This window comes from Syzygium oleosum, unplaced genomic scaffold, assembly GCF_021117445.2.
Source record: "Syzygium oleosum isolate NSW1041296 unplaced genomic scaffold, Sole_v2.1 Sole_v2.05, whole genome shotgun sequence".
Taxonomy (NCBI): Eukaryota; Viridiplantae; Streptophyta; class Magnoliopsida; order Myrtales; family Myrtaceae; genus Syzygium; species Syzygium oleosum.
In genome coordinates, this window is record NW_026607489.1 from 2,252,346 (window position 1) to 2,324,434 (window position 72,089).

The 72,089-nt window shown below is 39.0% G+C and overlaps 2 protein-coding genes and 1 pseudogene across 4 annotated transcripts; 1 reads left to right on the forward strand and 2 right to left on the reverse strand.

Annotated features, from left to right (window-relative positions):
• Window positions 1–11,697: 11,697 nt before the first annotated feature.
• On the forward strand, window positions 11,698–16,076 carry LOC115680894 (uncharacterized). The gene is made up of 7 exons (XM_030604735.2): window positions 11,698–11,957; window positions 13,978–14,047; window positions 14,144–14,203; window positions 14,612–14,726; window positions 14,896–15,011; window positions 15,208–15,332; window positions 15,711–16,076. Exons 1-7 carry the CDS (start codon window positions 11,881–11,883, stop codon window positions 15,832–15,834), a joined length of 687 nt encoding a protein of 228 aa, XP_030460595.1. The 5' UTR covers window positions 11,698–11,880; the 3' UTR covers window positions 15,835–16,076.
• Window positions 16,077–34,113: 18,037 nt separating this feature from the next.
• LOC115680853 (B3 domain-containing protein Os03g0619600-like) lies at window positions 34,114–41,624 on the reverse strand. 3 transcript variants are annotated; one of them, XM_056311700.1, is made up of 8 exons: window positions 41,262–41,623; window positions 40,191–40,704; window positions 39,196–39,365; window positions 38,175–38,667; window positions 37,787–37,956; window positions 36,250–36,622; window positions 34,362–34,539; window positions 34,114–34,225 (listed from the first exon to the last, which is right to left on the reverse strand). In XM_056311700.1, the coding sequence occupies exons 1-6, from the start codon at window positions 41,352–41,354 to the stop codon at window positions 36,305–36,307; spliced, it is 1,758 nt and encodes a 585-aa protein (XP_056167675.1). In that variant the 5' UTR covers window positions 41,355–41,623; the 3' UTR covers window positions 34,114–34,225; window positions 34,362–34,539; window positions 36,250–36,304. The 3 variants fall into 3 exon arrangements, with proteins under 3 accessions (XP_056167675.1, XP_056167674.1, XP_056167673.1); XM_056311699.1 differs by having other exon boundaries at window positions 34,114–34,549; window positions 41,262–41,624; XM_056311698.1 differs by having other exon boundaries at window positions 34,114–34,539.
• A 13,033-nt stretch (window positions 41,625–54,657) lies between these two features.
• Window positions 54,658–56,124, reverse strand: LOC130138292 (L10-interacting MYB domain-containing protein-like; annotated as a pseudogene).
• Between the last annotated feature and the right edge of the window lie 15,965 nt (window positions 56,125–72,089).

The following is a 72,089-nucleotide window of genomic DNA, read 5'->3' on the forward strand; positions in this document are numbered from 1 at the left end:
TGATTCGTGAGCGCAATTAGAATGTCCTTTGATTTTTTTTCTGGGATAAGTGCACTGAAAGTCCTAAAACTTATCAAGAAAGTGCAATTGAATCTTGAAACTTTCAAAAAATGCAATTAAGTTCTAATACTTGTCACGAAAGTGCAATTGAGTCCTAAAATTTTCAAAAAGTGCAAACAAGTCATAAAACTTATCAAATGGTTCAATCAAGTCCTTTCGTTGATTGCACCTTTTGAAATTTTAGGATTCAATTGCACTTTCATTACAAGTTTTAAGACTAGATTTGCACTTTTTGAAAGTTTTAGAACTCCATTTCACCTTTCGTGACATGTTTTAGGACTTCCATTGCACTTATCCCATTTTTTTCAAATTTCAACTGCATGTAAGAAATCTCCAAACAACTGCTTTGAAAATAATAACTTTAATTAGTGATAGACAAAGTCATACAAATCCAAAACAATTTTGTTTCTAGAAAAAGTAGCGAATGCATGAATAGCTGTGTAGTCATAATCCTTTAGCTCTAAGCTTATAAATTTTAATGTTGATTTTGAAAATGTTGCAATATAACATGGAAGTTAACCAGATCTTGCAATTAAATCAATGCGAAATTACTAGAGAAATAAACGAAGAACAATAAAAAACACTAAAAATTTATGTGATTCAATCCGAGTGTCGATATCTACTCCACACAGAGAGTCAGCAACAAATAATTCACTAATAATTGGAAAATCACATAATTACAACCGCTCACATGCTCGAGTGTTTCCCAAACCTAGATTAAGCCCAAAGCAAACCCACAAGTATGATCTCACAATCTCTCACAGAGAACTCATTTAGAAAACTCACAGAGAGAAAATTGAATACTCCTCTTGTTTATCTTGCTATATCTGATATCAGCGTAGGATATCTTATTATTTCTATCCTAAATAGGAAACCCGTTTAAGGAAATCTACTCAAACTAAAAAACTCGATCAAACTAGGGACATATCTCAACAAAAATTACCAAGACATTACCCAGTGCAATGCACAAAACGAAGCACACTTTAAAAAAAAGTCTGATGATCTTGTTGTTCTAAAAAACCAAATAATTTGTTTGAAAAAAACGAATACATTCGATGTCTAAATTTCACTATGTTCAAAAGGAAGTGTGCATAAGTCAATCAACAAAATTTGCAACTGTATTTGATCATTATTGTAAACCAAGTTAATAAAAAAAGGGAAAATGACACAAACAATCCCTGAACTTTGACTCAATGTGTAATTTGATCCCTGAACTTTTAATTTGTTCAATATAGTCCGTGAACTTTAACCCAATGTTCAATATGGTCCCTGAACTTTTAATTTTTTCAATGTGGTCCCTGAACTTTTGGCACATGTTCAATATAGTCCCTAAACTTTATAAAAATATTCAATATAGTCCTTCCATTAATTCAAGTTCAGGGGCTATATTGTACATTTTCATATAGTTCAGGGACTATATTGAACATTTACTAAAAGTTTAGGGACCAAGTTGAACAAATTGAAAGTTCAGGGACCACATTGAACATTAAGTTAAAGTTTAGGGACTATATTGAACAAATTAAAAGTTTAGGGACTAAATTGCATATTGAGCCAAAGTTCAGGGACTGTTTGTGTCATTATCCCCTAAAAAAAATCATACCATCTTTCATTTTTTAAAACGTGCTTAAATTATCGTTTCATAAAACCCCTCATACATATAGTGCTACGGTACAAAAAGACTCGTGATTAATCATATAATTTCATTTTTTTGTTTGCAATATCAAAAAGTAAATTGTAAATGTTAATGGAGTAGTATTTGTCATAAAACACCCTAAATGATCACGAAAATGAATAGTTTTATGATAAAATTCATCATTAAGCATCATAAATGGTCGAACTTAGGTGAGGCAAAAATATAAAAAATATTATAAGATAAAAACATAATGCGACTTTTTCATTGTGCGAAACATAAAGAGAGCAATATGTCAAAGTGCAAAGATGAAAATAGCCTTTTTACTGTTCAAATCCTCTTCAAGATATATATACATTTAATAATTAGCAAAGTAGTGGCATAAGTTTAGGTAAAAAGTAAGAATGAAGTACTAGGTTTAAGAAAAGTCAAAAACTTAGAAAATCACTCCAAGAGGCCGAGTCACCTATATTCATAGTCCATTCATATTAATATATATACAAATTGAATTACTTTACTTTGTCCACCCTTTTAGGGTAAGCTTTTCTCACCTTTACATGGAAAATTGACAATTTCCACGGCTAAAGTTCATGCTGTTTTATAAATTAGAGAATCAAAATGAATGAGGAATTAAGATTATCATTAGATCACCATCAAATGGAGACCGATATCTTCAAAACTACAATGATTGCGAGACGGGTGTCGAATAAGTCAGTGATTGATAATCCAAACTATACAAGTATTATGAACTACCCTTGCTAGAACCGAAACATTTCCGGACCAAAATTAGATTTAAGAAAATTATGATAAATAATTTAATATTGTATTTCACATTGCTCTGCACTAATTGCACGATTTATCAATCGAGAAAATTACCCAATTAGTTCTAAACATATTATATCGATGTCAATTCGGGAAAATTGTCCAAAAAGTCATAAATCTATTGCACTTTTGCCAATTCGATCATAAATATTTCGATTTTGTCAATTGAGTCCTAAACATTTTCTCCTTTTGTCAATTAAGTCTATCCAGCCAATTTTGGCTGGAAATTTCTACCATGGATACTGAACATCCTACGTGACACCGCCGGCGCTATGCCAGCATTGACATGGCTAATTTTTAATGATATTTTTTTGAAATTTTATTTATTTATTTTTTTAAATTTCTTTTCTTTTTCTTCTTTTCTTTTCTTTTACTTTTTACAAACCTTTGGTTGGCAAAGTTGTTGGCCAACCATTGCCAGCCATAGGCAGCTGGGCTTGCTAGCCACGGGCGAGGGCGTCAAGACTTTGCTGGCCATAGCCAAGGGGCTCACAGCCCTCGCCCAGACCAGGCAAGAGCATAGCGGCCCTCGCCGGCCAATAGGCGATCTGTGTGGTAGGACTTCGACTCTCTCTCTCTCTCTCTCTCTTCTTTTCCATTTATGTTAGTATAATCCAAATGCGAGATCAATTGCCTGCTTTTGCCGGCGATCCTTAGTTTTGATATGCTCCTTCCCCTTTTGGCCAACGAGGGCTACGATGCCCTCGCAAGGTCTGGTTGACCTCGCCGGCCATAGGCGAGGGCCGTGAGCCCCACGCCTATGGCCAAAAAGGGCATCGTGGCTCTCGCCTGGATCTGGGTGAGGGCCCGATGCCCTCGCTTGTGGCCGCCGAGGACCGCAACGTCCTTGCCTAGCCACTTATGGTCGACAATGGTCGGCCGGTGACCTCGTTGGCCAAAGGTTTATAAAAAAACAAAGATAAGAAAAGAAAAAGAAAAGAAAAAAATAAAATAAAATATTAGAAAAAATATTAGAATATTATTGAAATTTATCCACGTCGGCACCGACATCCACGTCAGCAATTTCTGGTTAATTTTGGTTGAATGGACTCAATTGGCAAAATTAAAATGTTTATGACTGACTTGGTAAAAGTGCAATAAGTTTAAGACTTTTTGGACAATTTGTCTTTCAATTGAGTCCTAAACTTTTCAATTCTACCAATTTAGTCTTAAATCTTTACGAGAAATTCTAATGTAGTTCTTCCACTCAATTTTCATTAGAAATAGCTGACGTTGCAGTCCTATCATCGCCGACCGCCTTATGTGGCACACTGCGACGTTACCAATTTTTCGACCAAAATTGACCGAAAAAACTACATTAATTTCACACAAAAGTTTAGGACTAAATTAGCAAAACTGAAAGTTTAGAACATAATTGACATCCGTACAATAGATTTAGAATTGATTAGACAATTACCCAATTAGCAATCAGACTTAGGGGATTTACTATTATAATACTTTACTTAAGTGATAACTCTTCTTTTCATCAATAAATACCGCAAAACATTTTGGAAAAAGATTGAGGGAAGTGATGATTATAACAAACTCATAAATATTACTACAAAACCTTGTAAAATGAGCAAATTGACACCCATAGCGAAGCGCGGAGTTTTTAATAGTATTTGTTACCGGGAAAATTACCAAAAAAATAATTCTAAGGAAATGGATCTCGGGTGTCTCTCTAATTTGGATTTGGTCGTTTTTTGTTCCAAGGAGAGATTCTTCGTTGGATTTTGGGGTGAATGTGGGCAGATTGGACTCGTCAACGAGAAGCCTTACACTGAACATTGACTAATTAAAACATGCATGCCTCGAAGAAAAGAACGTGATAGGAAGGATGAATTCAGAGAAGGATCAGAGACAGTAAACCAGACAAAAGTTTATTCTTCATCAGTGTCCTAAACAAAGCTAAGAGTTGGCAAGTAAAGCATCGACATTCCCCTAGGACAGGTCATGCCATGCAGGGAAAACCGAAGAAGACATGCAAAAATCAAACCCTAACCCACTTTAATTTATAAAACCCCTCGTCCTCTGATGGTTCCATCTCTTAAAGTGCATGGGTAAGTGTGCCTGGGTTGGGTCTCAACCACTCTCTGATCACTTGGTTATAAGCACAAACACAAGAACCACGGTACTACTGACTGTTCTTCTGTTGTTCCATCTCTCTGCCATGACATGATCATCACCATCAGGTTCGCTGGAATCTGAGCGACTGTAGGGTCGTACGGTGTTTCATGTCTTTCAAGAAGGCCCTACTTAACTGGCCGTACGTGAAGTGTCATCAAAAGAAGGGCAGAGGAACCAAGGAGAAAAGGCAGAAGACGACCCAATTTCGGGGGAAAATGAAGAGAGTGGAGACATGTTTGCTTTTTCATTGTTTTCAAGGAGATAACACAGAGTAGTAGTGAAATGAAAGCAAATGACTCTGTGAATGTTTATAGTGTGATTTACATTGAAAATTCGAGGACATCGACACATTTTGCGCATCACTTGGGAAAAGAGCACCAAAAGGCCACATTGCATTATTTATCAAAATGATGTTCTTTTGCTCGGTATCAAAATGATATTGACATCGTATATATTTGACAGACGTTGTCTTAGCTGAGAGACATATGAAGATTGCCCTAACTGTGTTTCACAATATAGGAGAAACTCTACAAGGAAAAGAGTAGACCTTTCATGTCAAGGATAATTATAAAGGTTAATATCACGAAAAATTCTAAACTAGTACATGTATGATAAATTTACCAAAAACTAATTTTTTAACCACCGAAAATCCCAAACTGGAATACCTGTGATAAATTTACTCAAAACAAATTTTTTGACTACCAAAAACCCCAAACTGGTATATTTGTAACAAATTTACAATCGGTTGATTTTTGATAAATTGGATTAATACCACGAAATATTACAAATTGGTACACCTGTCACAAACGGGGGTAAAAACTCAAACCGGTACACTTATCAACTGTCACGTGTCATTTAACTCAGCAATTTGATTATAAAATTTATTAGAAACTAATGGAGGGTAAATTTGTCACTGGTGTATTGGTTTAGGATTTTTTATGGTTAAAAAACTAGTTTGGGTAAATTTGTCACATGTGTACGAGTTTAGGGTTTTTTGTAGTATTAACCCTTATTATAAAAAAAAGTTCTAAACCTATTGCACTTTTACTAATTCAGTCTTAAACTTTCAATTTGGCCAAATTTTTGTTGTTGTGAATTTGACCAATTTATTCATAAACCTTTCGACAATTTGCCAAGATAATATATTCACCAATTATGGTTGAAAATCACTGATATGAGCACACGGCTGACTTACGTGGTATGGCCAGCATTGGCATTGACAATTTTAGTAATATTTTAAAATTTTCTTTTCTTTTCTTTCTTTTTATTTTCCTTCTTCCTCTGCCAGTCACCGAGCCTCCGATTGGCCACAAGCGAGGTGGGCGAGGCTCGCCTTCGCAAAGGCAAGGTCACCTCGCCAGGATCTAGCAAGGGTCGGCCTCAAGTGAGGCTCGCCCTTGCCAGATTCGGCGAGGTCAAGCCATGCCAAAGGTTGGCCCTCGCTAGCCTCGAGTGACCTTGCTCCTATAAGGGCAGCGAGGTCAGCCCTCACCAGATCCGACAAGGTTGAGCCTTGCCAAAGGTCGCCCCTCACTATCCTTGGGTGACCTCGCCCCTACAAGGGTGGCGAGGTTAGCCCTCACCGGCCTCACCCATGGCTGGTCACCGACCATCGCGGCAACCCAACGACCGGCAAAAGAAGAAGGGAAAAGAAAGAAAGAAAGAAAAGAGAAGGATAAAAGGAAAACAAAAAATTATAGAAAAATTCAAAAAAACATTAAAATTTGCAAAAATTGTTCACATCAGTGCCGACCGTGTCACATAGAATAGCTAACGTCTACGTCAGCAATTTTTAGCCAAAATTAGCCAGATAGACTATATTGGCCAATTGTTAAAATGTTTAAGACTAAATTGACCAAATTGAAAGGTTTATGACTGAATTGGTACAAGTGCAGTAAGTTTATGACTTTTTTCGGTAATTTTCTTATTCATACCCTAATGAGCTCTTTTTGGTTCAAATACCTAGTGATTTTCACTTCATTCAGAGGCTGAATGATTGAGCTCGATAGTCTTTTGTTCTCATTCATGTAGGACTTCAATTTCTCAAGAATGGATTGCATTTATAATGGAAAGGACCCACACGGGGACCAGTTCATTCGTGGCCGGATTTATTGAATCATCTGTTCAAGTTGGAGAAAGAGACCCTAATGAGCTCTATTTGGGACAAATACCTAGTGACTTTCACTTCACTCATAGGCTGACTGATTGAGCTCGATAGTCTTTTGTTCTCATTCATGCAGGACTTGAAATTTCTCAAGAATAATTTCCACCTCTAATGGAAAGGACCCACACGGAGACCAGTTCATATTGTGGTTGGATTTATTGAATCATAAGTTCAAGATGGAGAGAGCGAGAGAGAGAGAGAGAGAGAGGGAATTTCAGAATGGCCACTGAGGCTAGGGTCTGGCCATTTTTGGATTGATCTCATGCAAGTAAAGCTGCCTCGACCAAAAGAAGAAAATGACAACTCCGATTTTTCCTTTTTACAAAGAAAAATCCTGCCCGGAGGGCCATTGCTGCAACTTATACCTTTGAACATCGTTTCCCTTTATTTGGGACTATTTCAAGGACATAATGATTTCGGTTGTTAAACCATGTCTACACCAAGTTGTTGGCTCCTCGACATCAAATTTTTCTTCCATTATTCAGCTTATGAGATGATGGTTAACTTCTCTTTCATGGAAATAATAGATCACTTTGGATTGGAAAGTAATAATGTGAAAGTGGATGCAAACCATCATGTCTTGCTGTTTTTTTGAATTCATTCTCGTGTGGCTGACGCTTGAACCCAAAATTCTCTCAGTTTCCCTTGTCGTTTATTGAAAATTCTGTGCTGCTGCTGCTGATGATGATGGCCTCTCTTCCTTCTTCAAGCTAGTCTCATTCTGTGTTTTCTTCTTGCTTGGACCACAGAAGAACAGACTTTGCTTATAATGGGCCCATAAGCAAAATCAAAGTACTATATATATATATGTGTGTGTGTGTGTGTGTGTGTGTGTGTGTGTGTGTGTGTGTGTGTGTGTGTGTTTGTGTGTGTGTGTGTGTATGTATTCATGCATATATCATGTCCTCCTGTTGCTTTGATTCTAGTGTTGTCATGGAGAATATTTTTTTATTCTGGTTATTTGTCATGCTCATTAGTAGAGGAGAGGTTATTGAATGCAGCCATGACACATGTGAACCGAGCAAGTATAAGCTCTTGCATAAAGCGAGTCTGGCAAAAGATTTACCGAATTCAATGGTCCATACCCATTTGAGTACATATATGTAACTTTCATATATGCTCTAATTTTCGCATCACTGTGAGAAAACCTTATATCTTAAATGTTATTTTCTTTTTTGTTCTCTCTCTTTTCTAACCCCCTCCTAGAAAATTGACAATCTAGATTCCATGGGCGAGCTTGTGAAAGGCTTTTCTCGCCTATTCATCAAGTCAAGGATCTGTTTGATCTATGTTAAGACTGCAGGAAGAAATGCGTTAGTCTATCATTTCCTCGTGGATTGATCTGCTGGGGAAAAGAACAAGAACAAAGGGTTCAAACAGACAGGCAGATAAGAACACACATGATTTCCTGGAGAGAGAGAATCATACGAAGATGGGTCGATACCAAAAGTCCAAACCTGCAAAAGAGCATTATGGCACTTAGGACTTGAAAAGGTTAAAAAACACAAAAAAATTTGCAGACCATGTGCAGTCAGGGAGAGATGGATGGTGTGGTCAAGGATAAAATGGTTGAAACATGGATTGGAGTTTTATGTGGCGGTAAAGACACTCGTGGAATCTTTCGCCAGAGATTTTCAATTATGGGGCTCACACTCATATAATTCGTACTAATCATTCTTTTTTGAAAAGCCTACATTCCTTATTCACACCCTTAGATTGATAAATACATACTTTGGAGAGTATCGTACACACGTTTCATGTATTAATTATATAACTTTGTGGGTTTTCAAATTGCTAACCATCTATGCTTTTACCAGGGACATTACCAAAAAAAATTTGTAAACTTATTGCACTTATACCAATTCATTCATAAATTTTTCAATTTGGTCAATTTAGTCCTAAAAATTTTAACGATTTGACAATTTAGTTCTTCTGGCCAATTTTAACTGGAAATCGTTGACGTGAACGCTAGTAATCCTACGTGGTACAACCGGTACTAACCTGAGTAATTTTTTCAATATTATATTCTTTTTTTTAATTTTTTATATTTTATTTGGGTCTCGCTTTTTTCACTCCCACAGTAACTAAACCACTATATATCACAATGTTTTGACAATATTAACCTTTGTAGATCCCATTGTCCTCGTTTTTCCTTCTCTCCCTTCCCTCTTAATTCTAATCATGGTTCAAGTCTTGGTGGCATCTGTAAAACAAATAAAGGAACACTCTTTTGCCTCTGTCACTTATTATTCAGGCCTCGTCGCACTCATCAGTTTTTGAATCTTTAACTTGAGTTTGATACCCAAAAGTATAATAGACCTAAAGGCTCTTGCATTGAACTTCTTAGCGGCAATAAGAACACGAAGATCTGAATAATTGACGCAATAGTGCCACCTCATCGCATAAGGGCTTGGACTTAAGGATCGAGGTTGCTATCACCTCTTCAGCCCTTACAATCGCGATTGATGGCAACTTAGCAACCGAGATTGGTCGGCGCAGAACTAGGAGAGACCATGGGGGTGAGGAGGGGCAAATCCTCGCCGGTTTTGAGGATGGGATTGTCATTCTTGAAGGTGGCATTTTTAGTTTGTGTAAAGACCTTAGTGAGAGCATGGGCGAATTCGAGCCATAGATCTGGAGGCTAGTAGGTGATGGCGAATTGGCGATGATGGTGATAATAAGGACCAAGAAGACGGAGACAAAGAAGCAAACATTACTAATGAGCTTGATGAGGATATGGGTGAGGGCTTCAACTCCTGGATTTGAATATTTAATGGGTGGTTTTTCTTGTCTTCATGATCGATTGATTGAAGAGTTTGATGCTAAATGGGACAACGAATAACACAGAGAGCGAAAGGGATGAAATGAAGGTGGAGAGTGAAGAGATGTGAGATGGGTTTTTTACCTATAGTTGAACTTTGAGTTAAAGAAATGGAGATGGAAGAGGACTAATTGGGTGAGGAGGAGGTTTGCAAATCTGGGCTTCAACTCTATGAGTTGCTTGTGTCGGTGATAGATTTTTTTTTTGGTGTCGATGACAAACTTTGAGGTGTCAAAAAATTGTCTATTATTGGCATGGGAGGGGGTGTTTTAGAAAGAGAGATATCAGAGAAATAAATGAGAAAAAGAAAGTGACACAATGAGAAAAGAGAAAGAAGGAAAGCAACTAAAGAATGCTTAAAAAAGATAGGACCCACCAAAGTTAATATTGTCAAAACATTGCGATAGGAAGTGTTTTAGCCATAGAGGAAGTAGAAAAAATGCGACCATTTTATTTTCTTTTTTCTCCTCCTTCCTCCATCAATTGCCGGACCTCGACGTCGGCGACCAGCCACAGGCAACAACTAGCGAGGGCCAACCTCACTAGCCTTGGGTGACGCTCGCCCTCGTTGCGAGGGTTGACCTTGCCAGCTTCGCGCGAGGCCCGAGGTTGAAGCTAGGATTTAGCAAGAACCTTGCCAACCTCGAGTGAGGCTCACTTCGCTAAATCCGATGAGGTTGAGCCTCGCCCGAAGGTGGAGGCCGGCAAGGTTGGCCCTCTCTGATCATCGACTATGGCCAGTCGCCAACCATTGCCAAGGCTTGGTGAGCGACAAAGGAAGAAGAAAAAAAAAATAAGAGAAAGAGAAAAGAAAAAAGATAATAAAAATATAAAAATGCATTAAAAATACAAAAAAAATTATAAATTTTGTCCACATCAGCGCCAACCGCTTTAGTGCTGGCTATGCCATATAAGACAGCCGACGTTTAAAGAGATTTTTGGCTAAAATTGGTCAAAATGACTAAATTGACAAATTGTCAAAATGTTTAAGACTAAATTGGTCAAATTAAAAAGTTTAGGACTGAATTAGCCCAAGTACAATGATTTTAAGCTTTTTTGGTAATTGCCCTATTTTTGTCCTACCTTGTACATGAGGAGAATGTTGAGCATTTCCTATTGGTTGTTCATAGTTATCTTCATTTTAGACCCGCTAGAGATGGCATTGGTCTCTATGGCCTCCGATGGATGCTAATGCTTGTCCTCTTTAATGAACTTGATACGACCAAAATTTAGCTTGTTTGACAATGTTTGCAAGCTTGAATGAACCATTAAAAGCGCCATACCTTTTTTTATGTTTCATGTTTCTATCTCTTGTTGGATTTTGGTCGAGTTTGAATGAATTCTAGTTGGAGTAATGTCTTGTTTTGGCTAGTACACACTACAATTGCACAATGGCACTTGCAAGTGTACCAAAAGGTAAGGGAGTTCTTCACTTTTCTTTTCTCCAAAAAGGGGACAACCCATAATGCGCATATCAACCCATGTTAGTCTAATGCACGAAAGTAATGTCAGCAATCGAATTTTGGTGACCTTGTATGAAAGTCACATGATTTGACATTTCATTATCAGCTTATAGAACCGAGTTCATGAACCTATTGCTCCAAAGCCTTCTAAAACAGCTTCCAATATGCCTTAAATTTTTTTTTTCTTGTTTAACGCTTGAATAAGGTACTAACTAAAAGCGTATCATGGAGTCGGCGATCCAGTCAGCTCACCCAAGCCCCCAAAAAGACAGAAGAAAAGCTGGGCGAGTTCGGGCAAAGGTCTCAAACGGAAAAAAAAACCCGTGCTTGCCCCGTGCCACGGCACGGTCCTCTCAAAAAATACCGGCCCAACCCGACACGGCAACATAGGCAGGAGCAAATCCACCCGACCCGACCCGCCCAACGACGACCTCCTAATTTGAGCCCAAGGTGGAGACGATTCCATCTGGGCCCCCAATTTAGAGCCCAAAAGCGCAACGCTTTCCCGTCGTCCAAAGCCGAACCAGAGATCGGCCCAAGCTGCAGGCCCAACACCCAGTGGCATTTTGCGTAAATAGAGAAGATCTGGAGGACCCGTTCTGGAACTCGAAAGTTGCGGCAAATCATCGGCCGGTCGCCCCGATTCATCTTTGCTCCGTTCTGCTGTTCTCAACTCGATCTCGCTCTCGCTCTCGCTCTCCATCTCGCCTCCGCCTCCTCCGCCGCCTCCGCCTCCGCCTCCGCCGCTTCTTCAATTCCTCGCTGGGTGCTTCGCAGAGGGAAGCGGGAGAGCATGACGGTGTTCCACTTCTTCAACTGCGCGATCCTCACCTTCGGCCCTCACGCCGTCTACTACTCCGCCACTCCCCTGTAAGTCGTCGCTCATCCCGATCCGCTCCCCGAAGCTCGATCGCCTGTCGTTCGATTGCCCCTGGGCGGTGTTTCTCGCGTGCTTGCTACCCCTAGTCGCGCGTGTTGATTGCTCTTGTTGTCTGAATTCCGTTCCCGTGATTGGGAACGAAAGCATGTTGATTGATGGCTTTCGTTCGTCTCGGTAATTGCTCATCGATGGCTAGTTGATTTGTGATCGGATGCGACTGGGAAAGCGTCGGTGATAGTGATGGCATGAAGGATTGGGTTCCTGTTACTTGTTTTGGTAGTGCTGAAACTGACTTAATCGCGAAGAGGAGATATTGATGGGCTCGAAAGATAATTGCTTTATTATGAAAGAAGGAAAGTTCGAGAGAGTGGCATTCGGTCGGTGATTTAGCTAAGTTCCAGTTCTTGTTGTTTGATCAGGGTTTTTGCTCTCTTTTTTCTTCTTTCTGGATGAGTAAGTTACCATTTTTATTGCAAACACTCATTGTGGGGAGACTAGACCTGCCTCAAGCCCATATGCTCAAGATCATGAGCTGTGACTCCGCTTGGAAATGTTAGTATCACGATCGGCTTATGAATGGACTATGTCATACCACAAAAGAAAGACTTTAGAAGGAAATTTTCCACTGAGAACAAAGCCGAAGGTGCAAGTTAGAGATGCGTTATTCCTAAAACTCTCATGTTTGTGCTTAACAGTATACGCAACCAATTTTAGCCACTCTATCAATGGGTGGTTGGATCTGAGAATGGATTATCTCATAGCTACCTCTCCAGATGAGGTAAATGCAGCTATTTCCAAGCAAATTTTAACAAAAAATCCTTAAGTCTGCACCCTTCAGAGGTCTTTATCCATTCAAATTTAGCTGACCAATCTCCTGGATCCTTTCAACAAGACAGAGCTGAAGCATTTCTTTCCAAAACTGAGAACAGAAGCTGCACTTTAATGATGAGTGAGCTCGACTCCATTAGAGAGCTTGCACAACAACTGAGCGAACCATTTACAAGATTGGACCATCTTCCAATCCTATCAAATGTAGGCATATTGGGAATGACACAGAATTTAGGCATATTAAGAGAAAACCATGTATGCCTATGCCATTCAAACTTATATTCCTATTTCAAACATTGTATTAAGCAACAGAAGAAGTTGATAAACACAGAAGTTGAGGCAGTGCAAAGAATTTTATCATCAAGAGAAGAATCTGCAATGAGCATACCACAGAATGCAGCTGTTATGGCCAACATATCGGGATTGAGCATCAGGACCATCTCCAATCAAAACCTTAAATAACAGCAGATGCCTTTGAGCCAAGATGCTGAGCAGCATCATAGACTATTCTCCATATGTAAATCTCCAAGATTCCATGAGGGTGCTAATTATCAGACCACAAAAGAAGTAGATTGACCATTTCCAACCGGCAACAACATACTTAACAAAAGGTTTACTGATAGCACACACTTTGAGCAGCTTTCTCCTAGGAAAGGTAAAATTAGAGCACAATTAAGACATCAAATACTAGCTTTTGCTAAGTTGATAACCACAAAGCTTGGCTATGCAAAGAGATCTAGATTTTAACAAGAAGCTCCACAAGCATTTTAAATGGAAGCAATGTTCAAGTTGTTTGATGATGATTAGCTGTGAAATAGCAGAGTTTATTGTAATTTTCAAAAAGTTTTAGTAAATCCTTCAGGTACTCTAGAGTGATGAGAGAAAAGAATTGGAACTTGCATACTTTGAGTTTAAAGTATGATATTTGGTTGATGTACCTCAGGAGCCACTGGAGAGAACAGTTTGGTACGTCCTTCTAGTGTGTTCTATAGTTGATAGGTTCTTTTATTCTTCTTCAGATTTTGCCGCTTTCTGCATGTATGTAGTTGTAGTTGAAGTATGTGCTTTGTGGGGAGGCTTATATTTCAGAATGATCGAAAGACTGTTCATATGTATTAAAGGAATAAGTGTGTGTTAAGTCATGACTTCAATTGACGTTTGCACTAACAAGTTTTTGTGCAGATCTGAGTATGATACACTGGGAACCTCTGTCAAAGCTGCTCTTGTATACCTTGGGACCGCTTTAGTTAAGGTTGATCCAACAACAGATTATACTTGAGATTTAAGTTTTCAATCTTCTATGATGTCCTAATTACATGAAGGTTTCCTTTTATCTAATAACCCACAGCTGGTTTGCCTAGCAACTTTTCTCAAAGTATCAGAAAATGAGAGCTTTGATCCTTACCAGGTATCCTTTTGCACTCTCATCTCAGTTCTCGCTCAATTGGATTTTTTGTTTGCACATTTAATTTGGGTTAACGTTTGGATATTACTTTGATTGAATCCCTCATATTTCATATTACTGAAACTGTGCATTGCCCTGGTATCACTGAACCCATGACTTTGCTTTCTCGCAATGCTTCTTCTGATATTCATTTGGTTTGGTTTTTTTAACTGAGAGCTGCTGTACTCTACCCCGAACCCCTTTTGTGATATACATGATTATTTACTATTTAGGCTTAGATTTGGGTGGAGGGTGTTATTCCTTTAGCAATTGAATAGAAAAGGACATTGATTCAGAGAGTCATGTTACTATGCTTTTTAATGTGACATTTACTGGCCAAATTCATTCTAAATCTGTCATGCTTATTTTCAGGAATTGCTGAAAGCTCTGATTGGTTTTATAGATGTAGCAGGGCTCTACTTTGCCTTAACACAGCTGACTCATAGGAATATTTCACAAAACCATAAGTTCCAAGCCGTAGGCCTCGGTATGTGAAGCATTCATCAACTCAAGTTATATGTAACTGGTTTCTTTTTGTTTATGGAAAGATAATGTGCATTCCATAGCTATCCATAGCTATATCTTGATCCTCCAGCCCGATCAGTTTATAGCAGGAGTAGATGATTTAAACAAGGTTCTCTCTTGACTGTTTGTAGGATGGGCTTTTGCCGATTCTGTCTTACATAGGCTGGCACCCCTTTGGGTTGGTGCCCGGGGATTGGAGTTTACTTGGGATTACATCCTGCAAGGTCTTGAAGCCAATGCTAACCTGGTATGTGTTCTTTGTCATCATCTTCCCTCCCCAGGTTACTCTGGAAGTTTTTAGATGGCCGATGTCTGCCATTAAAGGGTTTGGATACAATATAAGAAAAATGGCCGTGAGACTTGAAAGCTTCATGGAGAAGAATAGAAGTCTGATCTATTTATTTCCAATTTATTAGTTCATTTTCCTGATTTACTGAATGCAGGTTTTTAGTATATCCCTGGCTGCATTGGGATCATTGATGTGGCTCCGAAAGAACAAACCTAAGACTCTGATCCCCATAATATATGCATGTGCTGGGATTGTTGCGACCATGCCATCTATCACAAGGTGTGCTTTTTTATCCTTTTGTTGGCGACCTTAGAGTATTGTTATTGCCTGCATGATCTTAGATTATTGTTTAGGTGTCGACTTTCCTTTAGAATAATGACAAAAGACTGTAGCATACGGTTTTTTCCCCTTTTTGCTAGAATACAGTTGTGGACTTCTCATGTGGTCTTTAGCATTAATTAACTGGTATTCTTGGTGTCGTGGCCTTCGTGTCCAATAAGTCTTTCATTTGATCTTGGCAAGTGTGTCCCTCTTTATTATTTTGGATCCCCTGAATAAAAAGAACATAGTTGAGTCCCTCTATTACAAGTCTTCGTCAAATTTCTTAATTTTCGAGTCATTTCCTCTCGTTTTCGGGCTAAACTGAGGTCTTTGCAGCTATTTGAGGCGAGGATTGGGGTGGCACTTACCTAAGGTTGTAGGATTTGAATTGTTCACCTCGTTGGCAATGGCCTTCATCAGTTGGCAACTGTTTTCTGCTTGTCAGAGACCCTCCGCATGAGGGATAGGATGCAGAGTTTGAGCTAACTCGTCCATTCCCAGTGGCTTGTCCTTCATTGAAGGCACATGGCTCTGATTTTGGTACTTCACGATTATCTTTGTATGATGACTTTAGGAAGAGTATTTTTCCAGCAGGTTGAGATAGACACTTTTTGACATTTGTTAACTCCGACAAGATATTCCTGCATGTAGCAACACTAAAACCAATTTGAGGACTTAGTGAAGATTTTGTGATTATGTGGACATGTTGGCTCTTCTAATAATCCTTCCACCGTCATGTCTGTTGTCTGCAACAGTGGACTCAGGGGTTATACTTATTGGTAACAGTTGATCTTGGCCAAAGGTCTGAGAGAGGTATGGCGTTATTACATCATATTCATAGCATGAAGCCAAGTGGGTAATGCTGCTTTCTGTTCTGATCGAATTGTTAGCTATTGACTCTGGTAACGCTGGGTATATGCCGAATTCAATGTAAAGAGCTACCGACTACCTCTTTAGATAATCCGGACCCCGATTCAAAGAGTGGAGCCAAAGCAGCATGGCACAAAGCACTAAAACTAACTAGGAATTATAATTAGACAGCAGTCTATAAAGCGTCACATTATATAATTGACTTGAGTTTGTAACATAAACCAAATGAAAGAAGCGTGGGTAGCAATCCTAGTGATTGAAAGATTTTGTACCTAAAAAAAGTGATGGGTTGCCGGCCAAATCCCACAACTTGCCACGATTTTTTATTCCACAACTGTTACTACATTAGTATAAGGCATGAAATTGTCCTTTCAATAGAAAAGCTGCTCTTGGTCTAGTGGTTTATGAGGATTTATTTGCACAGTGAAGTCCATTGTTCAAATTGAGGTGCGGTATAGTCTCTTTCAATTTTCGGAAAGAGTCCTGCTTGACTTGTTTGTTCGCAGCTAAGCAGTTTTTTTACCTTTACGTAGGATAAATCGTTTTAGGGTCAATTTCAAATTGGAACCAAGCCGGTCTTAAGCTGGTTCTTGGTTCTTGGAAGTTGGAACCAAGAAGAACCAAGAACCGGGCCGGTAGAGATGACAACTTTCAGAGAGATTTATCTACTCTTTCTACTCCAAACTCTAGTAGATAATTTACTACTTGTTGAATGATCCTAATCTCTAGGACCTAATTATTAGGAATATTCCATTATGATTTTTAGGTCCTAATTATTAGGAAACAGCTATAAATAATTAGTTAGGAATTGATTTCTTGGTGTCCTTTAATTTGTGGATTATAGTTGTATTTTTCAGGTTTGTTCTTTCCTAGTTTGTATTTAAAATAGTTCTATAAATAACTTGGTCATCGTGGTACAAAGAAGAAATAAAATTATCACAATTCTTTTCTCTAAATTCTACATGGTATCAGGACAGGATGTCAACTTTTTCCAAGCCCCATTTGCCTCCCCAATTAAATATGTTCACGCTTAGTACTAGACAAAAATACCAGACAAAGCGTGAGGGGGAGTGATAGAATATTTAAATATTAAACCATGATTTCATTTGATAGCTTAAATTGTTAGAATAATGGGTAGTGGTAGGGGTGTGCAACCGGATCGGGTTTACCCGGGAACCGGACCGGCCCACCCGGAAAACAGGTCCGGTTGAAGTCAACTTTTCAGATTTCCTGCTTATTGTTTGAGCCATTGTTCCTTCATACTGATTATCTATTTTGTTTTACTCTTGCTATGATGTGAGAAAAGTTAAGATAGATAAGAAAAGATTATTGAAGCTGGAGTTTTGATTATGGGTATTTGCTTAGCTTGATTGCCTGTTTAGCGCGATATCAAACATAACTTCGCAAACAAGTACAAGTTGTGTTGTGAGCAAATTACAGGTCAAGTTTCAAATGGTTGACTTAATTTTTGAAGATCTTTGGAATAACTCGATTCTTCTCATGCAATCGTCTTAGTGGTCGACTAAATGAGATGTAATTAGGTCGCTCTGTGCCACTTGGTTTTGGACATCCGCATGATTTTGGAAATAAAATAGAGTTAATCATTTTTCTTGTGCCCATTTTATGTTTTTCATTTGTCGCTATGATTAAACAAGGGTAATAATGAAGTCATTCAAACTTGATACTGGTCATCATTAATAAATTCAGACTTTAAGCTTGGATGGAATTGTAATATGAAGCAGATTATGTTATGGTTAATGTGGATGTCCATATAGCTGTAGAGTTCTTAGCACATGTCAATCTCAGCGAGCGGATCTTCTCTTTTTTTACTTTGTCAGGATGCTGATGAAAGTGAGGAGCCCACGCAGTCCACTAGTGCAATTGCTCATGGTGAGGACTTTGCTGTTCTGATGACATCATTATTATATCTTTTGATAGTTTTTCGAAATTTTGAGCTTGGATATACCATGCCCATGGTGGTTGATTGGTGTATATAATTTTTCTGAATAGTTATTTTTGTTGAGAGGGTGGAATAATTATTGGCACTTATGCTTATATTGCATCACCGAAGTGGCTTATTGCCAAATTTTGTACGCTTGTGAACCTTAGAGCGTCTTATGCTTTTACGATCTTTAACACTTGTCGATTTGATCTTTGGAGGACAAATGTGATCTACTTTGGGACCTCTTTGTGGATTGTTTATTTTGCTTCGAATTTCTGTAACCAGGAAAAGAAAAAAAAAACAGGTTACTGGGTAGACCCTGAAACCGGACCGGAAAAACAGGGTAGGTTCCAAAACAGGGTCTAGGGAAAACAGGGTAGGTTCCAGATTTCAAAAAATAAGAACCGGTTATAACAGGGTAGGTTCCAGGTTCCAGGTCTGGACCCTACCCACCCTGGAACCGATCACCCCTAGGTAGTGGTTCCACCAAATCTTACTTCTCATTTGCCACCCTAATTGAATATGTCCACGCTTAGTACTAAACAAAAAGACCAGATTAAGCGTGATGGGGAGTGATGAAATATTTAAATATCAAGCTGTTAGAAAAATTGGCAGTAATCCCTCCAAATTTTACATGGTATCAGAGCTTTAGGCTCGTGTTTCTAGGATAGTGTTGTAGTTGATGCAATAATCTTCCCATAACAGCCTTCATTGTTGGATTTGTTTTTTGTGCTTAACAATCTGATCGCAATCGTCATTGTTGTGATCCCTTTAGCTATATTTTTCCCACTTCGCCTCTAATCTTGTCTCAATTTTTTGCCCTAAAACCTCATTCACTTGCAACCTTTATTGCTTCTATTGTGCTCTTCCTTTCCAAGTATCTTCCCTATGCTTGGAAATATCCATGTCTGAGACAAAAATTCAAGACTCAAATACTTCGGGTAATTTATAGGCTGAATGAAAAGAATTATCTCAAATGGTCACAATTCGTTAAGACCTACTTGGAAGGTAAAAGAAGACTCAGCCACCTTCTCGGAATAGGTCCAAAATCAGGAGATCCCATGTTCAATGCATGGGATGAAGCAGAATCAATGATCATGTCATGGCTATGGGAGACAATGGATTTAGCCATAAGTGATACATGTATTTTTCTCAAGACTGCAAATGAGATTTGGGATTCCATTCGCAAGACTTATTTAAAGGCTCGAGATGCAACACAAATGTGTGAAATCAAGGTAAAGACAAGTGCAACAAGACAAGAGAGCAAATCCGTGACAAAATATGCCAATTCTCTTCAAAATCTATGGCAAGAACTCGATTATTATCGATTATTTGAGATGAAGTGCGTGGATGATGCTGCAACTCGAAAGACCTTCATTGAAAAGGATTGAGTATATGATTTTTTGGCGAGTCTTAATTCTGAGTTTGATTAAGTCAGAATTCAAATACTTGTAAAGGAAGAAATCCCTTCTTTGGAAGAGACAATCTCTCTAAACTGGGCAGAAGAAAGTTGAAGGGGAATAATGCTAGAGCCTCAAGCTGTGGAAGGCTCATCATTAATAACTCACAATGCATCAACACAAGAAAGAGGAAGGATGGATGCTTCAAAGTCTACATAGAGGGATGACCGAGACAATATGTGGTGTACCTACTTTAAGAAGCCAAGGCATACAAAGGAGCGTTGCTAGAAGCTGAATGGCAAACCAACAACCTCAAGCCGAGAGTGAGGAAATAGAGGAGGACAGCTAAGGCTCCAGGCTCATCTTATTGAACAGACCAGCCAACAAATTAGTCATAGTGAAGGACAGGAGAAAGAATCCTTCAGCAATGAGAAAATAGAAAGAATTAAAGGCCTTTTAGGGTCTCTTGAAAAACCCTCTGGTGCATGTTCCTTGGCCCTCTCAGATAAGCCTTCATTCTCTTTTGGTCTATGCCTAAGAAACACTTTCGAGTGAAGCTTGGATAATAGACTCAGGTTCTACTTATCGCATGACTCACACTTCATAGTTTTTTAGTACCTATAGCTCATGTCCAACCAATAGAAAAATAGTGCTGACAAACGGTTCCCTAGTCACTATTGTAGGAATTGGTGATATCCATATTACACACATTCTCACTTTCAAAAGTGTCGTCTGGGTGCCGAAACTATCAGCCAATCTTGTCCCCATACAAAAGCTCACCAAAGACCTCAAATGTTATGCAATTTTTTTACCCTACCTACTATGTTTTTCAGGAACATGATTTGGAGAGGAAGATTGGACTTGCTGAGGAAAGGAATGAGTTGTACTATCTTGAGATGCCAAGGATTTCAAAGAAAGTCATGAATAATTTATCCTTGTCATTTCTTAGTACTTCAAATAAGGATGTCATTTGGCTTTATCATTTTCGTTTTGGTCATCCATCTTTTCGTGTCTTAAATATCATGTTTCCTTCTTTGTTTAAAGGATTGTATATAAGTGAATTTCAGCGTGATACTTGTGAATTAGCTAAGCACACCCGTGTATCTTTTCCTATTAACAACAAAAGAAGTTCCCATCCTTTTGATTTGATTCACAGTGACATTTGGGGACCTTCCACAATTTCAAATATCTCGGGGGCTCAATGATTTGTTTCTCTAATCGATGATTATACTAGGGTCACATGGATATTCTTACTCAAACACAAATCTGATGTAAGTAGTATTGTTCCTAATCTCCTTTCCATGGTTCAAAATCAATTTAGAGTTAAAATTATGAGTTTTAGGTCAGATAATACCAGTGACTACTTTAATCAGATCTTGTCAACCTATTTCCAAAAAGAAGGGATCATTCATGAGTCATTTTGTGTAAACACTACAACAAAATGGGGTTGCTAAAAGGAAAAATGGTTATTTGCTTAACACTACTCGAGTATTATTGTTTCTTGGAAATGTCCCTAAGTTATATTGGGGGGAAGCCATCCTTACATCTACATACATGATTGTAGACTGCCATAATGAGTATTAGATCTCAAAACTCATGTGACAGTTCTTTCCATCTTTTATCCCTATTTTAGGACAATAGATAAGCTCACACCTAGAGTTTTCAGTTGCACCTCATTTGTACATGTTCATAATCAACAAAAAGGAAAACCAGATCCTAGAGCAATCAAGTGCGTCTTTCTTGGTTATTGTCGGGACCTAAATTTTCTCAGGCTAATGGATTATTAGGACTAAGCCTAACTCGGGCCCTTCCAAGCCCTACCAATTCGCAACTTAGGGTTTAAGTTTTTAACATGCAAAAGTTTTCATACTTGGAGTCGCCACTAATCTATTTGTGGTAGGTCGATTAGAAACCTAAATAAAACATAGGGAGATATGTTTTATTCCTACGAACCAGAGATTCTAAGCTCGGGGACTTGATTACGTTAGATCTAGTCTAACGCCCTTTCGGTACCTTTTCTTTTCAAAAAATATTTATACATGCAGTCTGGATCCATTTTAACTTAGTCACTAGCATGTGAGGTGATTATGCGGGTGTGCAAACCACCAAAGTAACACCCAATAATCAAAACATTAAATAAATTGGAAGATTGGGAGAATTATTTACCTCGAAGCAACGTAAGCATCTGCATTGTTAACTAGAAAATCACATCAACAATTCTAATATGATTTCTAATTAACAAGCAGTTCACTCAATATTTTTTAGGATTTTCACTTATTTAAATGAAAACTAACCTATATGTAATGACGTGCAAAAATTAACATGCGATTAATGCAGCCTAACATGCAAACTATATGTCATGCGACGACGTGACCTATTTAATGACGGACAAATGATTTATTTTTGGTATTTTCAAATGAAATTCGGAATTAAAAATTACCCAAATTAACATGCAATCTATCCTAGAGAAAATGATTTGATCTATCCTAAAGTGATTCTTGTTTTTGGGATTTTTATTAAAATTCGAAATCATTAAATATCCTAAATAATCCACTGAGATTAAAACAATTTCTAATTTAAATCTAACTAACAATTTTTTTAGATTTTCTTTATTTAAAAGGAAAACAATCAAACAAAAATACCAATCACATTCAAACAATCCACGCAATCCGCAAGATTCTTCAAATTCATATAAGGCAAAGAAATCAAACTAACGGTCATATCTATAGGGTTATAGATATCGACAGAAAGTTGATTGTTCAAGTTTGGAAAGCAAATAAAATTTATTATCGTATCCAAGTGATTATGGACAAGATAACAATTTTCCGTATCGCCGCGTATCGTACCTTAGGGATAAGGTCGGATAGTCGTCCAGATACGTTGCCAAATTAAGAATGATTCCTAATTTTGGGTATTTTCGAATATTGCGGATATCGCATGCATCATCCTAAAATATCTAACAATCCACAAAAATCACGCAATATTTAAACACGTAAAATTAGGAATCCAAATATTTAAAAAAAAAAATTTAGATAAGAACCTTACCTAATTTCACGGATTACTTTCCAAGTTTGAATCGTCTCGGGATCGCGGATCGGGACGGTGGCCAACGGTTTCGCGATTGGGGCTCGATGGTGTGGTCGTGGGCTCCTCGGTGTGATTTGCGGGGCCAAGGCTGGCGGTGTACTTGGTATGGTGGAAAGACTGGAACAGAATCGGTCACGGTGGAACGTTGCTCCGAGTTCCCCGCGGGAGGCTGCTGCGTTTGTGATCGAAGCTTGCTGGTCGCAACAAGATCACTCCGAGAAACTTGTTATTCGTGAACTGGAAAATCACGTAGTAGGCGGAAGTCTGGGGACTCCTTGAAGAACTCGAACCCCCTTTGAAATTCTCTATTCACCAATCAAGCTCTCTTTTACTTTGACCATGCAAACCACCTCCTTGGCTCACGATTTTCTCTTATCAATTATACACCTCTCTTGGCTGGATGCTTTTCCTTTGACCACCGAATGACTCTAAGCTGGGTTGGACTTACTGGGAGTGATTCAAAACCGTTCAAAACCCGGCACGACGAGGCCTCGTTGAAGGAGACGCTGGAGCCGGTTTGCTGGACGTTCACTGGGTTTCTGAGACTTTGCCTGGACTGTCGCTGGGACTCCGAATGTGCGGCTTCGTCGTCTTGGTGCAGGAAGATTGCTGATGCCGTGGCTTTGCTTGAGGGACACTGATATTGGAAGAATGACGTCTGGGAAGCTGCTGGAGTTGACAAGTGGCTGCTTTGACGAGGTGGGACTGAGCTGTTCCTCCGGGACTACGGGACCAGCGAAATTAGTGGTGCTGTTGTGCGCTCGGAACAGCAGCAACAGCGGGCTGGTGACAGCAGCGGCAGGAGTTGCGGATGTCAGGGAGAAGCGGCAACCAGCCCGGCGTTGGAATGGGCGACACGGGCACGGCAGTGTCGACTTCGGGGCAGCATTGACTCACGGCCACAAGTCTGGCCGTGAGCGTGCGCGACGTTGGTGGAGGCCCGGCGGTGAGGCCACACGGATGCGGCGGCGGGACAAGTCCACCCGTGATCCTCTCTCTCCCCCCGTTCATCTCTCTCGCTCTCGTGTTTTCTCTCTGTGTTTCTTGTGTCTGATCCGATCCAAAAGAAAGGCCCTTCCCTTTCGGCCATGCAATGGCCTATTTATACTGCATAGGAACCGACCTCTTCACATATTTCTTTCCTCAGTCAAATATTTCTTTCCCTGGTTGACCAACTCTTGTTGAGGAAGTAAAGCCCATGTTTCCATTCATTATATATTAAACAATATACTTTTTAACATGGATCCTTCACTGGCCCTCTTAACCGAATATGGCTTCACAATCTTTCCATGTGTATTGCGGCAATGTGAGTAATATGGCCAAGGATTTTCTTGAACGCGGGCTTAGTTCAATTTCATTAAGTTCAGAGCCGTTCACTTGAGTCCATCCACCGCCGGTCCGATAAATATGCAAACTATATGGGCCTAATTAACTATTAATGAAATGCTCCTAATATCTTTATGCAATGCCATCTAATTATATTTTTTGTTTAGGGGTTAAAAAATCAATCCCTAATTTTCTATGCAATTGTTCCTAAATGACTAGTTAAAATTTAGGTGTCAACAGCTGCCCCTCTTTGAAGGTGAGCTCAAAGAGGTTGCATTCAAAGACTAAATGATACCCAAATTTTGACCATGCAATGAATGTTATTTTTTGTGGGAATACGAGTCCCATTTTGAAATGCAATAAGAAATGATGCATGCGAATAAAAACGTACCTGAAGTTACTTACCTTGTAGGAGCGGTTAAGTAGATTGAAAGGTACGTGACAATCCTCGGATACTCGGATGAGACACCTGGATTTCTCCTTAGGCACTCGGGTGAGATATCCGGATTTCTCCTCGGATACTCGGATGAGATACCTGGATTTCTCCTCAGGCATTCGGATGAAAAATATAATGAGATATCCGGAATTCTCCTCGGATACTCAAATGAGATACCTGGATTTCTCCTCAGGCACTCAGGTGAGATATCCGGATTTCTCCTCGGATACTCGGATGAGATACCTGGATTTCTCCTCAGGCACTCGAATGAGAAACATGTAGACGTTTGGACGTTGTCGAAGACGCCGAGTGACTGCAACAAAACTGATTAGATATGGAGCCTGTCGATTGCTCGAACAGGTGAAGGAATACCTGGATAAGCATAGGCATCCAAGGGATAGGTATACTTACCTGGTGATATCTCCGACTCTTGAGGGCGTGTCTCCTGCTGGACACGGTTTTAGGCAACATGTAATATGCATTCATGGACAATTAAGAATACATATACTCATGCACTATAAATTCAACCGGTTTTCATGCATGACGGTTTTGTCAAATCGGCATTACTAAATTTCACTGGGGAAAATCATGATAAGACAATCCGAACTCACAAGTGGGTGTCTTGAAAATGTCAAATGAGGGACTTCCGGTCTGAAAAGGCTTTCACTCACTTTCATCGAAAAGCGGCTAATTTATGAGAATCACTCCATCTCACCTTCATCATGAGGACAAGGGTCCGAGTATTCTCGCAAGCGATATGACCTTACCAATCTGAGAGGTCTTTGTGAGGATCGTAACGTGGGCTTGGTCAATGGCCTAGCAAAAGGGGACTCTTTGAGTCAAGGCTATTGAAAGAACAATACTCCACAATTGTCTCCGGGTTTACAAGTCAAGAACCCTGCAAAATGAGATAGAAATGGACTTGCTCGCACTTCTTCGAGTTAAGCTTATAAACATCCGAATCATAGGTTAGTTCAAGTGCCCTAATCTGAAGAGACTTTACAAGGGACGTAACGTAGGCTAGGCTCATGGGTTGAGAAATGAATGGATCATTAGGCTCAAAATGTGTATAATTGGGGTGAATAAGTTGGTGATCATCTCGGCATTATCACCGGTCCTCTTTTCCGCCATGGATTGTCTTCTCGGTAGATGCTCCATTGGCCTCGAGAGCTTATCACTTGACTCCTTAAGACTGTGGATAACTTTGACACATCTTAACATTTTCTACTCCGAAGTTCTCTCCTTTTTCTTTCATTCTCTTCTTCTTCTTTTCTTCTTTTTTTTTTTCACGAGCATTGGCCTTTTACCAGGCACACTGCTTTTTCTTGCCCTTTTTTTTTTTGATTGACACTTGACTTACGTTGTTTACAATGTAAACATCGGCCAACTATACTCTGACTGAATGACTCGCCATTTGAACTTTCAAGGATTTCTGTCTTCTATCGATGCTCCGGATATGCTGCTTAGACAGTGATGGCTTTTACCTTACCCCAGTGTGGGGGATGATCACCAACTGGGTTTAAGAAATGAATTTGCAGGCTCAATTGGGCTTAGCAAAGGATAAAATGTGTATAGGATAGAGAAAGAAATGCTCTTCGTCATCCTAAGGCACTTGAACTTCATGTGAATTCATCTGAAAAAGCAACACTCGAAGATTGATGCAAGTGAGAGCAAGACAATCTCTATTCATTTTTCACCTTATAATGCTGACTTACCTCCAGTTTGCCCCGATGTGGGGTGGTTCTTGACAGGGGTAATTTGAAAGAATTTCTCCAAGTGTTTAGGCTCAAAGTGGCGAAACAATGGATAACCTGTGGTGTTTGGGATAGAGAAATGAACCGCCTTTCGTCACTTCGGTTGCCGTACCTTTTGCGAGATAACCCTTTACCTTACCGACATGGAATTTTTCTTCATTCAACTCACTGGAGATTAGTGTATGAAACCGTATATGGGGTATGGCTTGCCTTTCATCATCCCGATGTACCTCATTCGACACATTCAATTCATTCCACATGAGTTATTAGATTGTCCAAATAGATTCCCCTTTTGAAATCGATGATGCAAACTGACAAAATGATCAAGCAGAATTTAACGCCAATGCACACATTCCATCTTTAAATTGATTGAAACCATTTATTCATAAGTGAAATGTTTGTGACTCAGAGTATAAACCAGACATTTGAAAACTTTTGCCGCAAAAATGTTAGATCCCATCGGGGATAATACATCTTCACATCATCAGAATTAACAGGAGTGGAAAACTCACGACCGTCCATTTCTGCGAGAATCAGGGCACCTCCGAGGAGCACCTTATTAACCACATATGGACCATTGTAGCTTGGGGCGAATTTGCCCCAAAGAATAGGAAAGACTGGCAGTACTTTCCTTAGGACTAGGTCAATTACCTGGAAGTGTCTTTGACGTACCTTTCAGTTGAAGGATCCAACTATTCTCATGCGGCAACTGGATCAAGCGTTTTGTCTCACTTTCAGGGAGATTTGCTCTTATCTTTACTTCCTTGGGTTCCTCCGTATCACTCAGGTTAACAGTGATGGTTCAGTCTGAAGTAACAACTTTGGACCTTTCATGTCGTTCTAGGCCACGCAGCATTTCTGAGGGACCCTCAAGATCATCGAGATCATCAAGGTGTCATCGACTGAATATAATGCACCAGATTGGACCGTTCCCATACTCTCGCATGTCACAAGATTGCCCCTGAAACATAAAGTAGGGGGTTCAGAAGGACGAACATGGCTAAACAATGTTTTTTTTTCGATTCCTTTTCTGATTTTTTTTTATTTTTATTTTTTGGTGACTTTTTTCGAAATTCTTTTCAAAAAGGTTTTAACACGAGGAAGCATGAAGAAGCCCAGGTCTCAAAATTCTCCTTGGACTATATTTTTCTTTTATCGGTTGGATATCATCACCGGGCTGGTTTGATGTACCTCAACATGCCCTCAAAATGAAAATAATTTGTAATTTCATTGATTATTACCAAATGAATTACATTTATTGAATGAAAATTGCGACAATTAAGTCCTGGAAACGAAAAATCCTAAAAAGTAGTTCTCGAGACGGGGCAAGTCCTAAAAAGCAGTAAAACTTCCCACACAGGGGGAGTGTATGAAAAAGTAAAGATGTTACTCTTGAGGGCCAGTGCCCATTCCCTCCAACAGTCCTTCCTCGATAGCTCCAATGAGCGTGTTATTGAACAGGGCAGTGATTCCCTCCATTGCATCATCAAGATCTTCTGTCACTGGAGATGTTGGATCATCCATACCTCCCCATCCATCAGGGACAATATCACGCGGGTCAATATAGAAGCTCGGGGGAGCCGAGTATTTCACGTAGTAGTCGAACTTGCCGCTCGATTGCCCCAGGGTGTCGATCACCTCCTTCTCTTCATGTATCATTCTTGCAGGACTAGGGGGTGTGGTCCGGATGTTTGGAACTATGAGAAGATCGTCTCGGCCTTGGCAGAGCCACGAAGCACGGAATGTGAATGCCCCAGTATCTAAGAGGTCCTGAACCTTGTGCTTTAGAACATAGCAGTCATCAATGGAGTGACCGACTTCTCCCAGGTGATAGTCACACTTTTTGGATGGGTCGTAGTTGAAGAACCGCTCAGGATTAGGCCGATTCGGCTCAGTGGAAAGCAAGCCCTTTTCCCAGAGGATCGTCAATACATGGGATAGAGACCCGGGGAGAGAAATGAATTGTCTTCTAGTGCCTTGTCGTCGATTAGAGAACGGGTGTTTCGGTGGGCTGTCTTGACATCCAGGGAGTAGTCGTCCTTTGCTTTGCTGGGACCGCGATGTTGGAACGAGTGGATCCCGATCACCTTGTTCATGCTTTACGAACTTTGGACGCAAGGTGCTCAACTGCCTAGGATCAGGGGACTCAATAGTACTGCCAGGTACGACTGCTTTGTCATTTGAGTCGATGCTGAAGGGCTTCATTTGAATCATCACCCTTGGCCCTTGAGGAAAGGGACGGGTCATGGTGAGTTGTTTCAAGCAATCCGACAGATGCGCTGTTTGCCTCGAGAGTTGTTGAAGAATGACAGAGGCCTGCTTCAGGTCCTTCTCGATATTAGCAAGGCGGTTCAGCACTTCACTCTGATTACTTGTTTTCTCTCGTGGCCAGGTGGGAACGGCCGGTGGTCGACGATCCATAATCACTTAGCTCGAGTATCAACTTCCTCGCGGTGGTGGCTCATAACTAGGGGCATCTCGACTTAGCGGCTAGCAGACGTATGAGGCTCCGAGAAACAAAGACAAGGACGGGGTTTATGCAGAGAAGCCGCAGTCGCCGCGAGAATGGCAAGTGGTGGACGGAGCTGCGGTTTGTTCCTGGCAGTGAGCTCACGGTGGCGAAGGAGCAACAACGAAGGAACTTGGCAAGGTTGCCCCTTGGCGAGGCTCGAGCGATGGATCAATTACTGTGGATGATCCGTAGTCACCTAATTCAAGAGAAATGAACCAAATAAGCACATGGTCAAGACAAGGTTAGTCCATGACACACTTTCTAGTTTTTTTCATTCTTCATTTATTCATAAAAATACTCGTATATGAACGAGACTGCATGGAAAAGTGCTCTAAGCAAATAAATATAAATAACACTCTAGACACAACCTAGGAAATAGATGCATCGAAATCCCTAATCATAAAACTAGGAAAACCAAAAATTAAGACTCCCTAGAAACTATGAACTGAAAACAAATTCTCTGAAGTTTTTTTTTTCGCCATTTTCTATTATAAAAACAATGACAACCTCTTGTGAAAATAATTACCTATGATACACCCAGGAAATAAATTCTCTAAAAAAAGGGCTTTCTTTCTTTCTTTTTTTTTTTTTTTTCAAAGGACTCAATGATTATGGCTTTCAAAGTAAAACCTACCTAGACCTGTCATGGACCGACCCAAAAAAAAACGAGAAAATAAATAAACTGCAAGATAAAGGTTCAGAAGACTTACTCTATTCGAAATCATTAAATATCCTAAATAATCCACTAAGATTAAAACAATTTCTAATTTAAATCTAACTAACAATTTTTTTAGATTTTCTTTATTTAAAAGGAAAAAAATCAAACAATAATACCAATCACATTCAAACAATCCACGCAATCCGCAAGATTCTTCAAATTCATATAAGGCAAAGAAATCAAACTAACGGTCATATCTATAGGGTTATAGATATCGACAGAAAGTTGATTGTTCAAGTTTGGAAAGCAAATAAAATTTATTATCGTATCCAAGTGATTATGGACAAGATAACAATTTTCCGTATCGCCGCGTATCGTACCTTAGGGATAAGGTCGGATAGTCGTCCAGATACGTTGCCAAATTAGGAATGATTCCTAATTTTGGGTATTTTCGAATATTGCGGATATCGCATGCATCATCCTAAAATATCTAACAATCCACAAAAATCACGCAATATTTAAACACGTAAAATTAGGAATCCAAATATTTTAAAAAAAAATTAGATAAGAACCTTACCTAATTTCACGGATTACTTTCCAAGTTTGAATCGTCTCGAGATCGCGGATCGGGACGGTGGCCAACGGTTTCGCGACTGGGGCTCGATGGTGTGGTCGTGGGCTCCTCGGTGTGATTTGCGAGGCCAAGGCTGGCGGTGTACTTGGTATGGTGGAAAGACTGGAACAGAATCGGTCACGGTGGAACGTTGCTCCGAGTTCCCCGCGGGAGGCTGCTGCGTTTGTGATCGAAGCTTGCTGGTCGCAACAAGATCACTCCGAGAAACTTGTTATTCGTGAACTGGAAAATCACGTAGTAGGCGGAAGTCTGGGGACTCCTTGAAGAACTCGAACCCCCTTTGAAATTCTCTATTCACCAATCAAGCTCTCTTTTACTTTGACCATGCAAACCACCTCCTTGGCTCACGATTTTCTCTTATCAATTATACACCTCTCTTGGCTGGATGCTTTTCCTTTGACCACCGAATGACTCTAAGCTGGGTTGGATTTACTGGGAGTGATTCAAAACCGTTCAAAATCGGGCACGACGAGGCCTCGTTGAAGGAGACGCTGGAGCCGGTTTGCTGGACGTTCACTGGGTTTTTGAGACTTTGCCTGGACTGTCGCTGGGACTCCGAATGTGCGGCTTCGTCGTCTTGGTGCAGGAAGATTGCTGATGCCGTGGCTTTGCTTGAGGGACACTGATATTGGAAGAATGACGTCTGGGAAGCTGCTGGAGTTGACAAGTGGCTGCTTTGACGAGGTGGGACTGAGCTGTTCCTCCGGGACTACGGGACCAGCGAAATTAGTGGTGCTGTTGTGCGCTCGGAACAGCAGCAACAGCGGGCTGGCGACAGCAGCGGCAGGAGTTGCGGATGTCAGGGAGAAGCGGCAACCAGCCCGGCGTTGGAATGGGCGACACGGGCACGGCAGTGTCGACTTCGGGGCAGCAGTGACTCACGGCCACAGGTCTGGCCGTGAGCGTGCGCGACGTTGATGGAGGCCCGGCAGTGAGGCCACACGGATGCGGCGGCAGGACAAGTCCACCCGTGATCCTCTCTCTCCCCCCGTTCCTCTCTCTCGCTCTCGTGTTTTCTCTCTGTGTTTCTTGTGTCTGATCCGATCCAAAAGAAAAGCCCCTCCCTTTCGGCCATGCAATGGCCTATTTATACTGCATAGGAATCGACCTCTTCACATATTTCTTTCCTCAGTCAAATATTTCTTTCCCTGGTTGACCAACTCTTGCTGAGGAAGTAAAGCCCATGTTTCCATTCATTATATATTAAACAATATACTTTTTAACATGGATCCTTCACTGCCCCTCTTAACCGAATATGGCTTCACAATCTTTCCATGTGTATTGCGGCAATGTGAGTAATATGGCCAAGGATTTTCTTGAACGCGGGCTTAGTTCAATTTCATTAAGTTCAGAGCCGTTCACTTGAGTCCATCCACCGCCGGTCCGATAAATATGCAAACTATATGGGCCTAATTAACTATTAATGGAATGCTCCTAATATCTTTATGCAATGCCATCTAATTATATTTTTTGTTTAGGGGTTAAAAAATCAATCCCTAATTTTCTATGCAATTGTTCCTAAATGACTAGTTAAAATTTTGGTGTCAACAGTTATTCCTCTACACAAAAGGGGTATAAATATTATCATCCTCCTTGAAAGACCTACATATCAGCCGATGTTACATTTGTAGAAAACGAACCTTACTTTTCACAGTCTTATCTTTAGGGGGAGAAATCATTAGTGAAAGATAAAAACTTTGACAATCTTAATATTGACTTACCTCCTGATAATCTTCCAATCTGAGCTTCCACCTCTGACCAACCAATCACTGATCAATTGGCTCCTGACCAATCAATTTTTGATGAATTAGTTCATGCTACTTCACTCCCGGACTTACTCTTTACATCTGAGTCTATTTTGGAACAAGTGTCCACTCCTATATTTACCTGTATTTATGACTTTATGAGATTTCCTCAGGTGTAGTCAAAAAAGGTAGCTGTTCCAGACCAAACACATGTTCAAGATTCCCATCTGAGTTTTGCAAATGAATTTCTAGTAAGTTCCGATTCTCCTTTGCATAAATGGCCAATTGATATGCCAGACAATGACTCACACCTTCGCATTGCTGTTAGAAAAGGTACTGGAGAGTGCACTAAGCGACTCTTATATCCACTATCTCACTATGTGTCACTTGAACACCTATCACCAACTCATAGAAATTTCATTGTGAGTCTGAACACCATTGTTATTCCAAATGCTTTATGTAAGGCATTGTCTAAAGAAGAATGGAGGAATGCAATGAGAGAAGAAATGGATGCACTAGAAGAAAACTATACTTGGGAGACTGTTGAAAACCGAAGGGAAAGAATCTTGTGGGCTATAAATAGGTTTTTACCTTGAAATACAAAGCTGATGATTCCCTTGAGAGATATAAAGCGAGATTGGTGATAAAGAGTTATACTCAGACTTATGGAGTAGATTATTAGGATACATTTGCTCCGGTGGCAAAGATGAACACTGCGAGAATTTTACTTTATCTGGCGGCTCACTTTAATTGGCAACTTCAACGGTATGATGTGAAAAATGCATTCTCACATAGAAATCTAGAAGAGGAGATCTACATGAGTAGTCCACTGGGCTTTGAAAGAGAAAGGACAATAAACAAAGCATGTAGATTACGAAAAGCACTATATGGGCTCAAGCAATCGCCTAGAGTCTGGTTTGGGAGATTTTCCAGAGTTATGAAAGTTTTGGGCTACAAACAAAGCCAAGGCAATTATACCCTCTTCATTAAGCATTCGCCAACAGGGAGAGTGACGACACTTCTAATGTACGTTAAGGATATTATTGTTATCGATGATAAGGAGAAACAAAAGTTTAAATGGTGCTTGATTAAGGAGTTTGAAATAAAGGAGCTAGGAAGACTCAAATACTTCCATGGCATTGAAGTTTCTTACTCTAAACAAAGAATTTTTGTCTCACAATAGAAGTATGTGACTTATCTCTTGAAGGAAATTAGAAAACTTGGTTGTAAGCCAGCAGCTACACCTATTGAGTTTAATAAAAAAACTTGGGAAGACAAAGAAAGAATCTGCTGTAGATCGAGAAATGTATCAAAACTTGGTCAAGAAACTGATCTATCTGGTTTATACTAGATCCAATATTGCCTATTCAGTGAGTGTGATTAGTCAGTTTATGCATGACGTAAGAGAATTACACTTACAAGCCGTCAATCGAGTGCTACATTACTTAAAAGGAAGTCCAGGAAAAGAAGTCATATTCATAAGAAATCAAAAACTGGTGCTACAAGTTTATACTGATGCTGACTATGCAGGATCCGTGGTGGACAGAAGGTCAACATTTGGTTATTGCACATTTATTGATGGAAATTTAGTGACCTGGATGAGTTAAAAACATAATGTAGTTGCAAGATCAAGTGCTGAATTAGAATTTCAAGCAATGGCCCAAGGAATATGTGAACTATTATGGCTCAAATTTATCCTAGAAGATTTGAAAATCAAGTGGGAGGGTTCCCATGAAGCTGTATTGTGACAATAAATCAACAATTAACATTGCTCATAACCCCGTACAACATGATAGGACGAAGCATATAGAAATTGATATACATTTCATCAAAGAAAAGCTAGAAGAGTGGTTGATATGCATGTCCTACACACCTTTTGATATCAACTAGTAGATGTGCTAACCAAAAGACTTAAATGGTAGAATCTTTCACGAAATAATTTCCAAGCTGTGAATGGATTCCTCAGCTTGAGGGGAAGTGTTGAATTATCTAGATTTTTAGGAATATTCTATCCTAATTTTTATGTCCTGATTATTAGGATATAGCCATAAATAATTAGAAAATGATTTCTTAGCATCCCTTAATTTGTGGGATTATAACTGTATTTTTCAGATCTATTTTTTCCTAGTTTGTACTTAAAATAGCCCTATAAATAGATTTGTAATCGAGGTACAAAGAAGAAATATAATTATCACAATTCTTTATCTAAATTCTACACTACTGTCATCACTCCCCAAATTCATTCAACTGAAAACGATTTCTCCGATTCAAGGGAAAGTGAATGATTCTTAAGGTTGCCTTTTCTGACAAACAAATAATTTCTTCGTGCAAATTGATTTTTAAGCACTGATTGCAATAACATACACCTGCCAAGCTTTCAGACAAAGGAAATGTACATTGAACTACATCCAGTCAAGAAAAGTCAGCTGCAGCAGCAGAGTAGCAATCACATTTCTCTTGGGCCAGTGATGGTTCTAAAAGTCATTCCTACACAAAGTACAACACAACTAGATTAACACCATTTACAACATTTCATTGTTAGTGTTGATTCCAAAACAAAAAGTAAATTCTTGGTGAACCTATTCCAATGCATATCGGCGTTACATGATTGGAGATCACTTACAAAGAACAGCAGAAGATGCCCTCACTGGCCTTGCCTAATTAGCTACCTGAGACACTTCCATCATCTACTTGTTCTCTAGGAAAAATGTACATTCTTGTTCAAAGCATCTCCTTGAACTGATATACTCACTCTTACAATGGACATGAAGAGCCCACTTGCACAAAAATGTTGCCAATTCCTGCAATAAACTGTAGTACGTTAGGGTTCTGTTTGGTGAACTGGCTATAAGCTAGCATTTGGCTGTCATGCCTCGTATAAACCGGATATATCGCAGAAAAGAATATTCCATGCAGGGGGTGGTATAAGCACAGATAGATTTTCTCCCATCCAAAATAAATAAACAAAAGAAAATGACTACTGAGCATCAAAGAAGAGTTTAGGGTAGGATAGAGTGGCAGGACAATCATGGCCACCGTATACAAGGATTGCACCGTGGACAATTGTAATCTCACTCTCTCTCTCTCTCTCTCTCTCTCTCTCTCTAATTTAAAAAAGATGACCACCTCACGATGGTAACCACCTTCAATAGACCAACGTCAAAATCGCGACCTCTCTAATAGTGGTTGCTCTCTCTCACACACGCACACACGAGAACAATGACCAACTCAAGATGCTCTCCAACTTCCTGCAATGGCGACCACCTGATGGTTGCTTCTCAGCCTAGGGTACCTTTTCAATCTCACAATGGTTCGTAACCATCTCGGATATCGGCAACATCCTCCCTTAATTTTTTATTGGGAAAATGACACAAATAATCTTTGAACTTTGGTCCAATGTGCAGTGCGGTTCCTGAACTTTAGCCCAATGTGCAATGTGGTCCCTAAATTTTTAATTTGTTCAATGTGATCCAGAGACTAAATCGAACATGTACCAAAAGTCCAAATACCACATTGAACAAATTAAAAATTTAGGGATCACATTGCACATTGGGCTAAAGTTCAGAAACCGCATTGCACATTGGGCCAAAGTTCCAAGAACATTTGTGTCATTTTCCGTTTTTTATTTTATATAATAGGACAAACTGAAGAAAAAGACTGACCCCTTCGGTGACTTTCGCGGTCACTTTAAGTGCTCAACCGTGGTCCTGTGGAGTACTACACCCACCACCGCTAAGACGAACTACGCACAAAGCTTTCTTGTTTTCATTTTAATAGAGTGGCAAGAGCTCCTAACCTGGTGGCATTCATCTGTTTTATCTTAATCAGGTCCTAATCCACACAGACCAAACACTCAATCAAATAGTATATATATCTTATCCTATCTTGTCTTGTCCTATTGATCTAGTCAAATAGTCGCAATGACCAAAAGCAGCCTCATGGAAAAAAACCACAAAACAAGGAAAAAAAGAAAAACACTTCAATAAAAGCAAGATTCCCTGTTCTAAGTCTAAGATGTTCCTAGCCTCTCCCAGTAAAAGGACTTTCAAAAGCTACATCAAGAGACGTAGGAGCTGTCAATTGGCCCATTCTATCTTAAATAGTTAAGTAGACCAGAAACTACCAATTAATATCATCCAACAAGTAAAGTTACCTGTGAGAGGAATTGTATATGTGGAACACTAACAAATGGAGCTTGGGATATCTATGAGAAAAAAATGACTAGTATTCATTGGCCAATCAAGCCATGGCAACTGCAGACAACTGTATTTAACAGTGGTATATCAAATTCGGCTTCCAAGGCATGATCCCATGAAGTGTAGCAGGAAAGGGCATGGATTTCTCAGACTTGCCCTAGTTTAAGGACTTAAGGCTTTAGCACAAACTATGAGGTAGTATGATGCCCCCACTCCTATTTCAGATTCTGATGTTGCTAAGACTGAATAATAAGGTTCGTCCCAGGACAGGAAATACTCCAATATCAAAGCAAATTGACGTAAAAGAAAGCTCACCATAATGAACATTTTGCAGTTGCTTGAGCTCTTTTCATGTGTATAAAGAGTAAGATTAGTTATCCACTGATGCTGCTACAGGAACTAGAACCCCATCTACCTTTCCATGTTGTTGAGCTTGTTCCTTCTTTCCGTCCTCAGATATGTGCACACGCATCTCAAGTTTTCCCACAAGCTCAAATATGCAGATGTCGCCAATTTTGATGCCATTGCCGCGGACAAAAGATAACCAACCTCCACAAAAAGTGTGCAACAACCGCCCCTTTGAATCTGGCACCGAATTCACTGTCCAAGACTCCCCTTCTAAGTTTCTAAGGACTATCTCCGTTTTGCATATGGGAAGATGATCCATCGAAAACTGGTGCGGAATTTTCTAAATGAAGGCAGGCCAAATAACATAATAAACAATGAGCATGAGATGATAAGGCAATGGTCCCACAATCAGCAGATAACAAGTCCTTGCAAAAGAAGGGATGAAAACCACCACATGGCAGCACTAAGGAACTTTGGAAAGCAAAGGTCTGATGAGAACATTTGACTAGTCAAATTCAGCGAGTTCCCAGTGACAGGTTAAACAACAATGCAGACAATAAAACTATCCTCATTTTGGTGATTAAATGTGAGCCCCAAAAAAAAATGGCCCTTCAACTAAATAAAGTCTCATAGCACATTTGATTAGAGGGAAAGAACTAAAGCAAAAGTAAACAAAGAAACGTCTAGAAGCACCACTCACTTTCTAGGCGCAGAGTTGAAATTAAGATAGCGAGAAATTGGAAAGCGCAGCTGGTGTTCATATAATATTTGGTCACTGATAGCATGTTTTGAAAAGCAGACCAGCCGCATTAATGAAGAATTGGACATTCTCTAACACAATCACCACCAAACATAAAAAAAAAGACACTTATTAGTTACCTACAATTGTGACCAATTTCATAATCCTGATTCACTAACTAAAAACATGTCATTAATATGAAACTAATGATAGTGTACACTTCATATGGTTGTGATTTGTGACTTTTACCCTCCTTTTATTTCATTTTTTCAGATTTCTATAAAATTTAAACGTAACTTCAAAAACTGGTTACACTCTATTTTGATTTGGTTCAACCAATTGACTGATTCATTTATCTGGTTTTTAACCAAGAACAAACAAATAATTGAGCTAGACTCGACCAGAGATTCCCATTGAACCAGACCATCTATTCTGATTAAGAATACAAAAAAATAATGTAACTTGTCTGCTTGTCAATCTATGAGCTATTATGAGTTTCTAACATGCCTCTGTTACTCGACAAGTATGGGTCATGGTGTGACAACCCAAATTGTAGCAGAAGTGACTAATGGGTAATATAGTTGCTCATGTAGGGAAGGACAAGTAATAGAACCAGAAGTGGAGCACCATCATAAGTTATAAGTGTTGAAAGAAGTATTCTGCTCAATGTACCAGAAGACTATTACAATACGACACAATACAGAAGTTTTTTGGCATGTGTGGGTGTGCGCAACATGATGATGTAAATCCAAAATAAATGCTTACCAGCGTATATGAACCACTGACATTGAATCTTTTCATAATCCGAACAAATTTAGGGAAGCTTGAAGCAAAAGATCGAGCAACTCTTTCTTCTTGGAGGGACAACATTGCTGACAGACAATCTGCGTTTTGCGAACTGCGTGCAGTTCCAGTGCTGGCTCCAACAATGATAGCTGACTCCATTTCATTAGGTCAGATGATACCAGATAATATAGTACATTCACACATTCAGGCGGATATAAGTTGCATGGTTTACGTGGCAACATTGTAAATCATTTAAAGAGAAAACACGGCTTGTAATGCAGGAAATGGGGATCAAAAAATTGCATCTCACAAAAGGTTTATCGAGAAGGAGAAAAAAAGTGCCTTACTAAAGGAACAGGGAGCTTACCAGACTTTCCATTGCTGGTTTTCGATGCATTGCTCGAACCCTTAATTGCACCAGGATGCTTCTTCATGTCAGAGGAAGAGGCTTCTTGAAGCATTCTCTTCACCTTCTCAACAATTTGTGAACTAACTTTTGTAGATTTTCTCTTCCTTTTCTTTGATACATTTTCTCGACCTGATTGTAAAGTTGCGGTATTCCTGACATCTAACCAGGTCAAAGCTTTTTTCACACTTTGGCAGTCTGGCCTGCCCTGTGCAGCCCCAAGAATATGGACTCGCATTTCACACTTGCGGACCAGCTCAAAAACACAGACATCTTCCAATTCAATGCCATTAGCACGAACAAAGGCCATCCAGCCTCCACAGAAGGTATGGCTAGTGTGCACTCTGGTTGTGGGGACTGAATTTACAGTCCAAGATTCTCCTTTCAGATTGCGTAGGACAATAGTTATTTTGCTTTCTGGTAGATGCTCCATTGAAAACTGATATGGTATATTCTGCAGGATGTGACAAATCGATTGGGTACTCTGAAAAGAAATGCAACTTGCAGAATAATGGAAAAGATGTTTACTTCTTGTCCCCATCGCGTTAAATACAGTAGGAAAACCTATTTACAAAAGAAAACTTCAAACTTCACATGCCCAGGCTTCACACAAAAGGAAAAAATATGTCTTTATGGTAAGCAACAATTTCAACAGCAAAGGACCAGAGCCCAAAATCCAAAAGTTTACAAAAGACTCGAGCATTTGATTGCAATCATTGAGTCTAATTAGGAAGTCCAATACTAAGTTTGTTAAGCCAAACCAGAAGAAAAAGTTTGTAGTTAAAGAGGAGAATTCTCAGGCATAGGCATAGCAGAGTTCAGCTGACATTATCAAAGATAGCATCCACTACATAGATAAAACGAAAAAAAAAAAATCATAGTCTCACTTGTCTCATTTCTGGAATAAGGCACTGATTTGCCAAGTAAGTGTCCTCCACAATTACAGGTCTAGTAATGTAAAGATGTTTGCTCCAGGACTCACCAGTGTATAGGAGCCACTAACGTTGAACCTTTTCATAATTCTGACAAAATATGGAAAGCGGGAACTGAATGATTGAGCTACTTTTCTCTCTTCTTCAGATAATGACTTTAACATGTGAGAGCTGGTGGACAAACTCGAATGATCTCCTTTGCTGAACCTATTCCTGATATCTGCATTATTTTGAAGATCATATAAATACGGATTTGTGGAGCACTTATTTACAAGTAGAAAACGAAGAAACCAAGTGATGTTCAAGGCTGTAGACAAAAGACGGGAGAAATTTAGGGCTATGATCTTTAGGGGTTAATACCACGAAAAACCCTAAATTGGTACACCTTACTCCAAACTAATTTTTTGACCACCAAAAACCCAAATTGGTACACTTGTGACAAATTTATCCCAAACCAATTTTTTTACCACCAAAACCCCAAACTGGTACATTTGTGACAAATTTACCCTCCATTAGTTACCGTTGAATTGGATTAATATCACAAAAGCCACAAACTGGTATACCCGTGACAAACGGAGGGTAAACCCTTAAACTGATACACCCGTCAACTACCACGTATCATCCAACTCAGCAATTTAATGATAAAATTAAACAAAAACTAATGGAGGATAAATTTGGTATAGACGTACCAGTTTGGAATTTTTGGTGGTCAAAAAATTAGTTTGGGGTTTTTCGTGGTATTAATCCTTATCTTCATAGATCAGTCTTCTACTGGGAGAAATTTTCTCTTTTCAAATGAACAAGAAACTACAAAACTATTTCTTTCCACATTCCAGGGACATGCATAGTATCATAGTGGAAGTTCCAGCATATAAAATCCTATTGCTTCAACGATGGGGAAAATGCGGTTGTACATTGTCTTTGACGCAGAATATTAGCAGCTATATATACGAGTGACAGAAATTTCCAGAAGAATCAGTATAGTTCCCATGTTAGAAAAAGCATGTTATCAAGGACATAAGAATTGGAGAAGCAAGAGCATTACCAGGTGATTCTTCATAAACTTTTGCTTTAGAGGACAAAAGAATATTGTCAAACGGGACTTCTCTGACGATACTTGTGCCTCGATGCTGTGCAATTGTGACCGCATCCTGTTTCCGGCCAAGCTTATCATCATGGGCACAAACTTTGGGTCCGTGGCTCTCATAACCAACGTTTGAACAATAAGTGAACTCATCTTTTTCACCATTCCTCTCCCCGTTTTGCCTACAACTACTAGGATCTTGACTGCACATGGCATGAAATGCAGCTTCTTTTTCACAAAAGCTCTGTTCAAAAACTTGCACATAAAAGTGCAGATTACCATCATGCCGGAACACCAAAAGGTCGCCGGATACAATAGAGTGGTCCCTTACAAACGAATGCCAGCCAGAGTTGAGGAACAATTCATGATTCTCCTGAATCAACTCGACATGCCAAGTGTTACCGCTCGGACCTTCTAACAGAGCTAACCCGGACGTCCGTCCTTCCATGTGCTTGACAAATTTATCTGGTATTTGCTGTGACAGAACCAAACCACACAAGGCGTCACAATCAAAACAGTGCAAGAAACACGGTGTATCCAACTACACGCTCAGTCTGGACCAACATAAAGGTGTAGAAGTAGACAAAAGAACATCCACACAGAAAAGTAGTAGGAAACCTGCATTTGGACTTATCATTACCATTATGTGAAGGAACGGGGCCAATGCAATATGGCCGTTTCTTGGCTTGCCCACTATAAAACTCAAGAAGACACAACAATGTGAACCCAAATTGGCCTCAGATTTCCTCACCCTAGGACTAGGATGAAGAGAACCTCACTATGACCCCAAATGTCAAGCTCATCAAAACCAAAACTTGGATTTGAGTATAGCAAAGAAGCAACTGATGCCCACGTTTGCCCACATCAAGCATTTCAATAAAAACCCATTATAGTACACTCAGAACCCAAACGACAGAAACCACACACCAGTGACGAGAAGTCAAGAACAGGGGAAAAATCGCAGACAATTGAGGGTAAAAAAAACCCAGAGAGAGAGAGAGAGAGAGAGAGAGAGAGAGAGAGAGAGATTACCAGCCTTCTAGAGCTCGAAGAAGAGGAATACATCTCGAAGAAGTGAGGCCTCCTCCCATTAGGCATCTTCCAACGAGTCCCGTCTCTCTCCATGAAAACCCCTTCTCTCTCTCTCTCTCTCTCTCTCTCTCTCTCTCTCTCTCTCTCCAGATTTATCACTCCATTGGGGGCGTACTGCTACTATCCTGCGGAACAGTGGAAGCAGAGAGAAGGGGGAGAGGATCGCAAGGCCATTCCCTTCACAATTTCGCGATTCGCATCGCAGAAATCTTAGAGATCGACATTGGACCGTTCGAGCGCTCGCCACTTTGAGCTCGACGGAGGAGGCGTGCGCACGTGCGTCTCACGACCCTGGGATTCTCGTGGGTTGCTTCCGCTGTTGTTCCTCCACGGCCACCTGAGCGCGTGTAAGGAAAACCAATGCCCGAGTCCCTCTTTGTTTTTTTTTTTTTTTTCTCTTTTTATTCATGACATTTAAGCTTCCTTTGCCTGGCGAAAAATAATTAATTTAAAAAATATTTTATTAAAAATAATCATTTGTATAACTTAAGAAAATGAAATACTCCACGCTTTTGTTGTAGGGATGAATGATTGATGCTAGCATAGCCAGAGAATCGACGAACCAGTTATTCATTCTGTAAAGTTATTTATTTGAATTGTTTAATGAGCTCGATTGACTCAAAGGAATCAATACGATTGGCACAAGCAATGGCATCATTAGCTTAGCAGGTAGCATTTGCCCCCAAATGCCATCATTGCTTCATCTTCGTGACTCTCGTCTTTTTTCCTCTGCCTTCCTCTCATAATTGATCCTTTCTTTTCTTTTCGACCAAATTTAAATGACCTTCTAAGAAGATCCATTTAAACTGCTCAACAACAATTCGACTGGTGGGGATTATTGAGGAGAACTAGAAAAAGTTTGGTAGAGTCGAAGTTGTAGCTTACTTGCCAAGTCCAATAGCAATGGATAGGCACTCAAGGTGTCAACCATTCTTCTCCCATTAGACTTTTTTGTGAAAGGTTATACCTATGGGTTATGTATAGTGGGGTCAACCCTAATCCATCAATAGCACTTTTATATATTAAGCTCTTAATGGTATCTCGAAGTTATTTCACAAAGACTTATTATGGTAAGGAAGAAATGGGGAACAAGTATACTTGGCAGATAAAATACTCGCAGGAAGAGGAAATACTAGAAGCCCTTTTAATTAGGAAAACCTATGAAAAGTGAAGTGGATATCCCCTGTACAAAGGATGGGCCATAGAAGAAAGCAAAAAATTGGCCATAGCCTTCCGTATAATAGGAAGATATTTGATAATTACTGATAACTTTTGGATTTTGAGGAAAATATTTTTCAAATTATTCGTTTTCCGTAAAACAAATAAAGTCTTAATTTAAGTGCAGCATTCCTTTTTCTACATATTTTAATTTTGGGTTTTCGGCCCAACATTTTATCTTGGATTTGCCATGAATTTGTCCCCTGAAAAAATCTTCAGTTTGGAAGAACATTTTATTTCTGTCTAACAATCTGTTTGTTTGACTGAAATCATCTTGTTGTTGGAAAATATTTTCGAGAAATTCAATATTGAAGAAAGTGGACCACTTTTAGTGTTTGTTTGTGCTGAAAATAAGTTGAAAAAATTAATTTTATGATAGTTTATACTAAGTGAAATCCACTAAAGGAATCTTATATCATTAAATGCAACATGCAATAACGACAAACCCGAATCGGCATGTTCTTTGTTTATTCTACAATCCATCAAAGTAACAAGATTTTACAAAAAAAAAAATTAGGAAAAAAATTATGGAATCATATTTGTAATATATTATTGTATCTGATCGTTTTTTTTTTTTTTGGAATGTAACAAATGAGCATTAACGAAGCATGTTCAAGAGATGGTTAGCTCCCGGAAAAACTCGCATCCAGCTCAATGACGTTCTTAAATTAATGCAATGCCAAGTCACTAGCTTTCTTTCTTATGCGGATTGCCAGCTCAACATTTAATGGGTCAAAGAAAACGACTAAACTCTCGAATAATTTTTTGCAAAGTAGATATATTTTTCTCTTTCTTTTCTTTTCTGTGTTTTTCTTTCTCTATTTTCCCTTCTTCTTCTCTTCTTCTTCATCTTTTCCATCATTCCCCCGCCTTCAAGAACTCCCACAAAAGCTTGTGAAGGTTCCCTCGTGCCTGCGCCCTCGCTCAATGATAACTCACCACAATGAGCTGTCGTCCCCGCCGTTTATCACAGCATGGCATCGCCACCCACCACGAGAAGCTGAGATTGATCATCACAGCTGCGGGCACAATCGACGCGGACTCTCCATGTCTGTGAACTCAATCATCGTGGCCTCGCATCATGCTTCACCTCGCTTTCTCGCCCTCATTTGAGCCGAAGCATTGCAACCTCGGACAAGGTCGCGACCCATGCTCTGAGGAGGTGGCGGCGATGATGATCGTGGATCCAGGCGATTTGTTCTTGCATGTTGCGGTGGCAGCAACACTCGAGTTTGGGATTGCATGAGAGAGATATGATGTGGATGTCATGTGGGTGCCAAAGTGTACAAGTTAATGGGGCTGGAGCCCATAGTTGCCAACCCATTAGTTTTTTTGACGAAAGGGCTACATTGAGCCAAATTTCGAAAGCTTAGGGATTACATTGAAAAAAATATTATGAGATCATATCGAACATCGAATAAAAGTTGAGGGACTAGCCATACTATTACTCGTTTCTCTATTGTGACATGAATGTCTGCGGACCATGTTAAATATAGTAAAGTAAGTAAATCAGTGTTTACTCGTTTCTCTATTGTGACATGAATGTCTGCGGACCATGTTAAATATAATAAAGTAAGTAAATCAGTGTTAATCAATAATCATGATACAACCAAATTTACAAAGTTGAGAAAAATAATTAACTTGAAGCATCAATACATGTCAGATGAATTAATGAACTATTGGCAAAAAAATTTTCGTTGGAAAATGAAGGAATAAGTGAATATTCTTATTCTAAAAGTAATTCAAGGGAATTCTAGATGTACATTCTTGGCATAAGAAATATTGTGAATTTCTTTAAGAATAGAAATTGGATATTACATATTCGAACAAGATTTCCAACAATTCTCTTTCTGATACATTGTATTAAATAGTGAGATGTCTGTCAAATTGTGCCAAAGCAAAAAGATAGACAATGGTTAAAATATTAAAGAATTCTCATAAAAAAACTAAAATATATGTAATTGAAAGATGATCTTGAAGTGATGCATGTGAGGGATGTGTTTGAGTGATAATGAGATTTATGATAGATGTCGATTACCACTAAGGCATAAAGGACATGCTATCATCAGGATAAAGATCAGGATAGATACAGTTTACCACAAAAGCATAAAAAAAACAAGCCACCCGCCAAGAATAAATGACTTTGGAATAAGAGAAGTTCATTATCAAGGCCTAAAAAAAAAACCATCTGCCAAGCATAAATGACCTCTTGGTTTACCACCAAGGAACTTGGCTAAACTTCCGGGATAGAAGTAAAATCTTATATATTCATCAAATTCCAGTCATCTGTCTTACAAATGAGATTTCACCTCTATTTATAGAGAAATTCTTATAAACAAAAGAAATGACTCTTGGAATCTTGAAAAACGAAATAACTATGAAAGTATTTACATAATTAAGACTCTTGAAAACAACACCATAATAGAGACTCATAAAAACTAAGACTTAAGACTCGTAAAACTAGTTATTAAGACGCATAATATTTAGGACTAAATGCATTTAGCTAATATTTGATGCATTCTAAGTTGACTTGATCCTCCAAATTCATTCACTCGTATGGGCAATTGAATAGACACCTTCGAAGATCAACAAACAGCAAAGCAAATCGACCAGACTAGCCTTTAGTCACTATGTAGTTGATTAGTAACTTTGAAGTTGTCAATAAACTTGTAAATTGACATGTTGGTAGTCGATTGGCAACCGTGAATTGACAACTAGTCTTGTGAGTTGACAACTAGCATGTAGCATTGGCATTTCCAAACTTGAACCCATCGAACTAGATGGTAGCCGAAATTGGCCTTCGCTTGCAAATGTAAGGATAGGGCTGGATCAATTGACGAGGTCTAAGTTGAGCTTGAAAGTTGATCAATAGTATTGAATGCTCCCGCATCAATCACCCCAAGTTATTTGAGATTTGTCCTCAAATCCGATGCCTTCATCTTAGAAATAAGCAGAAAAGTCTCATACATTGAAAGTAGTTGAGACTCTATAATCTTCAGGGAGATCAACCTTGTAAACATTGTTGTGAATTCTCTCATGTGCTTTAAATAGGCCATCAGGTTTAGGCATGAGCTTGTTATTTCGACAAAGTGGAAATCTCTCTTTCATCAAATGTATCACACAAGATCACCTGATTGAAACTAAGCCTTCTTTTCAGTGCTTTTTTGCTTTCCTTTGGTACGACTCATTCCCCTTTTTTGTGATATCTCAGAACGTCACGCGTGACACGTGTCCTTTCCATTTTTACTTATAATTATAATTGCGCATGCGCAAGGACAACAAATATTTCACAACATCTATGACAAGAAAATCGCATAAGTTTCATAATATACATATCTTCAATTTTATTCATACACCAGTAGTTATAATCACAACATAATACATAGTTCTGGGAAGAAGATTGTGTCTGCTAACACCACTACTCCCACAATAACCCAAAAGCGAGCCACTATCAACTCAGAGGTTGATGGCCTCTGATAACATCTCGCCCCGTTCATTGTCATGTCTAGGGAGACCATCCTACAAACTGAAAAATAAGGTTTGAGCCGAAGCTCATTAAATGAAATCTCTAAATCTAAAATAAGAGTTCACCTTCGCACCCGCCCTGGCATAACAATCACAAACATTAGGAGCAACATAATCAATGCATGAGCACACGCCTTACCTTCTTGGCAAGTGTCTCACACAAATGCATGATATTATCTATTCAATGCACACGTATAGCATATAATTTCTAGATGCATCAATATCATTTGGTGCCTTATTAACATGAATATATGTATATTCATGAGCATGCATCATATTTATTATTTCATCATATCCCGATTCGCAGGTTTTCCCAATTCACGAGACATCTCAACTCCAAGGCATCCCGTAACATCCGACGGGGCATCCTGATTCACAGAGCATCTCAACTCCGAGGCATCCCGCAACATCCACTCACGGGGCATCCCGCCATACTCATACATAATCTTAAACACGGGGCATCACGATTTCTGAGGCATCCCGAAACACTCCCCGAGGTAGCCCGATCACACAACAAGGCATCCTAATTTCGGAGCAACGTCGCCACCCTCGCGTGGACAACAACACTTTTCTTTTTTTCAATATTCAATGTTATCATGCAGCATTAATGCACATGAACATGTTTAACATCAACATTCAATGCACCACATCATTTCCACCATCAACGTCCAACATACAACATCTTTCATGCATTGCCATTCTTACAATTGACATTCGGTACACGACATCATCTTATGCAAATTCTTACCGAAATGCAATCGCCATGTCTTTTCCATACATACCCACCCATCAATGGCCGCGTTGGTTTGCGCTCAGTTCCTTTCACGAGAGGTCCTGGGTTCAAAACTCGCCCATCGGTGATTTAAGTGGGGGGTCGTGGCGGTGGGATGCTGCGCTAGCCCCCCTCGAGGACTAGTCGGGCATCACCGCTGGTTTGAGCTCTAGCTCGCTGGCCGAGCGGACACCTCGATTATAAAAAAAAAAAAGTCTTTTCCATACATCACTTACATAAGTAATAATAACACACTTATCTCTTTTCATTTTCATGCAAGCCATGATAACATTCTTAGAGAATTGGCAACTTGAACATTGACAACTCAATTAATCGACAACGTGATCATCGACAACCCAAACAATCGACAACGTGAACATCGACAACATGAAAATCAATCCAATGATTAATCGACAACACTTAGCTAGTAATTCGGTAACTTAATCAAATTACAAAAATATCACTATTGAGTATTCGTTGTTTCCACATCTTTCACACAAAAATTGTCATCATATCATAGAGAAAATCAAACATCCCTTTAGAAAACCATCAAACACTTTCCAGACAATCCATCAAATACCTCATAAGCTTAACAATCCAATTCAATTGAACACGGATTTCACATAACATCTTTAAAATTTACCTACACTTGACAACGATGGCATACAAAATATAACAACCATCAACCAACCAAGTCAAGTACTCATTAGAACAATCTAGCTTAGCACCTAGAGTTTTCACTTACCTTGAATAAAAAGTTTGAGCAAAACCAAAGCTTTTGATACCTTGAAGGTAAAATAAGCAAGAACACCAATTAACCACTCTCATTCTTTGTAAGCAACAAAACTAGTTTGATAAAATGAAAGAACCTGAAAGTTCACCTTGTAAACACTTGGAAACATTGATTTAGAAGCTTTACAACACAAACATGGGAACTTCACATTTGCTTCAAAAGGGTGGGAAAAGAAAGGGAAGGAAAAGTGGCAGGGAACTCTCTCTCTCTCTCTCTCTCTCTCTCTCTCTCTCTCTCTCTCTCTCTCTCTCTCTCTCTCTCTCTCTCTCTCTCTCTCTCTCTCTCTCTCTCTCTCTCTCTCTCTCTCTCTCTCTCTCCAAGAATGAGTTAAAGCTCTATCTATTTAGAAGTTGAAATGGGCTCACACGATAGAGAGAGCATGCATTTAGAAGCTTTCATGAGATACAAAAAGATAAGAACAACTAACCAAGGGTTAAATGTAATGATAACTTTGGGTTAAAATCATTAGATCTAAGAATAGAAGGGTATGTATTCCAATTGAAATGCTTCAAATGGCCCTAAGTAGATAGTTAGGATACAAGTGGCCTCATAAGATTAGCTAGAGAAAGATATTTTGATTCAAATGAAAGATGGCTTCTTCTTAGCCAAGTAAATGAGTGAGTCATAAGGGCATTCATTACCTTAATAAATGAAGGGGTAAGTGTTCCAACAGAATTGACTCATGTACCCCCTATGCTAATAGCTAGGGTGCAAATGGCTTGATATCATAAGCCGAGAGAAGATATATTTATGTGAAGGAGAGAAGACTTCATTTCATTTGATCAAGTGTGAGCAATAATCATTCCAAGCATTAATAAACTGAAGCCAAATTTCATGAGGCAATGCATGACCTCATCACTACCAAGCTCCATATCTTTAAGAGGAAAACGTGTGAGGGGTTAAATAGGAAAAATAAGCACAAATGGGAAAATTACCAATTGGTTCGATAAAAAAAATTTCATAATAAATATTTTGTTAGGTTACCAAAGTATTTACTAATTAATACGTAACAAGGAAGCCAATGTCCATTCAAAATACTAATAAGTCCGAAAAATATTTTGAACCCACTAGTGAAAGATAATGGATGCTGACAAAATCTTAACTCGGTTAATTTAGAACTTGAAAATCATCCAATATGAAACTCCGAGCATATAAATCATTTCTTCAACTACTATGGTTGCAATTAATTAATTTCCGTCACGCTACACCATCAAAGTACGCGTCAACCTCCTATCATATCGAACTCTGGGCGATAACGATCACGGAAAATTATTTTAAATATTATTACAAAACGTGGAAATTCCGGATGTCACATTTTCGATCTTGGATCGAATTTGCTCATGAAGCTTCTTCATCACTTGGGCTCTCTCTTCAACTTCATAGTTGACTTGCAAGTTGGATGGAATGAGAATCAAGTCGAAACGTGTAAGAGGATTGGTTCCATACACAACTTCAAAAGCTGATCGATAAGTGGTGTAACTTGACAAACAATTATAGGCAAATTCAACATGTGAAAGCTTTAAATCTCAATCCTTCAAAGTTTTACTCACCAAACCTCGAAGGAGAGTATGATGGTGCGGTTGGTTATCTCAGTTTGACCATTAGTTTACAAATGACAAGTTGTACTAAATAATAGATTAGTGCGAAGTATTCTCTATAGGGTCTTCCAACGGTAACTTTGGAACTAGGAATCTCGATCTGACATAATGGTCTTAGGAACCCTATCTAGGTGAATAATTTCCTTAAAACACAGCTCAACCACATGAGAAACATCATTCATCTTATGACACGGCTATCTTTGAAAATTGATCAACAACCACCATGATGGCATCTTTCTTCCTCTGAGTTCTTAGAAGTGCTACAATAAGTTCATATTTACATTTTCTCAAGGCTGTCTCAGAACTGGAAGGGTACTATAAAACCATTGATGGAAATGACTTTTCTCCCTTTGACATGTCGAACATCTAAAAATCATTGCATGTACATTTGCATTCATCTTCGGCCAATAAAAATATTCTTGAAGGATTTCGAGAGTTTTGTTGATTCCAAAATGGCTTGTCAATCCTCCACCACGTGCTTCTTGGATTAATAGCTCTCTAAAGAAAGTATTTGGCTCACATAGCTTGTTTCCCTTGAATAGAAATCCATCTTGGATTGAGTAAGTACCATGAACTTCATGTTTACAGTTATCAATGATGGACGAGAACTCTGGATCTTCAGCATAGAGTTCTTTCATCAAATTGAATCTAAGGACCCTAGAGGCCATAATAGCAATCATCGAGCATCTCCTCGTTAGGGCATCTACTACAATATTAGTTTTCGCATGTTTATATTTCGAGACAAATGAAATGGATTGAAAAAACTCCACTTATTTGGCATGTCTCAAGTTGAGTTTGTACTGGCCACTAAGGTAGCGAATGATAGCCATTCTGTTCCAGAATGAGTTCCTGAAACAGAAATAGATTTTTTTATTTCTGGTTCCAGGATGAGTTTCTGAGAAAAGAAACCCGTTTGATAACGACAAAAAATTTCTATTTCTGGAACAGAAACCCGTTTGATAACAGCACAAAATTTCTATTTCCTGAAACAAAAACCCGTTTGATAAACAACACAAAATTCTATTTCCAGGAACAAAAATCCATTTTTTTAGAAATGGAATAAAAATAATTAGAAAATCAAAAAAATTCCTAAAAATCTCAAAAAAATTCAAAAAATCCAAAAAAAATTGAAAAATTCTAGAAAAATTCATCACAATTTCCAAAAAAAAAAATTCAGATTTCGGGAAAATAGGAAATTTGTTGAAATTTTTTCAAAAAAAAAATCAAAAAATAAAAAATTTCAAAACTTCATAAAATGGCTTAAGATACCTGTGGCCACCCACTTTTAGTGAAATTTAAATTTTTTTAAGTGCCCAAAAAAAATCAAAAAATCAAAAATTACAAAACTTCACAGAATAGTTTAGAATACATGTGACCACCCACTTTGAGTGAAATTTAAATTTTTTAAGGTGCCCAAAAAAATTAAAAAACTCAAAAATTTCAAAATTTCACAGAATAGCTTAGAATACCTGTGACCACCCACTTTGAGTGAAATTTTAATTTTTTGAGGTGAAAAAAATAGCAAAAAATCAAAAATTTCAAAACTTCACAGAATGACTTAGAATATCTGTGGCCACCCACTTTGAGTGAAATTTAAATTATTTTAGGTGCCGAAAAAAAAAATCATAAAAAAATCAAAAATTTTAAAACTTGACAGAATGACTTAGAATGCCTCTAGCCACCCACTTTGAGTGAAATTTAATTTTTTTTAGGTGCCCAAATGGTTTTTTTGATTTTTTTGATTTTTTAATTTTTTTCAGCACCTAAAGAAAATTAAATTTCACTCGAAGTGGATGGCCACAAGTATTCTAAGCCATTCTGTGAAGTTTTGAAATTTTTGATTTTTTGCTTTTTTTTCTTTTTTCGGCGTTTAAAAAAAATAAAATTTCATTCAAAGTTGGTGGCCACAGGTATTCTAAGCCATTCATTGAAGTTTTAAAATTTTTGCTTTTTTGCTTATTTTTATTTTTTTTTCGGCACCTAAAAAAAATTAAATTTCGCTCAAAGTGGGTGGCCACAGGTATTCTAAGCAATTCTGTGAAGTTTTGAAATTTTTTATTTTTTATTTTTTTCAGCATCTAAAAAAATTTAAATTTCTCTCAAAGTGGATGACCATAGGTATTTTAAGCCATTCTGTGAAGTTTTAAAATTTTTGATTTTTTGATTTTTTTTTTATTTTTTTAGACACCTAAAAAAAAAATTTCGCTCAAAATGGGTGGCCACAGGTATTTTAAGCCATTATGTGAAGTTTTGAAATTTTTGCTTTTTTGCTTTTTTTTTTTTGCATATAAAAAAAATTAAATTTCACTAAAAATGGGTGGCCACAGGTATTCTAAGCCATTCTGTGAAGTTTTGAAATTTTTTTTTTATTTTTTTCGGCACCTAAAAAAATTTAAATTTCGCTTAAAGTGGATAGCCATATGTATTCTAAGCCATTCTGTGAAGTTTTGAAATTTTTTATTTTTTGCTTTTTTTAATTTTTTTCAGCACCTAAAATTTTTTTTATTTCGCTCAAATTGGGTGGCCATAGGTATTCTAAGACACTTTGTGAAGTTTTTAAATTTTAGATTTTTTGATTATTTTTTATTTGTTTTGGCATCTAAAAAAAATTAAATTCGCTCAAAGTGGGTGGCCATAGGTATTCTAAGCCATTTTGTGAAATTTTGAAATTTTTGATTTTTTGCTTTTTTTTATTTTTTTCGGTACCTAAAAAAATTTAAATTTCGCTCAAAGTGGGTAGCCACATATTCTAAACCATTCTGTGAAGTTTTGAAATTTTTGATTTTTTGCTTTTTTTTCCCACCTCAAAGATCGTGACTTTCAGATCAACATGTGTTTTGAAGAAAGAGTTCTCTCAGAAATGATTCTCATTTTTGGTCTAGAAATAGAAAACCTACTTTTTTTTGTTCTGATTTCTGGTTCAGAATCGGTTCTGGAACAAAAAGTTGTTCCAGAAATAGAAAAATGGAATTGCGTTACCAAACGGGTTTCTTGTCCAAAACTATTTCTGGGAACAGAAAATCAGTTCTGGACAAAATCAGAATGGTTATCATGCGCTACCTAATATACTTAAAAGCCTCATGATCAAAATGAAGAACATATTATTTTGGCCTCAAATAATGACTCTAGTGATCAAATGCCCTTACAATAACATAAAACTCATTGTCGTAGGTAGAATAATTCTTCCTCGAATTTGTTACCTTTTCACTAAAATATGCTAGAGGTCTTTGGGCTTGGGTGAGATTAGCCCTGATGCTAACAGCACTTGCATTGCATTCAACCTCAAACACTTTGTCTAAATTAGGAAGTGCAAGGATAGGAGACTCACAAAGCATCTGTTCTAAGATTTCCAAAGGCATTGTGGGAAGCCTTAGGGTGTGTTTTGTTCAACATTTCCAATGGGCTTTGGAGAAATGCAAAGAAGTTTAGCCTAGAGGGCTCTGAGAAAATGCAAAGACTGTTTGGTAGATTATGATTTGAGAAGAAACTTTGAGAAAAAAGCTATTTGGTGGAAACACATTTGAAAAGCCCTTTTGGATGATTAATTTAAGCTTTTTTAATTTTTAATTGGTTTAAAATTGAAAAAAATGTCTACAAATCTAAATATTGACAACAATGTTAAAAGATATCGTTTAAAAAAATTATTAATTTTTTTTATTTTACTTGCTAAACAAATTCAAATGGAAAAAATTACCTCAAAGTGGCCTATTTCTCAAATTAAAAAAAGAATACTTTCATTCCAATAAATGTGGTAAAATATGCTCCAATGAATTAGACCAAAAAAAAGAAAAAGAAATAAATTCATTATCCTTAAAAATTACGAAAATCCTTGTATATTTCCTAAACTTATAGTTATTTGATCACGTAAACGTGCCATGTAAAAAGCAGAGTCATCATTTGAAGCACTACCCTTCTCATTTACATCATCGGTATATAAATTGGCATCCAAATAAGAATACTTTCATTGCAATAAACGTGGCAACATATGTCCCGACGAAAGAAATTCATTATTCTTAAAAATTACAAACATTCCTAAATATTTCCTAAACTTATAGATATTTGATCACGTAAACATGCCATGTCAGAAGCAAAGTCATCATTTGAAGCACTACCCTCCTCATTTACATCATCGGTATATAAATTGGGATCTAAATCTACTTCTGCAAAGTGTGCATCATTCACGACATTTCCTTGTATATAATTGTGCAAAGTCATTGCCGCTATCACAATTTTCACTTGCTTTTTGTATGAATAACTTAACATACTCTTTAGGCCCACTTCTTCTTCAATACGCCAAAGGGCACGCTCAATTTCTGATCATAGTGAGGAGTGGGCACAGTTGAACACTTCTTTATAGCCTGTAGGTGCCGGACCTCGTTGAAACTTAGGCAAATGATACCTAACTTCTTTATATGGACCCAAGTAACCCATGGGATTTGGATATCCAGAATCTACTAAATATTATTTAACTACACAAAAATATTGTAAATTTAATCAACATATACCACATGCATAAAACCATTAATTAACGAATCTTTCGGAGGATGAGAAAATTGTAAATCATGTATCCTTATGGCTTCATAGAAGATACGAGTATCATGAGCTGTTCCTTCCTAACCGGCCCAAACATAAGTAAATTTCATGTTGAAATTGCATACGACCAATACATTTTGCGTCAGTGTTCCTTTTCAACCGATAAAACAAACTTGGTCGCCCGTAGGTACCACAGTTGGGATATGTGTACCATCTATAGCTCCAATGCATTCCTAAAACAAGTACGCAAATATTACTTGATTTATTTTTAGTTTATCTTTTCTATTGTATAATCGTAACTTACCTTAAAATGGGGATAAAATCTTTGATTGTTCCTTATTTTCCTTGGAACTTTCCTAAATTGTTGATCGGATGATTGGATCAAATATGCTCCCATTTCACATACTTTATCCAAAACTAAGCTAAATAGCCTACATATGGTTTCCCTAGAGCACTGAGAGCGCTCTTGTGCTAACCTATACCATGTCCTAAAATATGAAGAAACATTCCAAGCATTTCTACAACATCAATATTCCTAGATCCTTGGAGACCAATCGTGTCACTAAATCATGTCTTAAATTATTAAATATAGTCTCATCCATTCTAAACATTTGAAAACACCTTATCGGATTAGCATCAATGCCCATTAACTCTCTAAACCATGCATTTTCTGTGTATGATGAGGTCATGCACGGTGTTTTGTGACGTTACGTTACCTGATAAACACCTCCTGTATGTGCAACTGCACAGAGTAACCAATATTCCTCTTCATCTTTTTCATGGTTTTGCCTTTCAGGAGAATCATTCGTAACTGGTTAAAGTAATAAAATAGAATTAGAATATTATTGTAAAAATTATCTAGATCATCTATCGATAGAACACTTATCAACCATCATATATATGAAAACTCCACTTGATAAAGGAAACATCAATTAGAAACAAGTCTCACGATAGAACATAAACACGTCTTACCAACTAGTACAAATAAGTAGTGCAAATAGGTCTCACATTACAATAACGTAGCATATGAAAGAATTCAAATAAGTAGCTAACATCCTAGTGATGACTACGCTGTGCGAACTTATACTTGACCCACTTGACTTTTTCTTGATCGCCATCCATGTTCATGAAGATTTGCCTATTGTCTTTCTTTTCTGCAAAATGATCTAGTGCAAAAAAGTATAATTCTTCATCTTGTTTAATCTCAAGTATGGCTTTGAATGTCTCTATGATTTCCTTATAAGGATCAAACTCCCTCGCATGGCTTCTACTTTCAATAGCTGAACAAATTATTTCCATTCGCGTTGCTAGCTTAGTAGCTGTAGTTATTTTCTTTTGTTTCTTTCCTTCAGATTGCCTCACCGAACTCTACGATGTTCTTTTATGGCTTTGAGCCTATTCAACAATCTTTTCATCTACATTACACTCTATATCATTATTAGTAGATTCTGCACAATCATCAATATCAAGTTATATGGCCACAATATCCTCATCAATACATAAACCTTGTGCAAGATTCCATGTGACACTTCTAATAGCAATTGTATCTCTAAATATTCTATCCAACAAAACTTAAAGATCTGAATGTATGCCTTTCGTTTTAAAAACTCTAACCTTTGGATTTTCCTGTTATGATAAACATGTTCGTGAGTTGTATCATAAAAGATTAACTTTAAAAAAGTAACAAAAGAAGGGGAAAAAACCTGAATTTTTCTCTCCCACCATTCATCACTTGCTTCAATGGTATTCTTTTTTGGATCCCACTCTAATCCTGTTTCCTTCGGAACCAATGTCCTCCATCTTTTTTATTCTTACTTAAGATTATCCCAACTTACTCTTCATTTGACTTTTATTATACTTTTTGCCCCTTAGGTCCTCAAATATCTTAATTATGACTATCCATCCATCCCTTTTATTGTTTGCAGTACGATTTCCTTTATCAATTTATTCAACGTACAACTTACAAAAGGTTTCTACATCTTCCGAGCTCCAAAATGCCTTTTCCAATTTATGAACTTGCCATCTACTAGTAACAGGAACTAAAATCATTATCGATACGAGTGCATTTGACATTATTAAAAGTGTTGATGAGTACACATGCCATCAATCATTATATGTGAAATTTCACAAGTAGAATCAATATCAATAAGAGTGCATTTTACGTTTACAATTAGAATCAATAAACATGGTAGTATGTTACTAGTCTTATAATTATTAAAGTTGAAGATGATTGTAAAGATACTAAAATGTGAAGCAGACTCTAAATTTTCTTTGATCCAAGAGATTATTGTCAAATATTTATTGGGCTCCTAGAGAGAAGTTGTCTGCTCCTTACCATAGAGAGATACACATAGAAACGCAAGATGGATGTCCCTACAAATACCTGGAGATAGAAGTTTGCATTTGTCTGTAGATACATTCATAAACCTAAATACAAAATTGTTGGAGACAAGAACATGAAAGATATGGAGTCTATTAATCCTACCAAAAACAAAGCAAAGAAAAAGAAAAAACAAGCATACTCTCCAGATCTCCTAATAAAATAACTCTTTGATAAAAAGGGAGGACTCATACATTGACTCTATGTCTTCAAAGGAAATTCGATGCAACTTCTTTAAACACCAGCTACACATCAACCTCAAAGAAAAACTTGAAAAAGGAAAGAAGAAACATAATCACTTCAGTACAAAAATATGCGACAAACCACTTGCAAGTAATGCATTGAATGATTTATATCTCTATGAGAGGATACCCCTTTTCATTCTTCAGGTCAAGCATTTGTCCCCTGTTTGACTTAAAATAATGAGAAAATTCTAGCCAACGGATCTTGCCTCTTCACAAAAATATGTTCTCAAGAAAAGGCAGACATCATTCAACTAGATGTTCCTAAGTCAACAACATAACGATACACAGACCATGGACAAATCGTCCCCACCCAATAGAAAATAGAGCAGACCACTCTAAAAAATTAATCATAATACTAGTTGAGACTAGTGCCTTCAAAGGCACAAAGAGAGTGCCCTAAGCTCTACCCAGAACTCTAGTAGCAGCTTAAAATTTGCGAGTTGATCGAGTATGTAAATTTCATATGAGCAACTTATATATCCTATCTTGTTTCTAGTCAATTATGCATGAATTCACGGGCCAGAAACCGGGAAATCTCCTCAGGTGCCCATCGACTCAGAGGCAGATCTCCTCGACCTATAAATCAATTCACCTAACCAAGAGCCACATAATACCCAACTCACCTAAAGAATAAGCGATTGGAAACTCTAGTCATCCTGAGTAAAATCAAAGAAGATTTAAATTCCAATAGCCCATCACACGAACGGGAAGTTCATTTACCCAACCAACAAATGAACCTAAAGCACGCACAACGAATGCGATTATTTTTTGGTAGGAAACTAAAACTAAGAGCAGCAAGCGCAAATCCCAGAACCCTTAATTCACGTTGCTAACCAGCTACAAAAGCGAACTTCATCAGTAAAGAAAGTCAAACAAGCCAACCGGAGCTCGCCTCCACCAAGATCTACACCCCTTAACATCCGCAGACGCATGCTATCGCGCGCGGGAATCAAACAGAGAGTCACGGGGAGAAGCGGAGGGAAGGGGGGAGGGGCTTGAGGAACCAACAATTACCTCAACGGAGCACACAAACGAGCGAAGGAGCACCGTCGAGCGAGCGAAGGAGCACCGTCGAGCGAGCATTGTCGAGAGAGAGCAAGCACGAAGAAGAGGAGCAAACATGAGGGAGCGTTCTAGAGCAGGAAGGGAGCGGCCAAGGGTTGTCTAGGGTTTTATTTTTAAAAGGGGTAAACTTGGGTTTCTAATGAGTTTTTGAGGGTATAAAAGGAACTCAACAAAAATTTCATTAATAAAAAGCTTCAGCATTTCGAAAATGTTGAAAGCTCAATGCTAGTCCCTACCAGCATTAGCATTGAGCTTTTAGCCTTCCCAAAACCAACTTTCACCCCAAACCCAGGGATTGGTTGCCAAACACCCCAAATTTTCCCCAATGGGCTCTCGGGCTCCAAAAGGTTTTCAAAATACTGAACCAAACGCACCCTTAGTCCATTCAAAAGTTCCCTTCTTCATGCATTATGTAATTGAAGCCATGACGGTATAAAAATTCTTCACAAACCATCAATAGAAAGAAACAAGTCCTTGGAAGCTCCTTACATTGGAAATTGAAATTGGAATCAGCCAAGTCTTGATTGCTTCCACTTTCGAATCATTAATAATATCTCATCCTTGGAAACTACGTAGCCCAATGATATAATGCTTGTCGAAAAGAAATGACATTTCTCCAATTTTGCATACAGCTTTTGTCTTCTCAATACTTCAAAAACCCGTTTTAAGTGAGAAACATGCTTCTCCTCGTTCTTGCTATAAACAAGATTGTCGTTGAAATAAACAACAACAAATTGACCATTAAAGGAATGATGGACCTCATTCATGAGCCTCATAAAGGTGTTGGAGCATTTGACTAATCTAATGGTATGACTAGCCACTCATGAAGGCCTCCTTTAGTCTTGGAAACCGTTTTCCATTTGCCTCCTTCTCTCATCTAAATCTAATGGTAGCCACTCCTTAGATTGATCTTGTAGAACATTGTCAATCCACGCAACTCATTGAGCATGTCATCAAGTCTAGGTACGAGATACCTATACTTGATCGTGAAATTGATAACTCCGCTGTCACACCCATTCTTAAGGATCCATCATTTTTGTATGAGTAGGGCAGGAACCAAATAAGGACTCATGCTTATCCATATGTAACCTCTTGTAGTAAATTCAATGACTTTTTGTTGTAGCTCCTTATTTCCTCCAGATTGCATCGATAAGCAGTTTTATTGGGTAAAGAAGTACTAGGAAGCAAATCAATCCGATGTTGAATTCCTCTTATGGAAGGTAATCCACAAGGCAAATTCGCCAGAAAAACATCTTTGGACTCATCTTCAGACACATTGTTTTTGTTCGAAGAACATAAATTGGTAATATTCCTATCGTTTTCAATTAGTTGCAATGGTTGCAAATATCTTCGAAGAACCAATATGATTGAAGTTTAACTAAATTGGTAATATTCCTATTCATACCACCAAGGAAACGAGTGATGGTCTCTTTCAGCAAATATGGAAAATCGTACCTCATAAGGAGTTGCTCAAACTCCCTGATATATTCTTTATTGCTCATTCCATGCTGCTTCAGGAAATTCATCTTGAGAATTAGATCTTGCTTGTTATTGTTGGGCAAGAATCTCTTCTTCATCATTTTCTTAAACTTTTTCGAAGATTTAATTCGACTAATTCCTTCTTGAACTCTCTTACTCTTTAGGTTTTCCCACCTAAGCGAAGCATATTTCTTCAACTTGAGAACAACAACTTTGCATTGCTTTTCATCCGAGAATGAATAGAAGTTGAATACTCATTCGATATCATGTAGCCAATCGACAAAGTCATCTTAATTGAGATTACCCTCAAATTCAAGCTCTTCCGCTTTGACTTCATGGTCATTCTTCTCTTGCCTAATTCTTCTCATCTTGACTCAATAATCTGAATCACTAGTGTTGCCTTTAGTGTTGTTGGATTCATCATCGAAGTTTAGAAGACGATTTGGATTGTCCCAACATGGTTGATTAATAGGAGGTCTCTCTTGCTGCTCCTATCTCGTTTGATTTTCTAAGAGGTTGAGGGCTAACTCCATTTGTTACTGGAGATCCGCTAAGGCACAATCATGCCTTTCATTGTGTGTTTGCTCCAAATTCAAGTCTCTTGAAACCTAATCATCCTTTTTCTTTTGCAAGAGTATGAGATGAGATGGGAGATGAGTAATATAAGGAATTACTCGCAACGAGTTTAACCTTGAGCTCCGATACAAAAGTGATGCATGTGTGGGATGTGTTTTGAGTGATAATGTGATATATGATAGATGACGATTTCCACCAAAGCATAAAGGGCACACCAATAGCCAAGGATAAAGATTGTGATAGATGAAGTTCACCGTCAAGGCATAAAGGAACACCACCAACCATGGATAAAGGACTTAGGATAGTTGAAGTTTACCACCAAGGTATAAAGGACAAGACACAAGCCAAAGATAAAAAGACTTTGGATAGTAGAAGTTCATCACCAAGGCACAAAGGACAAGCCACCGCGAGGATAAAGGACTTTGGAATTGGAGAAGTTCACGACCAAGGCCTAAAGAAAATCCACCAGCCAAGGATAAATGACTTCTTGATTCACCACCAAGGAACTTGTATGAATAACCAAGATAAAAATTCTCTCATTTGAAGAAAATCTCATATATTCATCAAATTCAAATCTTGTGTCTTACCAATGAGATTACACCTCTATTTATAAAGAGATTCTACTAAAAAAGAGAAAAAAGTCTTCGATTCGTAGAAACCGAAATGACTCTTGGAGTATACACATAATTAAAACTCTTAAAAGTAACACCAAAATAAAGACTCTTAAAACCTAGGAATTAAGACTCATAAAACTTGCTATTAAGATGTTTAATATTTATGACTAAATGCATTTAACTAAGACTAGATGCATCGTAACTTGACTTGATCCTCCAAATTCGTTCACGGGTGTGGGCAATTGGAGAGACACCTTGGAAGAATGTCAAATAGCGAAGGAAATCGACTAAAACATCCTCTAGTCACTAGATAGTCGATTAACAACTTCGAAGTCATCTACAAACTTGTAAATCGACATCTTGGTAATGGATCACCAACCATGAAATCAACAACTAGTCTTGTGAGTCGACAACTAGCATGTAGAACAAATATCTTCAAACTCAAACCCATCGAACTAGATTGTACCCGAAATTGGTCTTTGCTTGCAAAAGTAAGGATAGGGCTAGATTAATCGACAAGGTCTGAGTTAAGCTTGAAAGCAGATTGATAAGACCGAATGCTCCCGCATCATGAAGAAACCACCTCTAACTCTCTATAGATGGAGAGAAACAATTGGAGAAGAAAGAAGAAACTATTTTATTCTCGAGAATATACAATACAAACAACTTGCTCGCCTTTTTCACACCAAGTCAATGGCACAAAGGTGGATATTTTGATTGTTGTAGCTCGTGATATAACCTAAACAGAGGTAAATAGGTTATATAATGGAACTTAATAGATTTTTGCGGAAGTAGAATCAAGTTTATATACGTAGGAAGAGTTTGATTTATGCAAGAATAAACTGCTAATATGGATGTGGTGCTTCTATCAAACATTATAAAGAAATAGAGATATGGAAGATTGTGCGCACACATTTTCATAATGGTTCGATTTAGATCAAGCCTACATACACCGAGAAAATATTAGGTGAGTTTAACACTCCACATAGGATTTGTAGAAAACCACTCACAAATTGACACGTGGCAATCGGGGGCCCACATGTCAGGGAAAAAACTTTTCTCTCTCCTCTCTCTCACGCGCTCTACTCTCCATCTCTCTGCAACCTCACGCTCAACCCCCTCTCTCTCTAACACCTTGGCTCATGCCCGATGCACGACCAGCTCTGCTCTTTCTAGTCGCCATTGCCTCCGATCCATCTCCGGCGACAACTTCCCGAGATATTCAAACTCCGGGGACTCCGGAATCGTGGTCAACGCGCCGGACTTGTCGTACCCAACGTAAAACCCGTAGTCCTCGTCGACGACGGGCGAGTACAGACCGGCGACGCCGAACGCCGGGGTAGAGCTCGTCTTCGGCTTGAAGACCGAACGCAGCAGCTTCTGGATCGACCACGAGATTTGGGAGTGCTTCTTCGCCGTCGTCGAGGTCGCCGGTTGCGGCCGCGGAGGAAGAGGGGGAAGGCGCGGCGGTTGGGGAGGTTAGGCATGGATAGGGTGCGGGCGGAGATGGCGGAGTCAAGCTTGAAGGACTTTATTTTTTTGCTAGAAAGCTTTAAGGACTTGATCAAAGGAGAGATGAACTGAAGAAGGCTTGTCAGAACATGACCGAAGGTGTTGTGTTAGAGAGAGGGGGTTGAGCGTGGGTTGCAGAGAGATGGAGAGCAGAGCTCGTGAGAGAGAGGAGAGAGACAAGTTTTTTCCCTGACATGTGGGCTTGATTGCCACGTGTCAATTTGTGGGTGGTTTTTTTCAAATCCTACGTGGAGTGTTAAACTCACTAGGGGTGTCAATGGGTCGGGTCGGGTCGGGTTTTCATGATACCCGACCCGACCTGAAATATATAGGGTCGCACTTGACCCGACCCGACCCGGCCCAAGACCCTGTTCAGCATATACTCCAAGAATAGGGTCGGGTCGGGCCGGGTCGGTTCAGGTTTAGGGTTTTTTTTTTAAAACAGGGTCCAATTTTCGAGGGCTTGTTCTGTTCCTCCTCCTCTGTCTCTCTCTTTGCATTTGCCGTATCAGTTGAGCAATGCTCTCTCCACCCAATCACCACCCCAGAAGGCCCACGGGAGTAGCTCCGGAAAAGAGCGCCGCCGCCGAGTCCAAGAAGAAATTGCCCAAGCCCCCGGCGGCGAAGCCTGGCTCCGACGACCAGAAGCCCTCGTCGGCCTCCTCAGCCGTCGCCGACCGCAAGACCGTCATCAAGCGCGCCGACATGACGACCTCCGAAGCTGGCGCAAGATCCCGACGAAGCATCAAAAGAAAAAAAAGAAGCAACCAGAGAGAGTGAGAGACAGAGAGAGGGAGAGACGTACTCGGTGGGATCGCCAAGCTGGCGCAAGATCCCGACGAGGCCGGCAACGGCGACCCCATCGAGGAGGGCCTTGGGATCCTCCCGGTCTGCCTTGCCGTGGAGCTCCGCCCCACCCCCCCACCCCATCCCCCCTGCACACGCGCCCCTCTCTTATCTCCTCGCCTCGCCTCGCCTCGCCTCACCCCACCTCACCCCAATGTCTTGCTCTTCTTCTTCTAGAAGCTCGCTGCCCTCGTCTCCGTCGTGGCCGTCGTCTTCGCCGAAGATCTCCCCCTGAGGAACCAAATCAGTCGAGGCCTTCAAATGCAGAGATGGTGTTTGAGTGAATGCAATGGACGAGGAAGAGAAGAGAGGATGACAGCAAGCGAGGCGCGAGAAGGAACGGAAGAGAAGGAGGGTGGAAATTAGGGCTAAAAAAGGGACAGAGGTGTTATTGGGCAGCGGTGTAAAAAAACCCGCGCCAGCCCGACCCGGCCCAATCCTAACATTACCCACTCCTAAAAAGCCCTATCCAAAGAAGATTAAGGTCCGACCCTAAAATACCCCAAATTTTTGAGTAGGGTCGGGCCGGGCCGGGTCGGGTAGGGCCGGTCCGGGTTTTTTTGACACCCCTAAAACTCACCCAATATTTTCTCACATACACCCTCCCAAGATTTACAGTCACCAACAAGCTAGATTGCACTAGTAGTCCTTGAGTAGATACAAGAGTAGCTCGTGCTGCTTCTACCTGAAGCTAGTAGATCACACTACCTAATCCCAAGTACTACTACAACACTCGTACTCTTCTCAAAAGAGATTACAATCAGTGTAAGCACTCTTTATAACTTTCTTACAGTATGTATTATGATATAAAGCTTTCTCTAATTTGTAGTTGTGTGCTTTTCGGTGTAGGTTGATATTCTTATATAGTCTTCAATCTCCAAACTACCCATTAGATAATCTTCAAAAGCATCTATTTAGCTGTTGAAGATAAGCAATCAAATCACTGGAGATCCGGTCACCCATACAATCAAATCTTTCTATAATCTTGTTGCTTTCACAAATAAAGTCATTTATATTAGGAAATAATCCTTGTCACCAAGTGATTGATAATTTATTGGATTTTTCCTCGAATAATCTTTTGGATTCTTTCACCTGATTTACCCAATATCAAACACATTAGTAGTTTTTTATTATTTTGTTTTCTTCTAAACATCATAAAAGATTTTCCCAACAGTGACAAACGGAGGGAAGCTATCAAGAGAGGGAAGTTTACATCTTACTTTATGCTTTCAGGTTTCTTATTGATTCATATTATTTTATGTGTTTGAAATGTTGCATGTAATTTTATAATGATTCAACCAAAATTGCAATTTTGTGTCTCGTGTTTTCATTATCTGAGGATGAACCTACAAAATGGGGTTTGGGTCCACTTTAAATGAAACTCCATGTAAACTCTGGAGGAGAATTTGGTTGGTGCATATATTTACTTTGTTATAATTACTTTTCTTACAAAAATTCATGTCGACATCAACATTCTGTATAACATAACAAATATAGTTTTAAGCCCTTCCAATGCATGGGCATCTTACAAGTTGGGTATGTATTCTTTTATTTTTTTTCCATGTTGATGCCATTTCTCTGACATATAGCATTTTTCTTTCTAAATTTAAGGAAATATGAAATTTTCTTGAAACGGTGATTAGGACTTCGTTTAAAAAGAACAAATCTTACCGTAAATTAAAGCACAAGTACCAAAAGTTGAACAAGCGCAATAATCTCGGGATAATTTTTGTTGCTTGCACTCAATTTTTTATTTGTACTTGAAACATGTTGATCTTCCACGCTTCCTCCATGTTTTCCATCTGCATTTAGACAGAGATATGGAAGTTGTCTTGGGAGTCATGACAAGAGATAAGTTTTGCCACCGTGTGTGTCATAAAATATAATATGAAAATCGACATAGAGCATGCCAACAGTGCAAGGACCATATAATTCCCCACTTATTTTCATCATTTATTAGAGATATAGTATAAAGTGCTTTTCGAGTATTACTCGTAAAAGCAATCGTTCTTGCGCCGCAAGATCAGGAGGTATCACGTTCAACTCCTATGTGGCATAGTTATATGGGCACTAGATGTCACACCCCGAATCCTATAGGAATATGGGCAATGACACGGCCATCCTTTTTCCCAAAGGACGCAACACTACAAAAAAACACCGGATTAGCGACGAAGTTTGCGACGGAAAATTTGGAAAAATCCGTCGCAAAAAATTTGGAAAAATCCGTCGCAAATCGACTTTGCGACGGAAAAAATTCCGTCGCTACTAGGTCGTCGCAAAATTTTGCGACGGAAAATTTAAAAAGTTCGTCGCAAAATTAGTCGCAAATTAGCCACGAATACAATCCGTCGCAAATATTTCGTCGCAAATTTGCGACGAACGCTATCCGTTGCAAAATTCGTCGCAAATTTCGTCGTAAAATTCGTCGCAATTTCGTTGCAAAATTCGTCGCAAATTCGTCGCAAAATTTCGTCACAAATTTCGTCGCAAATTTCGTCGCAAAATTCGTCGCAAAATTAGTCGCAAATTAGCCACGAATACAATCCGTCGCAAAATTCGTCGCAAATTTGCGACGAACCGTCGCAAAATTCGTCGCAATTTCGTGGCAAATTCGTTGCAAATTTCGTCGCAAATTAGCGACGAACTGTAATGATCGCAAAATTTGACTTAAAATATTCGTCGCTATTTTTACATCATTTCGGCCATAAATTCTTGTCCATATCAAACAAAGGAGACAATGACATATAATTGAAACAAAAAAACGAACAAACCATAGATTCTGACAAACCAGCCACAATGACATATAATTGAAACAAATAACTGAAGGAAAGTTGCAGAGTCTGACATGATGCTATTTGATATCCAATCTTACAATACATTCAAAACATGAACTAAGAGACGGGGCAACCGTAGAAGACGCAGAAAAATCATACACAAGAAGACGCAGCTTTGGTACGATGGCAGGACACCAAAAGTAGTCACTTTTATCGAGGCCTGAGGAAATGTCGATACATAAATCAGTCCAGAATATAAAAGAAGCGTTTATGCATGGATGTGGAACTAGGTGTAAAATAACAAGAGGGTTAACAAAAATACGTTTAAGGACGAACATAAATGTTCTTACATATGAATATGAGTAAAATTATGAAAAACCAAGATGATGAAGCAAGCTTACCCCCGATTTTGAGAATTTTAACTAGAAAGTCTGGAGAAAATCATCATCATCATCATCATCATTAGCATTCTCGGCATCAATGTGTTGGTCATCACCTATTGGATTGGCTGGAGGTACAGGAGGATCGTCATAGCGATTGAGGTTAAGGTGTCGCATAACGAGTCTCATTTGTTGTTCCAAGTTATTTATTTGTTCGTCCTTCTGAACAAGTAAATTATTTAGACGATGCACTTCTTGGGTCAATTGCTCGTCTTGTCGTGACCTCCTTCGACCAGTCGCAGTGGATGATGAACTTCCAGGATTATTTGGCATGTACATCCTTGACAACGATCCCATCCCAAATATTTTCCCTTTTTTCACCCCACTTGTTGCCTCCATCCATAATGCCATATTATCAACTGATGGCCCGGACTCAGGACAATCATCACTACCACTAGCACTGTTCATTAAAAGTTCATTATATTTTTCCTACATTAACAATGTAGATGAAAATAAAATCACTATATATATATATATATCTACCATAAATATTGAAAGCATTCACGGTTTTCATTATAGTTTACATATAAGCCAAAGTATAACCTTACATACCTTAACAGCTTTTGCTCGATCGCCAGTCCATATCTTATCTTTCTTTTGAAATGTGTGTTCAAATGTAGCTGCAAATGTCGGTTCCGTCCCCAATTCTTGTGCCTACAAAATGTAAACATGAGTAATTGAATTAAATTAACTTATAACTCATTTAACAGACTTACCAATCGTTTGCGATGCTCCGCAATGTTGATAGAGCCCCCAGCATATGTGGCTGACCCATCACTAGAACTAGAAGATCGATTCTTCTTATTCTGCTCACAGAATTGCCAACTCTGTTCAGATGCCCAAAATCTGTTAATTGCCGCCCAATTGTCAGCTGTAAAGAAAGACGGCTTCACTTGCTTGATCTTCGCTCTATTCATGACATTTCGCATAAAATCACCGTTTTTCTTATCGAAAATTCTTCTCACTTCATTGTCTTCCGCTTCCTCCCACTTGAACTTCCGCTGCAATGAATAAAAACACAAATTGAAAGTTATTATGATGATCACATATCCATAACCATGCACCAGACAAATATAGACAGATTTTGTAAAGTTCATGTCGGGGAAAATATCTGGTCCTTTAGGTATCGAAAACTACAGAGTTGTTCAGGTCCCTTTACATCATTCTTGACCATCAATATACTACACCAAACTTAATTGGTGAGAAAATAAAATATGTAAAACTTACCTTGAACTCATTCCACCATATTTCTTTCACTTCTTGTGGAACACTTCTGTAAGTAATATACTCTCCCATCCAAAAGTTTCTTACTATTTTGTTCAATTCCCTCACAACAGACGGAGCATCCGTGAATCTGCAATCATACGGATATTGTGCAACATCGACAATTCAGTTGACATCAATATCTAAAGCCCTAAATATTACATATACTAAAATAAAAATGAAGTACTTACGAATCTCCAAATGGGCATATGAAGAATCGGTTATCTTCTTGACCTGTGTTTCCGTCAATATTCGATTGTTCCGCCGAATAATGGGGTGGAACGGAAGGAGAGGGAGCTAAAGGAGATTGAACTGGAGGAGATTCAGTTCGCATGTGGCCAAGTCCCGTAACATGTTGTTGAGTGTTGGAGGAAGGGCCAACGTGTCCATATTGTGACGGACCATATTGTGGTTGAGGGTTAGATGACGGGACAGCGGAAGAGGAAAGGAAAGGGACGGGGACGAGGACGAGGAAGAGGCTTGTCTTCTATACGAATGACCTCCTCGTTTATACTGACAAGTAGGAAGGTTATGCGAATATGTAAAGAACTATTGACACGTATTACGGACACATAATGATGTACATGACGAAGCTTACCATTTTGATGGAAAGAATGAGAAAATGTTTCCTTGAAATGAGCCAATGTCGAGTGCTTATGACGTGCAATTTCCTACGAACAAATATACTATGAATCCCATTCATTTTGATATGAAACATCAATATATGAGCACGATATGGGTGGCCACAGGTATCAAACATCACTATATGAATCACATTCATTTTGATTAAATTGTTTTTGACCACGTACAAAAATTTAAATTTCACTGAAAGTGGGTGGCCATAGGTATTCTAAGTCATTCTGTAAAGTTTTATAAGAGAAAAATTGTTATTACTGTTAAATTTTTTTTGGGACCTAAAAAAAAATTTCACTAAAAGTTGGTGGCCACCGATATTCTAAGACATTCTGTAAAGTTTTGAAATTTAAAAATTTTTAGAATTTTTAAATTATTATTTTTTAATATAAAATTTTTTCCGTGAAATAAAAAAATTTTCCATTCTAAAATTGGGTGGCCACAGGTAGTCTCAGCTATTAGGTAAAGTTTCCAAAATTTTTGTACTTCTTTATTTTAATAATTTTTAGGGCACGTTAAAAAAATTAAATATAACTAAAAGTGGGTGGCCACAGGTATTATAAGTCATTCCGTGAAGTTTTGAAAATTTTTAAATTCTAATTTTTTTTGGCCGCTTAAAAAATTTAAATTTCACTGCAAGTTGATGGCCACATGTTTTCTAGGCAATTATATGCAGTTTTGAAATTTTATATTTTTTTAATTTTTTTTTACCCAAAAAAAATAAAAATTTCCCTCACAATGGGTGACCACATTTATTTTAAGCCATTTTATAAGGTTATGAAATTTTTCAAAATTTTAATATTTTTTGTCCCGGAACGTTAAAAAATCTAAATTTCACTCAAAATGGGTGGTCACTATTAATTTTTGCCATTTTGTGATATTATGAAATTTTAGTTTTTTAAAAATTTTAAAAAACTTTTACGGTCAAATTTCATATTTCTTGCCAACATATACCGTTTTTTTAATTTTGCATAATTTTTCATGATTTTTTATAGAATTGTTCAATTTTCAAGCATTTTCTGTGAAAACGCTTAATCAATCACCCTATCGTCATTTAACGCTTAATCAACCACATAATAGACAAATTAACCAGTCGACCATCGATCAAAGCCACATGCAATCCTGACATCGACCCGTAACTTAGCCAACGAAAAGTGATCCTAAATAATCACTAAACAAGTTCGACTAATTACCTAATTATACTAACTAGGGTTTAGGGAGTTGCTTACTTGGTTCAAGGACAACAAAAACTGGCCGATCGAACAGTAGCGGTCCCGGCGCGGGCGTGGGCCCAAATGGTGACTAGTCGGCCAGGTGCTCGGCCACAACCGGGAGAACGACGGCGGAGCTCGGCGGCGACGGTGTCGGTCGGCGGCGACGGCGTCGGGCGCGGCTACGGCGGCGGCTCGCGGCAGCGACGGCCGTCAGCCTGGGAGGCGGGTGGCCGGCTGGCCGGAGGCGGCACAGCGCGCCGCGGTCGGGCGGCAGCGGCCCGGTGGCGACGGCGTCGGCGGCGGCTGCCGCGGCGGCGACGGTGGGTGGCTCTTTCCGGCGAGGCGGCAACGGGCGGGGGGCTGCTCCGGCTAGAGCCTCGGCCCGGTGATGGTGGGCGGCGGCGGCAACAGCGGCGACGGCGGCGGCTACGCGGGCCCAGCGGTGTGGGCGGCTCCTGGCCCGGCGGCGAGGCGGGCGAGGCTGGACGGCGACGGCGTCGGTGCTCTGGTCAGCTGGTCGGCGGCGGCGAGCTTCGGGCTGCTTTGCTCCCGGACGCTGGCGAGGCGGCGAGGCGAGCGAAGCGAGCGGGCGCGGCGGGGCGGGCGAGCGGGCACGTGGGGCGGGCTGGCCCGCAACCGGCAACGGGCGGGGGGGCCTATGGGGCGACGGGCGACGGGCGGGGGAGCTGTGGGGCGGCTGCGAGGCTGGACGGTTGCGACGGCGGCGGGGGAGCTGCGCAGATCGGGCTTGGGCGGCGTCGGGGAAGGGGGGAGGAGGAGGAGGGGGTAATAATGTCCCAAATTTGCGACGGACCTAATGTCCGTCGCAAATTTACGACGGAACTTAAAGTGTCCGTCGCAAATTTGCGATGGAACTCCAATTTCCGTCGCAAATTTTCGTCCGACAAAAAATTTCCGACGGAAATAAAAATCCGTCGCAAATTTGCGACGTAAAAAAATTCCATTGCAAATTTGCGACGGAAATAAAAATCCGTCACAAATTTGTGACAGATTAAATTATCCGTCGCAAATTTCGAACGGTAAAAATTCCCTCGCAAAATTTGTGACGGACCACTATAGTCCGTCGCAAATTTGCGACGGAAAGTGGAGTTCCGTCGCAAATTTGCGACGGACTTTCAATGTCCGTCGCAAATTTTCGACCAACAAAAAATTTCCGACGGAAATAAAAATCCGTCGCAAATTTGCGACGTAAAAAAAATCCATTACAAATTTGCGACGGAAATAAAAATCCGTCGCAAATTTTCGACGGATTAAATTATGCGTCGCAAATTTCGAACGGTAAAAATTGCCTCGCAAAATTTGCGACGGACCATTATAGTCCGTCGCAAATTTCCGACGAATAGGTTGAGTCCGTCGCAAATTTGCGACGGAACTCCACTTTCCGTCGCAAATTTGCGACGGACTTTCTATGTCCGTCGCAAATTTTCGACCGACAAAAATTTCCGACGGAAATAAAAATCCGTCGCAAATTTGCGACGGACAGGTTGAGTCCGTCGCAAATATGGACATACTACATGATCGTTGTAAATTTGTGACGTCTTTTTTTCGGTCAAAAATTTAGCATCTCATTTATTTGGGTCCTAAATTTGCTACGTCTTTTTTTTAGTCCAAAATTTTGGCATTTCAAATTTTGCAATGGAAATTAGAATATCGGAAATGTTAGGGCACGTTAATAATATTTGACTTGTCGGCATTTAGGGACAAAATTTCGGACGATCAATTAAAATAAAAAGAATAATCGACAATAACAATAATAAAAAAGCACAATAACAATAATAACAAGAACAATATTAATAACAACCAAAATAGCACTTGTAGCATTAATAATTACACATCTGTAGTGTTTTGTGACAAATATTTTAATCTTCATCTTCGTCTTCATCTTCGTCTTCGTCATCTGTCTGAAAATCAGATTCTGAACATTCTTGTACATTTAATTCGCAAATTTCAGTTGGATCCACATCTATCATTGCTCCACACGGATCTCGTAAAGTTGGTATGTTATATTCCTCAATTTCAACCGTGTTACACACTTCCTCTTGTTGGTAGGCTCTATCCTTCCAGTGTTCCTCGATTTTCCTCCGTGCTTTGATTTTACATACAGCCCACCAATCAGCTTTGTCACGTTTCAAACTAGGATATGATGCATAACATACTTGAATTGCTTGTTGTGCCAAGACAAATGGTTCATACTTCATATACCTTTTCTTGTGATTTATTTCAACCAAATTGAACTTCGTATGCACCTTCATTCCTTTGACAGGGTCGAACCACGTGCACTTAAATAACACAACCCGCATCATTAATGGTCCAGGGTACTCTATCTCTATGATTTCATCCAACAAGCCATAAAAATCATCTTCTGAACTGCCACCATTGGATGACCAAACAGACACACCACTATTCATTGTGGATTTTCCCATTCCATATTCTTGAGTATGAAAATTATATCCATTTATGAAATATGCTGGCCAACTTCGAACTCTTAACTGTGGATCCCATGATAGATGATATAACAATCATTGCCCTTCAATTTCATCATAATTACTGTGAACCTAAGGTTACACATGCAAAGTCAATAATATATATTATACTAAATGATGTATATAATTTTAATAACTTGGTTTTAGTCCATAGGCAACTTACATATGTCTTGAACCATGCTGCAAATTGTTTATCGCATAAACGGTCAAACTCATTTGGTTGTAGTCCAAACATTGAAGTTTGGAAAATCCTAATATTAAAAACCATATAAATATTAGCAAATATTTGACACACAAAACATATATTTGCAAATTTACACTTACTTGAAGTATGGCTCGACTTCTGGGCAGTTCAGTAAAATATAAGTACGGGCTGCATGAAATTCTTCGCCTGATAAGTAACGAAACTGACATGCGCCGCTTGGTCCACCCAGATAATTGAAAATAGAGAATGCTGTGCAATTGGGATCAATGGGGCCCTCATCATTTCTGCATGCTCTCCGCCTCTTACACTAAACGTGCGGCTCAAAATAGTATGATGCAAATGTTGTCACTTCTTCCACAATATATGCATTACAAATTGAAGCTTCAACACGTGCCTTATTCTTCACTTTTTTCTTCAAATGATATAAGAATCTAGTTGAAATAGAAAGAAGCTTATCGGAACATATTATATGATAAACTAATTTGAACTGTATTTAAAAAAAAACATTACTTCTCAAATGGATACATCCATCGAAATTGGACGGGACCTGCAACTTTGACCTCATAAGGCAAGTGAACT

Excerpts from the sequence above, each read along its gene's own strand:
- LOC115680894 (XM_030604735.2), top strand. The coding sequence starts at position 11,881 with ATGACGGTGTTCCACTTCTTCAACTGCGCGATCCTCACCTTCGGCCCT. Across the intron at positions 14,048-14,143 it reads TTGGGACCGCTTTAGTTAAG|CTGGTTTGCCTAGCAACTTT; the intron begins GTTGATCCAACA and ends AATAACCCACAG. Across the intron at positions 14,204-14,611 it reads AGAGCTTTGATCCTTACCAG|GAATTGCTGAAAGCTCTGAT; the intron begins GTATCCTTTTGC and ends GCTTATTTTCAG.
- LOC115680853 (XM_056311699.1), bottom strand. The coding sequence starts at position 41,354 with ATGGAGAGAGACGGGACTCGTTGGAAGATGCCTAATGGGAGGAGGCCT. Across the intron at positions 39,366-40,190 it reads AGTTTATGAAGAATCACCTG|ATATCAGGAATAGGTTCAGC; the intron begins GTAATGCTCTTG and ends AAAATAATGCAG. Across the intron at positions 38,668-39,195 it reads TTAGTGGCTCCTATACACTG|AATATACCATATCAGTTTTC; the intron begins GTGAGTCCTGGA and ends CACATCCTGCAG.